The sequence below is a fragment of the Bubalus bubalis genome, chromosome 12, assembly GCF_019923935.1.
Source record: "Bubalus bubalis isolate 160015118507 breed Murrah chromosome 12, NDDB_SH_1, whole genome shotgun sequence".
Lineage (NCBI taxonomy): Eukaryota > Metazoa > Chordata > Mammalia > Artiodactyla > Bovidae > Bubalus > Bubalus bubalis.
This window is the reverse complement of record NC_059168.1, coordinates 11035065-11103944: the sequence shown is the minus strand read 5'-3', so window position 1 is coordinate 11103944 and position 68880 is coordinate 11035065. Positions and strand designations below refer to the sequence as shown.

General features: G+C 46.6%; 5 protein-coding genes across 9 annotated transcripts; 4 read left to right on the top strand and 1 right to left on the bottom strand.

Annotated features, from left to right (window-relative positions):
- The first annotated feature begins 17476 nt into the window (after positions 1-17476).
- LOC102416370 (ER membrane protein complex subunit 5) lies at positions 17477-18092 on the top strand. Its single transcript, XM_044925776.1, has one exon. The coding sequence runs from the start codon at positions 17569-17571 to the stop codon at positions 17962-17964; it is 396 nt and encodes a 131-aa protein (XP_044781711.1). The 5' UTR covers positions 17477-17568; the 3' UTR covers positions 17965-18092.
- A 6005-nt stretch (positions 18093-24097) lies between these two features.
- NOTO (notochord homeobox) lies at positions 24098-30575 on the top strand. The gene is made up of 3 exons (XM_006045959.4): positions 24098-24586; positions 27837-28051; positions 30339-30575. Exons 1-3 carry the CDS (start codon positions 24169-24171, stop codon positions 30495-30497), a joined length of 792 nt encoding a protein of 263 aa, XP_006046021.4. The 5' UTR covers positions 24098-24168; the 3' UTR covers positions 30498-30575.
- Positions 30576-31480: 905 nt separating this feature from the next.
- Positions 31481-44418, top strand: SMYD5 (SMYD family member 5). Of its 3 annotated transcripts, XR_006543218.2 has the most exons (14): positions 31481-32659; positions 36607-36715; positions 37452-37591; positions 38038-38159; positions 38551-38620; positions 39226-39330; positions 40089-40151; positions 40368-40438; positions 40756-40862; positions 41243-41299; positions 42093-42187; positions 42845-42915; positions 43014-43426; positions 44054-44418. XR_006543218.2 is itself a non-coding variant. In XM_025260822.3 (13 exons), exons 1-13 carry the CDS (start codon positions 32564-32566, stop codon positions 43162-43164), a joined length of 1257 nt encoding a protein of 418 aa, XP_025116607.2. In that variant the 5' UTR covers positions 31481-32563; the 3' UTR covers positions 43165-44418. The 3 variants fall into 3 exon arrangements, 2 of the variants coding, with proteins under 2 accessions (XP_025116607.2, XP_044781710.2); XM_025260822.3 differs by having other exon boundaries at positions 43014-44418; XM_044925775.2 differs by lacking the exon at positions 41243-41299 and having other exon boundaries at positions 43014-44418.
- Positions 37589-49111, bottom strand: PRADC1 (protease associated domain containing 1). 3 transcript variants are annotated; one of them, XR_006543219.2, is made up of 6 exons: positions 48906-49111; positions 46759-46859; positions 46086-46195; positions 45645-45812; positions 42075-44786; positions 37589-41612 (listed from the first exon to the last, which is right to left on the bottom strand). XR_006543219.2 is itself a non-coding variant. In XM_006045923.4 (5 exons), exons 1-5 carry the CDS (start codon positions 48970-48972, stop codon positions 44393-44395), a joined length of 840 nt encoding a protein of 279 aa, XP_006045985.1. In that variant the 5' UTR covers positions 48973-49111; the 3' UTR covers positions 37589-44392. The 3 variants fall into 3 exon arrangements, 2 of the variants coding, with proteins under 2 accessions (XP_006045985.1, XP_006045986.1); XM_006045923.4 differs by having other exon boundaries at positions 37589-44786; XM_006045924.4 differs by lacking the exons at positions 37589-41612; positions 42075-44786 and adding an exon at positions 44870-45419 and having other exon boundaries at positions 48906-49095.
- A 915-nt stretch (positions 49112-50026) lies between these two features.
- On the top strand, positions 50027-67462 carry CCT7 (chaperonin containing TCP1 subunit 7). The gene is made up of 12 exons (XM_006045925.4): positions 50027-50184; positions 55741-55894; positions 56526-56632; positions 58085-58210; positions 58945-58997; positions 59351-59522; positions 62874-63038; positions 63767-63955; positions 64692-64789; positions 65348-65480; positions 65969-66175; positions 67104-67462. Exons 1-12 carry the CDS (start codon positions 50179-50181, stop codon positions 67323-67325), a joined length of 1632 nt encoding a protein of 543 aa, XP_006045987.1. The 5' UTR covers positions 50027-50178; the 3' UTR covers positions 67326-67462.
- The last annotated feature ends 1418 nt before the right edge of the window (positions 67463-68880 follow it).

Here is a 68880-nt window from a genome sequence, read left to right as displayed (position 1 = left end):
AGTTCTAGGCACCAAGGGAAAAATCGATAAGCAAAGCAAATTTGAAAAATCTCTGCTCTTTAGGGAGCTTACATTATTGTTGAGAGACATAACAAATAAATACAGAAAATATATATTTATTGGAGAGTAATAAGCACTAATGGTTTCCCAGATGGGGCAGTGGTAAAGTGCTAATGCAGGAGATGCAAGAGAAGGTTTGATCCCTGGATCAGGAAGATCCCCTGGAGTAGGAAATGGCAACCCACTCCACTGTTCTTGCCTGGAAAATTCCATGAACAGAGGAGCCTGGTGGGCTACAGTCCATGGGGTTGCAAAGAGTCAGACACAAATGAATGACTGAGCACACACACAGACATAAGCACTATGGAGAAAAAGGAAGAAGTACAGGGAAATAAGAACCACAGGACAAGGCCAAGAAAGTCAGGTCAGGGGAGGCCTCTTTAGGAGGTAACATTGCAGCAAGGACCAAAAGGTGAGGGATTGAGCCATGCACACAGCTGCAGGACAAACAGGAGGAGGGGATAGCAAGTGCAAAGGCCCTGCAAGGGAAGGCCAGAAGGCCAGTGTGTCTGGAGCAGAGTGAGACGGGGGACAGTAGTGCATGAGGCTAGAGAAATAAGAGGAGTGGAGGACCTTGTCAGCCCCCACCTGGGGTGACTTGGAGAGTCAATGGAGTTGATAGATTCTTTACCGCTAAGCTACCTGAGCTCTGAAAATTATGTAGCTTGTCTGGCTTACGATCAGATAGTGGCTGGAACTAGAACATTCAGGATAGTTTTATTCACACACCTAGCATCTTGACTGGGAGGCTGGGACTCTCTCATTCTCTCTGCATGATTAGCTTGGGCTTCCTCACATAGCAGCTGGATCCCAAGAGCTGGCACCCAAATGGCAAAGGGAAAACTTCAGAGTCTTGCCTCAGAAGTTACACAGTGTCACTTTCTTCATATTCTGCTGACAAAAGCAAGTCACAGGGCTAACCCAGATCCAGGAAGAGGGGGTGAGGAAATGGCAAGGCCTCTTTGCAACAGAGCATGTGGGGAAGAAGCCATCTTGGAACACATACCCTACCGTTCCATGTGTGTGGCCTCTGGGCCCGCAGGATCTGCCTGCTGCTTTTGCTGCTGCCCTCCCTACCTCTGCCATACCCCCCAGCTGAAGCCAGCTAAATTGGTTTGTCTCAAGTAGGGTAGGGGGTCTATTTTGTCCACTTAAACTTCGAGAATGACTAGAGGACTGGCCTTGACCAGAGAGGCTGTGAAATTGATTGCTTAACCAAGTAAGGTGGTGAGGAAAGGGCAGGCCGAGTAAACAGGTGCAGTAAGCTGGGGACATGGCTCTACCCCCTTCCCCTGACAATTGGAATGAGGAGTTCAAAGCATGTATAGAGCTTTGCCATTCAAGGAATGGTCCTCAGACTAGCCCCACCATGTAGGAGTGCGTTAGAAATGCAGAATCTAAGAACCCAGCCCAGACCCACTTTGAGTTGGATCTGCAGTTTAACTAGATTCCTGGGTGATGTGTATGCACACTAAGGTCTGAGAAGCTGGTAGATTCTAGAACAGAGTTTCTCACCTTGGCCCCACAGTGGAATCACTCGGGAAAGTTTTACAAGTCTCAGTGCCCTGGGCATACCCCAGGCAAACCAGATCAGCATCTCAAGGTGGGAGCCTGACCTTAGAATACTTCATTCCTCACTAGGTCTTCCCCTGCTGAGTGAGGAAGCCAGGCTCCACACCCTTCCTGGCTTAGGACTCCTCACTGGGTGAGCCCCACATGGCTCCCCTCAGGAAAGCCGGGAGCCAGGGCAGAGTTTCCAGGGGGTGTCCAACCCTCCCTCTCCTCATCGGGAGCTTGTAGACACTGGTTTTCCCAGAGCGCACTCTGGACCCTGGGGGAAGTACTCCCACATCCCATGCCTACCCCTACGTTTGAAGTCAGGACCCCAAGGGGCAGCTCTCCATGCAAGTGTGAACAGCAAACAAGTCAGTCTGAACACAAATAAGGTTACTTCCTAACAGGAACCTCAGTTCAGTGCTGAACAAACAGGCAGCCAGAGCCCCCCCACCCCAACCCCTAGACCACCAGCTGGTGGCAAGGCCCAGCCTCTGCTCCTGGCCTGGACATGAGGTTTCCCAGGACTCCAGTGCTCCTTTCCACCCAGTTCTCTACCTAATCCCAGACTCGGCCTCCCCGGCCTTAGTAGGTGATGGCAAAGGCTTGGTGACAACCCCAGAAGCCCACATGTAGAAGAGCCTTAAAATGGTTACAAGGGCACAAGGGAAGGTCTGGGTGGGTATGAGGGCCTGAGACAGGTCTGCCCTCTTTTCCCTGCCCAACACCCTTCACGTCTGCCTGTGACTCACACGCACACCACCACCACCAAAACAATGACCTTTATTTCCCTTTCTTCTGAGCACAGAAACTGCTTTCTAGGTCGTTCTTTCATCTTCTCCCCCTCCAACTCCATCTGCTTGGAGATGACTTGGAGAGGTTACACACGTGATAACCCAACTGCTCTTGGGTTTTTCCATTTCAACAACATCCCTGAGTTTCTGGACCCTCAGACCAGGTTTGAACATGGTGATGCAGAGAGGGGCTCAGCCTGACTGGCAGTGACTTTTTTAAAAGAACCAATCCCTTTGTTCACCTCTAGTGGTGTTGGAAGTTCGCCTCTAATGGTGTTGGAAGTTCAGTCAGTTATGAGCGGTTGAAACAAGCTGGTCTTTTAAAGGCTTTACTCTGTCTCACACACACACTCTTCTACTATAACTTCATCCCCCATTCACTCACAAAGGGAAAAAAATAATCCTTCCCCTTTGAAGGACTGTGAAGCAGAGAGGAGAAATTAATTCAATTAAATTCAATTTCAGGACTTCCCTGGTGGTCTAGATGTTAAGAATCTGCCTGCCAGTGCAGGGGACACAGGTTAGATCCCTGGTCTGGGAAGATTCCACATACTATGGAGCATCTAAGCCCATGCGCCACAACTACTGAGCCCGCGCTCTGCAGTTACTGAAGCTCAGAAGCCTAGAGCCTGCGCTCCGCAACAGGAGAAACCACCGCAATGAAGACTAGCCCCTGCTCATCGCGACTAGAGAAAGTCTGCACACAGCAACAAAGATCTAGCACAGCCATAAATAAAGTTTAACAAAATTAATTTCAGCCATTTAAGTTGACACTTCATTGTGGAATTTAGAGCCAGGTGGACCTGTGTTTGAATTCTTATAGTTCACTAACTGAAACAAATCTTAGCTCTTCAAGATCCAGTTTCCCCATCAGTAAAATGGAAATGACAGAAACCATGGAGATGAATAAGATACACACCTTACACAGGGCCTGTGGTATACATAGGGGTTTGGTAGAGGACCATCCCTCTTCCTTATTCCTTTCTTTAGAAGCTGGAGGGATAAAGGAGAAACAGAATTCAATTCAGCAAATATGTGCGTACCCACTGTGGTAGGCGTGGCTGGTGGGTAAAATGACAAAGAAGCTGCTGACCGAGTCTGGGTTGTCATGAGGGCATGGTGTACAGTGAGCTGGAAACAATCCTGGACCGAGTTTTGCCTTTTGCACAAATCTCTCCCCAGTTAGCGGGCTGGACTCAATGTCCTTCTTTTCAGTACAACAGAGGGCTTTGACTAGCTGGTTGTGAAGATCTCAACAGCTCACTTGAGGTACTTTAGACCTCGGTTCTAAGGTACTCTCAGTGGGTAGAAAATACACCAGTTCCCTGAATTAGGGCTGTTTGCCCTGGTACTTACACTTCTCTGCTCACTGCTTCTTCCTCTGCCTTTGCTCATCCCTAAACCTGGGGAGCCCACATGGGTCCATACTAGCTAGCCCTTCTCTCTTCTCTCAAAGCACTTTCTTTCTGCATAATCTCCCCCTCTTCTTGCCTTGGCTGGCTTTCCTCTTTTTGGAAGTATCCGCAGAAGAAAGCCTCCTCCAAGGAGACTTCCCAAATCTTTGAAGCTGTATCTAATCTCTGTCCTTCATACTCACATAGAATCTGCTCTTTTAGTTTGACAGGTGCATTACTTGGTTTTACAGTTGCATCACTTAGCTGTGACTCTCCCCTACGGTGAGACTGTGAGTTCCCAGTGGGAACAAATGGTAGTCCTCATTTCTTTGTAGCCCTCATAAACCCAGCGCATAAAATAGGTCTCAAGCAAATAGATGTTTGTTGACTCCAGTCTAATTAAAGAGCATAGTATTTCAGAGAAAGTCTTAAAAGCAGCATGCATAAGAAAAGCTGGGAAACAGTAGGTAAGTGCAAAGTGCAACGCGTGTTAGCCATGTGTGCCTCCTGTGTCGCTGTGCATTCCTGGGAGAGGAACAAACAGCTTGTTTGCTCTGGGCCTGTCAGGTGCGAGGGGTGCGGGAGGGGCAGAGGAGGGGAAGCAGGTGTGGGAGGGAGCTGAGGTAGCTGGGCAGGAGGCGTGGGGCTTCCCTCGAGGTAGCCCTCAGGCTCTCTCTTCCTGTAGGCTGGGCTGGACTTGAGCCCTGATATGTGAGGGCCCTGCATCTCAGCTGCAATGACCTTCATATTCCCCAGTTAGCTCCTTTCTTCTGAGTGAAAGTCTCCCTTTGAAAAGATGAAAGAGAAAAAGAGATGGAGAAAGAATCTACAATAGAGAAGGTGGAAAAAGAGAAAAGGGACAAAGATTTTCAAGGGTGCTGGAGGAAAGGGCAGCTAAGGGGCCTCCCAACATACCTGTTCCAACTTCCTCAGTCCCCAGTGGCCCTGTCCTGACTAAGGCTCAGAATGTTGGTATGTACTGTGAGGTTTCTTCCCTCAATCCCAAGAAAGAAACTAGTTCTCTACTGCGGCAGTGTGTTCTGCTGCTGTTGCTGTTAGTCACTTCAGTCGTGTTCAACTCTGCAACCCTGTGGGCTGTAGCCCGCCAGGCTCCTCTGTCCATTGGATTCTCCAGGCAAGAATACTGGACTGGGTTACCATGCCCTCCTACAGGGAGATCTTCCCAATCCAGGTATTGAACCTGCATCTCTTACATCTCCTACATCAGCAGACAAGTTCTTTGCCAAATAATGGACACTAGCATAACATTTTGTTAAATTTGAACAAACTCTGTACTTTAGTTAATAATATTGTATCACATGTTCATTTGCTGTTTCTTTTACAGCACAGTATTTCTTTATATTCTCAGAATTGGATTAGAAGTTTCAAGCTTCATTCCAAAACAATTTTTAAATCATTAAGATAAAATTTCTAGATTTTAGCAATAATAGTAGATGCCAAAATGCATGTAATTATATTAAAGTTTTGAGTGAATATAAATTAGAAATCTAGCATTTTATTCATACTAATCAAACAAGTGGAATCAAAATGTTATACATTTTTTAGCTGGTAAAAATTAATGTTTTCTAAAATATATATTATGTTATAATATAAAATTATATATTATACATGTTTTCTAAAATATATATATTATATTATACAGGAGGCAGTGATCAAGACCATCCCCAAGAAAAAGAAATGTAAAAAGGCAAAATGGTTATCTAAGGAGGATTTATAAATAGCTGAGAAAATAAGAGAAGCTAAAGGCAAAGGAGAAAAGGAAAGATATACCCATTTGAATGCAGAGTTCCAAAAAATAGGAGACATAAGAAAGCCTTCCTCAGTGATCAGTGCAAAAAAATAGAGGAAAACAATAGAATGGGAAAGACTAGAGATCTCTTCAAGAAAATTAGAGATACCAAGGGAACATTTCATGCAAAGATGGACACAATAAAAGACAGAAATGGTGTGGACCTAACAGAAGCAGAAGATATTAAGAAAAGGTGGCAAGAATACACAGAACTGTACAAAAAAAGATCTTCATGACCCAGATAACCACACTGGTGTGATCACTCACCTAGAGCCAGACATCCTGGAGTGCAAAGTCAAGTGGGCCTTAGAACAGCATCACTATGAACAAAGTTAGTGGAGGTGATAGAATTCCAGCTGAGCTATTTCAAGTCCTCAAAGATGATGTTGCTAAAGTGCTGCACTCAGTATGCCAGCAAATTTGAAAAGCTCAGCAATGGCCACAGGACTGGAAACAGTCAGTTTTCATTCCAATCCCAAAGAAAGGCAATGCCAAAGAATGCTCACACTACCGCACAATTGCACTCATCTCACATGCTAGCAAAGTAATGCCCCAAATTCTCCAGGCGAGTTTTCAACAATACATGAACCAAGGACTTCCAGATGTTCAAGCTGGATTTAGAAAAGGCAGAGGAACCAGAGATCAAATTGCCAACATCTGTCAGATCATCAAAAAAGCAAGAGAGTTCCAGAAAAACATCTACTTCTTCTTTATTGACTACGCCAAAGCCTTTGACTGTGTGGATCACAACAAATTGTGGAAAATTCTTCAAAAGATGGGAATACCAGACCACCTTACCTGCCTACTGAGAAATCTGGATGCAGTCCAAGAAGCAACAGTTAGAACCAGACATGGAACAATGGACTGGCTCCAAATTAGGAAAGGAGTACATCAAGGTTGTATATTGTCACCCTGTTTATTTAACTTATATGCAGAGTACATTATGAGAAATGCTGGTCTGGATGAAGCACAAGCTGGAATCAAGATTGCCAGGAGAAATATCAATAACCTCAGATATGCAGATGACACCACCCTTATGGCAGAAAGTGAAGAAGAGCTAAAGAGCCTCTTGATGAAAGTGAAAGAGGAGAGTGAAAAAATTGGCTTAAAGCTCAACATTCAGAAAACTAAGATCATGGCATCTGGTCCCATCACTTCATGGCAAATAGATGGGGAAACAGTGGCTCACTTTATTTTGGGGGGCTCCAAAATCACTGCAGATGGTGCCTGCAGCCATGAAATTAAAAGATGCTTGCTCCTTGGAAGAAAAGCTATGACAAACCTAGACAGCTTATTAAAAAGCAGAAACATTACTTTACTGACAAAGGTCTGTCTAGTCAAAACCATGGTTTTTCCAATAGTCATGTATGGATACAAGAGTTGGGCCTTAAAGAAAGCTGAGCACCAAAGAATTGATACTTTGAACTGTGGTGTTGGAGAAGACTCTTGAGAGTCCCTTGGACTGCAAGGAGATCCAACCAGTCAATCCTAAAGGAAATCAGTCCTGAATATTCATTGGAAGGACTGATGCTGAAGCTGAAACTCCAATACTTTGGCCACCTGATGCGAAAAACTGACTCCTTGGTAAAGACCTTGATGCTGGGAAAGATTGAAAGCAAGAGGAGAAGGGGATGACAGAGGATGAGATGGTTGGATGGCATTATGGACTCGATGGACATGAGTTTGAATAAGCTCCAGGAGCTGGTGATGGTCAGGGAAGCCTGGCGTGCTGCAGTCCATGGAGTTGCAAAGAGTTGGACATGACTGAGTGACTGAACTGAACTGATATTATACACACTATTTATATATATATATATGTATACAAAAGTTTTTCTACTATGCTTGATAAAGGCTTGAGAAAGAACAACAAAAAAAGGAGATGGAGAAATTGGAAAACAAAAACTAAGTGAAATAGGAGCATTGAATATGAAATAGGAAAAGTGAAACAAACTAGATAAAAGTAGAAGATCGTCTTATAGTCCAGTTATTTTTAAACATGGCTACTCATTAAAAACACATCTGCAGCTTTGGAGAAAGAAAGCAATATCTGAACTTTTGTATGTTTCCAAAAATTCTGAGATAATTCTGATATGTATCTGAATTTTAAGAAGTGATTATTAGTTCTTCTATTAAATGGTAGTTTTAGTGATATAGAATTCTATTATTTTCTATTGACCAATCAAGACAGAATGGTATTAAGTGAATAATAGTTACATAATCACAATAGTAGAAGACATTTATCAGTTTTCACAGTCAATAGCCAGACAAAAGATAAAAGATAATTACAATTGCAAGCTATAATGGAAACATGATTAGCCTAACAATATCAAATAATAACATACAATCTGGGGGGTTAAGTGATGCGGTAAGTGGAAGTGTGTACATGTACATGTTTTCATCCAACTAGCCAGTTTATGTCTTTTGGTTGGTGGATTTAATCCATTTACATTTAAGGTAATTATCAATATGTATGTCCTATTACCATTTTCTTAATTGTTTTGGGTTTATTTTGTGTACTTTTCCTTCTCTTGTGTTTCCAGCCTACAAAAGTTCCTTTAGCATTTGTTGTAAAGCTGGCTTGCTGGTGCTGAATTCTCTTAACTTTTGCTTGTCGGGAAAGCTTTTGATTTCTCTGTCAAATCTGAATGAGAGTCTTGCTGGGTAGAGTATTCTCAATTAAGTTCTTCCCTTTCATCACTTTAAACATATCATGCCATTCCCTTCTGGCTTGTAGAGTTTCTGTTGAGAAATGAACTGATAACCTTATAGGAGTTCCCTTGTATACTGTCATTTTTCCCTTGTTGTTTTTAATATTTTATCTTTGTCTTTAATTTTCATCAGTTTGATTACTATGTGTCTTGGTGTGTTCCTCCTTGGGTTTATCCTGCCTGGGACTCTGCACTGTCTGGACATGGTTGACTATATCTTTCCCATGTTAGGTAAGTTTTCAGCTATTACCTCTTCAAATATTTTCTCAGGTCCTTTCTCTCTCTCTTCTCCTGCTGGGACCCCTACAATGTAAATGTTGGTGCGTTTAATGTTGTCCTAGAGGTTTCTTAGGCTGTCTTCTTTTCTTTTCATTCTTTTTTCTATTCTGCTCTGCCACAGTGATTTCCACCATTCTGTCCTCCAGGTCACTTATCTGTTCTTCTGCCTTAGTTATTCTGCTATTGATTCCTTCTAGTGTATTATTCATCTCTGCTTGTTTGTTCTTTAGCTCTTGTAGGTCTTTGGTAAACATTTCTTGCATCTTCTCAATCTTTGCCTCCATTCTTTTTCTGAGACCCTGAATTATCTTCACTATCATTATTCTGAATCATTTTTCTGGACGGTTGCCTATCTCCACCTCATTTAGTTGTTTTTCTGGGGTTTTATCTTGTCCCTTCATCTGGGACATAACTTTGTGCTTTTTCATGCTGATTAACTTTCTGTAACGTGGTTTTTGTTTTAGTCACTACAGGACTTTGGATTTTTTTGCTTCTCTGTCTACCCTCTGATGGAGGAGGCTAAGAGGCTTGTATAAGCCTCATAAGCCTCTTCTGTTAAATTTAGGAAGTTGATTGTGAAGGACTAGGACCATGAAAGTTAGGATGGAGACATGTATGGACAGATTCCAGTGAACCTGGGGACCTTGAGTGCCTAAGTTCTGTTGAACCTCTTTTTTCAGTGGCAATGACCCTTCCACCCCAGTAAGGAATCTTCCTTCCCTGTGGGGCCTCTAATGGCCTTCCCTGAAGTAGTGGTCTTGATTTTTCTCAGGATCTACCTCCACTGCTTATAGGCTTAAGTCCAAACAGACTTTAAAGGGTGAAATACAAAGCATGATTCATGAGAAGGTGTGATAAACACCAAAATAATTGCATGACTTTGCCAATTTACATCAACAGAAACCTAGGGAAATGTATAGATATGGATCCCTAAGGTACAGAATCAGGATAGAAGGAATATAAAGTCAGATTAGGCTATATTTATTTGCTAATGTAGAGATTTCTGATTCAACTGAGAGCTTGAGTGTTTCCAACCATTTGCTCAGTTGGTTGATTGAAATCTGGAAGTTAGAAGGTCAAAACTTCTTTGGTATACAGTAGAAGAAAATATTCAAAGGTTAAGAAAGATTGGAATGCTACAGTGGATCTATCATATAAGACCTCTGAAACTTTGGGCTCTGCTATTTAGAGTATTAGTTCCCCAAAGAGAAATATTTTCTCAGGAGACACAGAAGTGGTTCCATTGAACTATAAATTGAGACTGGCCCTGGCTACTTCAGGCTTCTCTTGCCAGTGAATCAGCAGGCAAAGAAGGTTATTGTATTGCCTGGGGTGGTTGGTCCTGATCAAGGGTGGGGGATGGGGAGCATCTTAAAATCCATAGCAAAACTTAAAACCCATAGCAAAACTACTGCAGATTAATACAAGAAGGAGTGCTATTGGCACATACCAGAAACAAAGGTCACCCTATCAGGCAGGGAATATGAAATGGGGAGTGGAGGAGTGTTTATAAATACCAGCTAAAACAACACAAACTGTTGCAGGAATAAGGACAAAATTTTTCTTCTTATTTCAGTGTAAATATTTTCATGTTTTAACCAAAATTTTCCTTCCCTTCCAATTCATCTACTGTATAAATAAAATTTTAACACTAATTATTACAGGATGTAATGGGTAGTGTGACTTAGCTAGAAGAGAAGTGAACATCACCTAACTATGAAAACTACGAACCTGTAGACTTTATATCCTCTTTTGGCAAGGCAGAGTTAGAAATGAAACTTTTCCACATGGATATCCAATTGATATGACATATTTTCATTGTACAGAAATAGGTATATCATGTTAAGCAGAAACACAGTTTTGCTGTCATTTGCTTTCAACCTTTATTTGAAAGTTGCTGCTGCTGCTGCTGCTGCTAAGTCACTTCAGTCGTGTCCGACTCTGTGCGACCCCATAGACGGCAGCCCACCAGGCTCCCCCATCCCTGGGATTCTCCAGGCAAGAACACTGGAGTGGGTTGCCATTTCCTTCTCCAATGCATGAAAGTGAAAAGTGAAAGTGAAGTCACTCAGTTGTGTCCGACTCCTAGCGTCCCCATGGACTACAGCCCACCAGGCTCCTCTGTCCATGGGATTTTCCAGGCAAGAGTACTGGAGTGGGGTGCCATTGCCTTCTCCATTTGAAAGTTAAGTCTGGTGAAAACAAGTATTTAAGGATGCCAAGTTGACAAAGGGTGGACAATGATGGCTTTGTACTTTGTCACCTTAGCTAAGCTGGAGTCATACTTCCTAGAATTTCCTTTCCTCTATGGTTCTGAGGTAGGATTGGCCACAGGAGAAATTTCCATGAAAGGTAGAAGTGAAGTAGCTGAGTTTATACCTGGAAGGTCGCTGTACGGTCAGGTGTCATTGCAGCTCAAGCACAGAGCTGTGGGCCTGTTGGTTCACTTTACTGGTGTAAGGCAGGAGCTGAGTCTGCAGCTTTTAGGTCTCATTGGATCGCCTTCTTCATCTTCTTCAACTCCTGGACTAGGTACAATTTTAGCTCTGAGATGAATTCAGCTATCGCTCTCTTACATCACGGAAGGTGGAGGCTTCGAGGTAGTGAAAGAAGTGAGTTTCAGTTTCTTCTTATGAGTTTCAGCTCTTCCTCGAAGGTTCCAGTGATTCCATTCCTCTCCACTTCATGTCCACTTTCATTCCTCACTGCCTACCCTACCTACTTGAAGTCTCAGTACTAGATGGAGAAGCAATATCCATGAACTGTTCAACTAGTTCCTATAGTTATATAAGATCAGATTTTCATAATAAATGCTTTATTCCACATCACCCCTAGTGGATTAGATTTTCTAATCAAATCCTGTTAGCTCTGTGGGTTGTAAATATCTTCTCTCATTTTGTGATTTGTCTTTTTATCTTTGTTTATGGTGTCTTTTATTGTATAGAGTTCTACGTTTGAATGTTTTAAAAATTTGTTGTGTTTCTTGTATTTAAGGAATTACTTCTTATCCTGAGGTCATAAAACTATGCCTTTTTGAAAAAAGAAATCTCCTTTTATCTTTTTCCATATTTATAACAAAGGTCCATATCATCAAAGCTGTAGTTTTTCTAGTAGTCATGTATGGATACGAGAGTTGGACTATAAAGAAGGCTGAGCGCCGAAGAACAGATGTTTTTGAACTGCGGTGTTGGAGAAGACTCTTGAAGTCCCTTGGACTGCAAGGAGATCAAACCAGTAATCCTAAAATAAATCAATCCTGAATATTCATTGGAAGGCCTGATGTTGAAGCTGAAGCTCCAATACTTTGGCCACCTGATGCGAAAAACTGACTCATTAGAAAAGACCTTGATGCTGGGAAAGATTGAAGGCATGAGGAGAAGGGGACAACAGAGGATGAGATGGTTGGATGGCATCACCGACTCAACAGACATGAGTCTGAGCAAGCTCTGGGAGATGCTGAAGGACAGGGAAACCTAGCATGCTGCCAGCCATGGGGTTGCAAGGAGTAAGACATGACTGAGCAACTGAACAACAACAAAAGTGATAAATAGACACTACAACATTGGGTATGCATGTCTTATTCTTGACTTTAATTAGGGCTGCTTCTGAAGTCTCATTTTTAAATATAATTCTTGCTATAGGTTTTTAATGACCATCCTTTACCTTTAGTTCAGTAAAGTGTATATTTTTAAATGAATGAGTGTTGAATTTTATAAAATTTTTTTCTGTGTCTATTAGATCATTATATTTTTCTTCAATCTAGTTTTGTAGAATACTACTTTGATATCTACCTTTTCACCCTGAAGTTTACTAAAAATGTCATTTTTTAAATGATTATAGAATGTTATTAAATATTCTTCTGCATCTATTTAAAGTATCACATTTTTTTATTTATTTTGTAAATATGGTGTACACCTCAATAGATTTTATGATGTTTTCTTACACTCCCAGGATAAACCCTACTTGATCATGATTATTATTATATAAACTGCCAAATTTGATTTGCTAACATTTTATTTAACAATTCACCACCTTAGGATCATAAGAATAATTGGTTTAAAATTTTTTGTCTCACAGTATATTATTTTCTGGTTTGGACATCAAGGTTATGGTAGCCTCAAAAATGATTTGGGTAGCTTGCCCTTTTTTCAACTGTGAAACAGTATAAAACCAGGATTTCTTAAATTGTTGGGGCTGGATTTGGGAGGTTGAAAGGAAAAATGATTTGTAAAATTTTGATTACCAATTGAACAGTTAGTGGCATATTGTTTTCTGTTTTTTCTAAAGTCAATTTTAACAATTTATATATTTCTGGAAAATGATCTGTTTTATATAAGGTTTCAAATGTATTGACAATTCATGATAATCCCTAACAATAAGATGATCTCTATTTCTAGCTTTGTTCTGCCATCATTTCCACTAATTCTTATTTTGTCTTTTCTCCTTTTACTCTTGATCAATTTTGATAGTGTTTTGTTTATTCTATTCTCTTTTCCAAAGAACCATTTTGGATTTTATTGGTTTTTTCAACTGTATCATTGTTTTGTATGCTGCTGCTGCTAAGTCCGACTCTGTGCGACCCCACAGACGGCAGCCCACCAAGCTCCTCCGTCCCTGGAATTCTCCAGGCAAGAATTCTCCAGGCAAGAACCCACTGGAGTGGGTTGCCATTTTCTTCTCCAATGTATGAAAGTGAAAAGTGAAAGTGAAGTCACTCAGTCGTGTCCAACTCTTAGAGACCCCATGGACTGCAGCCTACCAGACTCCTCTGTCCATGGGATTTTCCAGGCAAGAGTACTGGAGTGGGGTGCCATTGCCTTCTCTATCTGGCCACTATATGTTCTGTGAATTGGGATTTAGATCTAAAACTTGATCAGATTCATGTTTGACGTTTTTTTTGACAAGAAAACTTCATACATAAAGTTGCATACCTTCACCAGTAGGCACATAATTTCTAGTTGTTTTTCTGATTGTGATGTTAGAGGCCACTGATGATTCTTGCCATTATGATTAATGCTAATTTCTGTTCCACCACTCTAGTTGTCTAAAAAAATTTTTTTTCTAGTAAATTCTTCAGACAGATTCTGGGAACAATATTCTCTATTTCTCTTTTTAGCTCTTCACAAAAACATCTTAAGAAGTTAGGAAAGCTATCCTGGCCTTTTCTCCTGATCTGGAATAAACACTCATCTCACTTAAACATAGGCTAAGAGTTCTGTCTTTTATGTCGCAATGTGACTGCTTCTCTATTTGGACTATTTTCTGCTATCTTTTTTTGTATTTTCTGTTTAGCATTTTTCTTTTAATTTCTGTTTGACACCTTTCCTACCTTCCAGAGAACTGACAAAATTTTCCATATACATCCTGCCCCTTTTTAAAAAGCCTTTACTGGTTTGGAAGATATGCATTGCATTTCTATTCTTTTAGTCTTTGCCCTTAAGTAGTTAATATACATTCTTAACTATTATTTTTGTCCACTAATATGTAAAATTAGCCAATATCTTACATTTTTCTCCTGAACATGACAATGACATTAAGAAGCCCATTGCATAATGCATTCAATCTTATTTTGCTGTGTGAAGCATTAGCTTTTTTAATTAAAAAAGATTCTTTTTAACAATAAACAGTTGAGAATTAATCAACTTCTATATTTTTCTTATACCTGTACCTCTTGGGTTTTTTTCCTTGCTAAACTACTCTTTAAATAGGTTTTGTAAGGAATGGCCTTTGGGTTGCAAACTTTCTTGGCCTCTGTGTGTCTGAAAATGTTTTCATTTTTACCTCTCTCTTGAATGATAGTTTCCATGGATATACATTTTATGTAGACAGTTAACATCTCTCAGTACTTTAAAGAGACTACCTCATTGGTTTTTTTCCCATTTCTTAAAAAATTGTGATAAAATGTGCAAAGAAGTACCATCTTAACCAATTGTAAGTGTGCATTTGGTAGTATTAAGCACATTTACATTGTTCTATAACCATTGCAACCATCCATCCCCATAATTCTTTTCATCTTGGATACTGAAACTCTATACCCTCTAAATAATAATTTCCTGTAGTCCCCTCCACCTAGTCCCTAGTGACTACCATTATATTTTCTGTCTTTATGATTTTGACTACTCTACCTTATGTAAGTGGAATCATACTGTTTTATTGTGAAAGGCTTACTTCACTTAGCACGATGTCCTCAAGTTTCATCCATATTTCCTTTCACTGAAGAGATATGGCCAAAATGGTGGAGTAGGAAGACCCTGAGCTCACCTCCTGTCACCAGCACACAAAATTTACAACTACTTACAGAGCAACTAGCTATGAGGACAACCGGAAGACCAGCAGAAAAGATTTTTCTACAACTACAGATATAAAACCTGGAGAAGGAAATGGCAGCCCACTCCAGTATTCTTGCCTGGAGAATCCCACGGACAGAGGAGCCTGGCAGGCTACAGTCCATGGGGTCAAAAGAGTCGGACACAACTTAGCGACTAAACCACCACCACCAAAGATATAAAGAAGGACCCACAAGACAGGTAGGAGGGGCAGAGACCTGGTATGGTCAAGACCCCCATCCCTGGATAGGAAATGCCAAAACAGGAGGCTAATCACAACTGTAGAGCTTCTTCCCAAGAAGTGAGGGGTCTGAGCCCAACATTGAGGCCCCCAGGCTGGGGCTTCTGTACCAGAAGATGAGCCCCAGAACATCTGGCTTTGAAGGCTTGCAAATGGGAGAGCCAACAACAGTAGAAAACAGAGACTCTGTTCTTAGAGGGCACACCAAAATACTATATAGTCTGAGATCCAACACAATGGCAATAATTTGTATGAGCTTGGGTCAGACCTACTTTCTGATCCTGGGAAAACCTCCCAGAGAAGCAGGAAGTGACTGGTAGTCCCTTAGGGGCAGCCATTTGGGGGAGCTCATTCTACCAGGACACTGGTGCTGCAAAGCACGATTTTGGAATCCCCCTCTAGTTTATAATGCTAGGAGCTTATTCATCCACCAGCAGGTCAGAACCAGTCCCAAGACCCCCAGGGCTGAGCAGCCAGACATGCAAGGCCCCAGCCCTGCCTGAAAAATGGCTCAGCACCAGCCTTCCCAGCCCCCACAGCCAGGCACCCCAGGACCTGGTTCCACCTACCAGTGGCCAGCAACCACTGCCCAAGGTAGGACCTGGCAGCCAGCTGGTCTGGGGGCCAACCCCGCTTACAACCATGCCCATGGTAGTCAGCCTCACCACAACAGAAAGACCCATGAAGCCTGCTTAGGAGGCACCCTTACAAAGGGAAGTGTATTACTGGGCCCCACAGGATGTCACCTGCATAAGATCACTTCTCCAAGATCAGGAAATGTAACCAACCTACCTAACACATAGAAATAAACATGGAAGTAGTAAAATGAGGAGATAGAAGAATATGTTGCAAACAAAGAAGCCACACAAAACTCCAGAAGGAGAACTAAGTGAAGTCTACTTATCTCCAGATAAGCAATCTAGCCAATAAAGAGTTCAAGGTACTGATCATAAAAGATGCTCAACAAACTGAGGAAGAGTAGATGAACCATGGGAAGTTTAATAAGGCATCAGAAATTTATAAAGAAGGATGAAAGAGATTTGAAGATAATTACTGAAGTGAAATTGTCATCAAGCTAAGAATTTTGAGTTGGGGGGGAATAATTCTGGATTATCTGGATGGACCCAGTGTAATCACAAGGGTCCTTATGAGAAGAAAGCAAGGGCTTCCCTAGTAAAGAATCCACCTGCCAATGCAGGAGCCACAGGTTCCATCCCTGGTCCAGGAAGATCCTACATGCTGCAGGGCAACAAAGTCCACATGCCACAACTAATGAGCCTGTGCTCTAGAGCCCACAGGTCGCAACCACTGATGGCTGCGTGCCCTAGAGCCCATAATCTGCAGTGAGAGACGCGACCGCAAATAGAGGGTAGCCCCCACTCTCCACAACTAGAGAAAAGCCCGCGCAGCAACGAAGATCCAGCACAGCCACAAAAAAAAGCAAGCAGGAATGTCAGAAAAAGGGAGGAAGATTTAAAGATGTTATGCTCCTGCACTTGAAGGAGAAAGAGGCTAGCTAAGAACAAAGACATATTAGCAGCCTCTAGAAGCTCGAGAAAAGCAAGAGAACAGATTAAATAAGAAATGACCAGCAAGGAAACAGATTCTTCCCTTGGAGATTCCAGAGGGGAGACAACCCTGTCAACATCTTGAATTAGTCCTAAGAGACCCAGTTTTTACTTCTGACCACTAGAACTATAATATAATAAATCTGTGCTGCTTTATACCAAAAAAAGAAAGAAGAAGGAATTGAAAGTAGATTAGATGATACAGAGAAACACTGAATTAGAAGACAGAGTATTGGAAATCACCCAAGTTGAACAGAAAAAAAATTTTTAATGAGGACAGTTTAAGAGACTTCTGGAACAATATCAAACATGCTAATATTTACATTCCAGAGGCCCAGAAGGAAAAGAGAGAGAAAGGGAGGGGCAAAGAACTTACTCAAAGAATTAATAAGTGAAAACTTCCCTAACCTGGGAAAGGAAGCACATGCAGGTTCAAAAATCACGGAGTCCCAAATAAGATGAACCCAAAGAAGTCCACACCAAGACATGCTGCAATTAAAATGGCAAAAATGAAGGCTATTTAGTTATATTTAGACATAAATATAATTAGCTATAAATATAAAGATATTTAAAAGCAGCAAGAGAAAAGCATTAGTTACATACAAGGGAACTCGCTTATGACTCACACAAAAGGAAAGAAATTCAAATATAACACTAAAGATAGTCATCAAATCAAAAGTGATGAGAGTAAAAGAAAAAGGAACAAAAAAGAACCAGGAAACAATTAAAATGGCAATAAGGGCGATCTTTCCGCGCTGCGCGGACACCCGCCGGTGGAGGAAGGAACGGTTCTGCCGCCCTTCGCTTCTTTTGTTGGGCTGCTGTTTCGGAGTCATGGCGCCGTCGCTATGGAAGGGGCTGGTGGGCATCGGCCTCTTTGCCCTAGCCCACGCGGCCGTTTCCGCTGCGCAGCATCGTTCTTATATGCGATTAACAGAAAAGGAAGATGAATCACTGCCAATAGATATAGTTCTTCAGACACTTCTGGCCTTTGCAGTTACCTGTTACGGTATAGTTCATATTGCAGGGGAGTTTAAAGACATGGATGCCACTTCAGAACTAAAAAATAAGACATTTGACACACTAAGGAATCACCCATCATTTTATGTATTTAATCATCGTGGTCGAGTACTGTTCCGGCCTTCGGATACAACAAATTCTTCAAACCAAGATGCATTGTCCTCTAACACATCATTGAAGTTACGAAAACTTGAGTCACTGCGTCGTTAAGATTTTTACAAATTATAATAACAGGACAGGACACAAAGCTGGAATATTGGAGTTTGGGATACAAAACACTCCCCCATCAGTATTTATATTGATCGCTCAGACCTAATTAAAAAAGTCTACAACCCTTATTTGTACACTGTTAATCAAGTCATTAATGCAGTATAAGTTATCTGTGAAATGAGTCTTTGATCTTTCATAGAATTATTTTTCATTTAAAACAAATTCACATTTTTTGTAAAAGTCACTGTTTTGAGCACATTTCTTTGAAAAATGTTGATGGTTTTGTAATTATTTATTTTCTTAGATTTCTTTTGCACTAGAGTTTTTAGGATCCTTTTGGAAATAGTATGACTACTGCATTTTGCAGCTTGAATGGTAGTAAATGGTCTTAAGTTCTTAACAACAAATGGATTTCTCTCAAGAGACCAAAATGGTGACTTATTAGTTTTTCTTATGCCCCCTAAAAAGTGGCTCTGCTTCAGCAGATACTTGCCAGTTTTTAATTTATCCATGACTTCTCACCCTACCCCACTCCCATATACCTCCTAACATCAGCTGTCTTGTTTCATCACTTCTCTGGGGTTCAGTGTGCAGTGAGCAATTTTTGTGTCAGAAATCCCGTCATAACAAATAGATTTAACAAACTCAACTTATGTAAAGCTACCTGTGTTCTCTTCATATATCTATAAAACAATGTCCCTAATTGATTATCTAGTGTAAGAATAGTTGAAGATAGACCAGAAAGACCATCCGTGAATTAATTATCCTGCCTATGTAGGAGAACAGTAATCACTGAAGAAAACTGATTAGTTGTTACTAACCAGTTTAACTTATTTGAAGCCTCTGTTACTTTATTGCATAATAAACTTGTGAATTAGTTGGAGAAGGCAATGGCACCCCACTCCAGTACTCTTGCCTGGAAAATCCCATGGACGGAGGAGCCTGGTGGGCTGCAGTCCATGGGGTCACTAGGAGTCGGACACGACTGAGCGACTTCACTTTGACTTTTCACTTTCATGCATTGGAGGAGGAAATGGCAACCCACTCCAGTGTTCTTGCCTGGAGAATCCCATGGACAGAGGAGCCTGGTGGGCTGCAGTCCATGGGGTTGCTAGGAGTCAGACACGACTGAGCGACTTCACTTTGACTTTTCACTTTCATGCATTGGAGGAGGAAATGGCAACCCACTCCAGTGTTCTTGCCTGGAGAATCCCATGGACAGAGGAGCCTGGTGGGCTGCTGTCTATGGGGTCGCACAGAGTCGGACACGACTGAAGCGACTTAGCAGCAGTGAATTAGTAAGAATAAGGGAAACCTTATTAAAGGTAGATTTCAACAGAATTGGGCCAAATATGTTCTAAATATTTGGAACTAATATCTTTTAATTTAAAAATTAAGGTCGTAGCTTCCAATTTGTAGCAGACTTGGAGTTTTCTGTCTTCATTGTATGTTGCTGAAGGTGAGGATGAGGGTACAGACTAGAATTTTTTTAGAAATAGCAATTTTAGGGAAATTTGGCTAGCTCTGATCTGCTGGAAGCTTAACATTTCTTGGTAGAGAACGTTGCTTTTGTTGAATTGTATAGGTGTAAAGGGAATTTAAATTTAAAAAGGAAATGTGCTTTAGGCAAGAATCATAAGATGCCCTTATCGTTGATGGCTTTTTTTCTGCTAGTAGTGAACCTCAGCTCTTCTGCCTGGTAACACACAGCCCGAAGTACAAGATTATTTTGTCATTGGGTTTTTAATCATTGTTTAGTTTTGTTTTGCTAACCCAATATATCTGTGGAACACTGACTCTGCTCTCTAAGGAGAACAAAGTTAGAAATCTAAAATAATTTAGAAATGAGTTTAAAATGTGAAGTCAGGAGTTAAAGTGGTCATATTAATCAAAGTAGTGTACGAGAAACAAGCTCCTTCCATCATGCCTGTCTACCATTTCCTCAGGTATGGCTTGATTTGCAAGATCCTCTTGTTTTCTTCTCTTTTGAGGCCTGTCTTCCTTTCCTAGTATGTTTTTATAATAAATTTATTAAGATATAAATCACATACCTTACTATTCACCCATCTAAAGTGTACAATTCAGTGGTTTTATAATATATTCACAAAGTCGTGCAAACATGGTCACAGTCAATTTGAGAATTGTTGCTGTCACCCTGGAAAGAAACCCTGTACCCTTTAGTAGTCACCTGTCCTTCCCTCCCAGTGCCTCCCAACCCTGAGCAACTAATCTTTCTGTCTGTACAGGTTTGTTTCTTCTGGTCATTTAATATGATTGGATTCCCATAGTATCTGATCTTTCATGGCTGGCTTCCCAAATATTGTTTAGTTCTATGTGGAGTGAGAACTTCTCATGTTAAGAACTGTGAATTCTCTGAAAGGAGGTGGTTGGTAAGAATCAGTAGATGTAAGGAGGCAAGGTCAGATTCCTAACAGGTTTCTCAGTCAGTCGGATGCTGAATAGGTTTTTTCTCAGAACCAAGCATTCATGATGTGTTAATATAATTGTTTGTCTAGTCTCTAGAATGGATATTGAAATCTTTGCCTGCTCAGGACAGTCTTGCTAAAAATGATGCCAAATAATATGGCAAGTAATTGACATAGCAGACTTCAGTCATGTCTAATTTTGCTAGGAGTTTGTATACCTCTGGTCAGGTGAGTTTCCCAAATTTTTAATTTCCTCCAGTGAATCTATGCTCTCTTTTTAAAGTATGTACCATAGGATTGGGGTGATTTGGATGCATCATAACAGTGCTAAATGGATTAAGTTCGGAAGTTTTTTGTAATGCTATGAGGCAGTACTAAGATAGCCAAAAATGTAGTGATGTGAGCAAATTAAGCCTGCAGCTGACTATGATTTCAGTGACATTCAGAAGTGTGTATTGTTGAAGGCTCTCTAGAATATAGGAAGGCTCACTTAATCAGGGAAGCAGCCGAATGCTATGGCCTAGTGGCCCAGCTGCAGAAAATGCAGGTCGGCGAATTGGAGGCTGTGAAGCTCTGTAACTCCCTAATGATTGTTTCCTGAGCATTGTGGCTTATTTTTGAGTGGCATGACAGTACCCCCCGGTTGTATATGGCCTGTTTCCATGATGTATTGAGTAGTGTTGTTTGTTGTGAGCATCAATGCCTGTAACACCAAGCTAAACACATTCTTTTGGATATGTTTCCTCTCTTTAAATGATCTTGCCCTGTCCAATAAATAAATGATTGTCCCACCCTGAAAAAAAAATGGCAATAAGGGCATATCTATCAATAATCACAAAAGAATATCTTCATGGCTTCAGCTAGGCAAAAAGGTTTCTCTGGAAGGACATAAAAGCAGATTGTTAAGCTTTATTACAATTAGTTATCTTGTTCATTAAAAGAAAATATTAAAAGAATGAGAAGGCAGGCCACAGAGTGGAAGAAGATATTAATATTTGCATCTATATATACTGTAATAAAAGGCTTGATCCCAAAATATCTATCTCTATCCATAACTACTCTTACAAATTAATAAGAAAAAGATAGTAGCCCAATGGAAAAATATGGAAACCACTGGAAAAGGGGCTTCACACAAAAGGGGATATCCAAATGGCTGATATCCAAAAGCTCAACCTAAAGAGTTTTCAGGGAAATAAATGTAAATTAAAATACATTTTTCTAAAGGTCACATAGCTAGGGGGATTTGAACCTAGGCAGTCTGTTAACCTCTCTTGCTCTATTTACTCATATGTAAACTAGGGATATTAATATCTATATACTCATGAACTTAAAGTTTGAAGAGAAATAATTCAAATAATAGAAAACAGATAACAATGTACTGAAATTCAGTGTATGTATGGAAAACCCAGACCTAGAGACACAGTGACCATACTTTTTACCTAAAAATCAGCACAGACTTAAGAAAGTTTTCATACATCTTCTATTTTACAAGTTTTTTCTTGTTCTTTGTCAACTCCCCCTGATTCCAGGGTGCATGCTGTTATTGTAAATAGCTTCTCTCCTTGCCACAATAGCTATCATGAGAAGGCAATGGCACCCCACTCCAGTACTCTTGCCTGGAAAATCCCATGGACAGAGGAGCCTGGTGGGCTGCAGTCCATGGGGTCACTAAGAGTTGGATACGACTGAGCGGCTTCACTTTCACTTTTCACTTTCATGCATTGGAGGAGGAAATGGCAACCCACTCCAGTGTTCTTGCCTGGAGAATCCCAGGGACGGGGGAGCCTGGTGGGCTGCCGTCTCTGGGGTTGCACAGAGTCGGACACGACTGAAGTGACTTAGCAGCAGCAGCAGTAGCTAAAAACTCAATCTCATTCAACTCTTGTAAGAATCTCATTAGGTAAGTATTATTTTCTCACTTAAGAGATCATTCCCATTTTATAAGAAATTGAGGCTTAGAGTGAATAGACCACTTATCTGAAGTTACAGTTCAGTGACAAAGTTGGGATTTGAGGCCAGGTTTGTCCAACTCCAAAACCCACATTTTCCATCATCTTGCTCCACGGTTTCCCAACCACCTAAGTCGCTATCATTGTAGGCCCAAAAAAAGCAGTGTCTGTATCCCTCCTCATAAGGCCCACTTTTGGTACTTTAGCACTGCAGTCTGGGTAGTCCTAGGGGTAGTGGTTGTCAACACAGACTCTACCTCTTGGAAGAAAAGCTCCTCAAAAAGAAACACATTGAGGGGGACTTCCCTGATGGTCCAGTGGCTAAGACTGGAGCTCGAATGCTGGAAACAGGAGTTCCATCCCTTGTTGGGGAACTAGACCCAGTGCAGCCAATTTTTTTTTTTTTTAAAGAAAGAAACATGTTGAGAAATGAAATAGTATATGTAAGATTTGAAAGTTATGGGATCCAGAACTTTCCAACTCCCAGTGGATCTGACCTCACGAGAAGAAAGAGTCCTTCCCACCCAGGCCCCTTCCCTGGGGCTCTCATTGCTGACCCTGCATTCTCTGGCCACAACACAGGAGACCTAGACCTGGGGTTAGATGGGACACCTGTTCTTCGTTTTTCCCACAATCTCATGTTGCAGACTGCCTGGGGTGGGGGTGGGCTGGGGGTGTTGTTCAGAAGGCAGGGCCAGTATTTGCTGAAGTGGGAAGTGGGGAGGGACAGGAACCCAGCAAGATTTCCTCCAGCCCTTACTTAGCAGAGCAGACAGGGCATATTGGTGTTCCAAGAGCTAACACCTATGGACAATGCCGCTGAACTGTGCCTCGACCTGCTAGAGTGGTTTTGATATTAGGCGTTGATTTGAGGAGGCAGAATACCATGGGAGCCTGGAAGGCAGGAATTCCTCCCAGTGCCACAACCACTGCTTAGTGCTCACTGGCCAATGCTAAATGGTTTAGGTACATTAACTCTTGTGTGACTACACAGCAACTCCATGAGGTACCTACTATTACTATCCATTTTACAGACGAAGACATTGAAACAGTAACTTGCAACTTACCCAAGGACATCGGTAAACATGGATTATCCAACTGTAAAAGGGAGATGCATATGCTTGCCTTACACCTTACATAAGACAGGTTTTGTAGGACACCAACTCCCATGCATTTGCAATAAATTCGTATTTCTTACCCTTCCTTTTTTTTTTTTTTTTTTGTATACCGGACAGATTTTTCCATTGGGGCTTAAGTAACGCGAGAGTGCAGAAAAGTCCCTGGAAAGACACAACAGAAATTGATAACTACAGCGGTGTCTCCAGGCAAGAAAAGGTGGGAATTTTACTTTTCAGTGTTTAAACAAGGTGTTTCAATTATTTTTTTTTTTAATTTTTTTTATTTAAGGGCTTGCACAGTCATAGGTGAATGTGGCCAGGGCTTTCAAAGACAGTGAGCCGATGAGCCAAAACCTAAAGTCGCAGCACTACAGGGTGGCTCTCCTGGGGTCACCAGCAAGCTACAGTGAGTTTAGGGTCCTTTTCCCTACTGCACAGGATAGGGATATATTTTACGAGGAAGGAGGAAGGGCGCTAAGGCGCCCAGGGCTTTGGAACTTCGCGGGGGTCCTGCCCGCGGGAGGTGGCGCCCACCTGGGCAATGGAAGGAAAAGCCCGGCCCCGCCCTGTCCAATTTAAGAGCCGCGGGAGACAGCTGTGACCGTTCCTGGCCGACAAGGCTCGCTCCCTTATTTAAAGCAGGTGTCCTCCCGCGCCTCCCGCGCTGCCCACAGCTCTCCTTCTTGGGCCCTTCCGAGCAAGGGCCGCGCCATGCCCAACCCCGGACAGCGGGGCTGCAGGCCGCTCCCTCTTTCGGGCGCCGGGGTCCAGCCCCAGCTCTCCAGCCGCTCTCCCCGGCCCGCGTTCCCCGCTCTGCCTCGCGGCTCGGCAAATCCAGGCCCAGCCCGCGCGCCCGGACGCCTCGCGTCCTCCTTTTCCGTTGAGGCCATCCTAGCCAGACCTGACCCCCGCGCGCCTACCACCTCCCCGCTGTCGGTCTCCGCTGGCGCCCACGGGGACCTCTGGAACGTGCCCTCCAGGCCTCCCGCCCAGGCTCTGCCCGGGGCGTGCCCGCCGACGTGGCTGCCCGCCTGCCTGAGCGCGGGGCTGCACCAGCCGCGCCCCCAGCCCCCTGCGCTGCGGCCCCTCGCCTCCCACTTCTGCGGCTTCCAGGGTCTCACCGTCACAGGTACGAGGGAGCGGACGGCCGCCATGGCGGGCACAGGATAGAGGAGAAGTCCCCGAGTTTGAGAGCCACGCGTGGTTGAAGTAGATGTCAAGTTTATGACCCTTGACCCTGCAGGTGATACCGGGCGGAGAGAGGGACCCAGACCGGGTGGGAGACTATCCGGCCCGCCGCTGAGGTGGGAAAGGGTATGTGTCGGGGAGTGGGTGAGTACGTGTGCAGAGAGGAAGGTGAGGGCAGGCCCGAGAGCGGCTCGGACAACCAGGATCAGGGCAGGGCTGCAGGCAGCCCGGCCCCTCCCTGGTCTAGGGAGTGGGAGAGGCCCTTGCTCCCTGCCACACCTGCTTTGCACAACGCTTGGTGGAGCAGGCTTTTCCCTAACGCGGCCAACTCGGCTGGAGAGGCAGCTGCTACTGGTACCCTTCAGCGAGAGCGAGGAGCTGTCGGGGGTTAGCCGACCGGGTTACAGCCTCCACTGCTCACCTCTGTGTGAGCTTAGCTTCTGCACTTTACTGCTCTGAGCCAGGTTCCTTCAGCTCTTAGAATGGTTCCCTGGGGCTCTGGGCCCTGGAGCGCAGTCACTTAAATCCCCATGAGACTTTAACCGTTGTGGTAATTTTCTCCTCTAGTATTAACATCCACCTATAGGAGTTTTTACCATTTTTGGCTATCTGGTTCATGCATCCCCATGGCTCCCATGAGGGGAAACAAGAGCAAATTTAGTGCAAGCCTTATCAACCCAAACCAAGATCCTGGTAAGACAATCTTTCTTGGGTTCCCCCCACCCTGTGTCTCCTCACCTCCCTTCAGTTGGGCATTCCTCCCACCCACGTGGGAGAGAAACCCTGGTCTCCCAAGCACTATCCAAATTCTTGCTACATAATGAGAGCCACCTCTGGTGGCTCAGATGGCAAAGAATCTGCCTGCTATGTGGGAGATGCCGGTTGGATCCCTGAATCGGGAAAATCCCCTGGAGAAGAGCATGGCAACACACTCCAGTATTCTTGCCTGGAGAACTCCATGGACAGAGGAGCCTGGTGGGTTACAGACCATAGGGTTGCAAACAGTTGGACATGACTGAGTGACTAACACTTTCACTTTCATGAGAGCCACAGCCCTCACTCCAAGCCACCTCTTTCTAATGTCCCCACACACCTGAGGTCTGAATTGTAACTTTCTACTCCGTATTACCGTTGTCTCATTTTCAAGTTAGTTTTTTGAATATATATATTGATTGACTGATTGATTTGGCTGTGCTAGGTCTTAGTTGAGGCATGTGGGATATTTTAGTTTCACCATGGAATCTAGTTCCCTGACCAGAGATTGAACCCAGACCCTCTGCACTGGGAGCACCAAGTCTTAGCTACTGGACCACCAGGGAAATACCTCACTGGTTTTTGCATGGGTATTACAGCCACACAAATCAAACTTCAAAATGTTAACCATAAAGTTATACTATGGAGAAGAGTTTACCATTCCTTTCCCCTAGCCACCTGGTTCTCCCCACCCCACAGGCAGCCAGACACCAGTTTCTTTATTCTTCCAATGTATTTTATACTATTTAATACTTGGACACACATGTGTGTGTGTGTGTGTGTGAGACGCTTAGTCGTGTATGACTCTTTGTGACCCCATGGACTGTAGCCTGCCAGGCTCCTCTGTCCATGGAATTCTCCAGGCAAGAATACTGGAGTGGGTTGCCATGCCCTTCTCCAACGGATCTTCCCTACCCAGGGGTTGAACCTGGGTATCTGCATTGCAGGCAGATTCTTTACCATCTGAGCTCACACACATGTGTATTTGTGAAAATACACGCATATATATACACACACACACATGCATTCTTCTAACTCCCCCCAAACTAGACACACTGCTCTGCACCTTACTCTTTACTTGACCATGTATCGGAGATTTTTCCTTATAAGTCCACACAGAGCTTCTGTATGCCACAGAATGGTCCATTGCAAGAATATATCATATTTTAAATCTGGCTCAATTGATGATGTCTTATATTTTGGTATTAATGCTTATATAAGCCAGCTGGGCCCAGTGGCTGGGGTCTTAGGCAGCCAGACCTCACTCCCTTCAGTGGGGCAGTTTTGTCTGCTAGCCCTGGAGCTCCTCCCCAAGGTTAGTGGGAGCTGAGGAGTCTTAGCACTGCATTGCCAGAACTCTGTCTGAAATACTTCCCTCCAAGCTAGCCCAATGGCCTACTTCCTCACTCCTCTGGAGTTATGAGTCAGGCACTGCCCCTGGTAGACCAGTCTGCATCTCCGCTGGCCCACAGCTCTATGAGCTGAATAGCACCCTTATGTGCGTTAGAAAAGGGCACCTCCTAACTCCATGCAAACACAACACCTTGTCAGGGAGGAAGAACAGGCTTGCAAAGAGCAGGCGGAATTTCAGACTCCACTTATCCTCTCAGCTGGGTACCTGTGTGCAGGATACAAGCCATACACAGTGGCCCTATTCAAGAGTCACCTGAGTGAGGTGGCTACCCTTTCCAAAGATGTTAGTACAAACTCTTCCACCTGCCCACAAACATGCACACTTACCCTGTCCTTCCCTGCTTTATTCTTCTTCTTAGTGCTAATCACTTTCTGACATACTCAATATGTTACTTATTTGCCTTTTTTGTTGTTGTTGTTGTTTGCTGTTAGGGATTCTCTGTTTTGTCCTGGAACCATGCCTGAATCAGAGTACACATTCAAAACTTTGAATGCACAAAAAAGATGAACCTTCACTCTTTGTTCAAAAGGGGGTCCCTTCTCTGCTCATCTCATAGGGTTTTCCTGAAGTAGCCAAGGAAAGGAGAGATGGAGGTTTGGCAGCTCCTCTCAGGGCCAGAGATTGTGCCACTAACCTGACTAATGGAGGCCAAAGCGGCCTCACAACACTGTCCCTTCTTTTAAAAAAAAAATTTTTTTTTAAATTTGTATTGGGGTATAGCCATTTAACAATGTTGTGATGGTTTCAGGTGAACAGCGAAAGGATTCAGCCACACATAAACATATATATCCCTTCTCCCCCAAACTGCCCTCCCATCCAGGCCGCCACATAACATTCAGCAGAGTTCCATGTCCTTCTTTTTCATTTTTTTTATATCTGCGCAGTCTCTTCCCACCCTGCCTGCTGTGTTGTTACCTGGCCAAGGGTAAGACAGGACAGTGGAGCTGTGAGTTTGTTCTCTCTCCTCCAAGATGACAGGGTAGGGGGTTACGGCTAACCTTTCCTCCTGCTAATTGCTCTTCAGGCTTGGAGCTGGTTCACTGCCTAGGCCTCTGGGATCCCCGAGACTGGGCCCAAGCTCAGGACCTTCAGGACACTGAGAGATCCCCAAAGAGGATTCGAACCATGTTTAACTTGGAGCAACTGGAAGAACTGGAGAAAGTGTTTGCAAAACAGCACAATATAGTGGGGAAGAAGAGAGCCCAGCTGGCAGCCCAGCTCAACCTTACAGAGAACCAGGTGAGAGCAGGGACTCCTGTGGGGCTCGGCTGCACCTAGGGACAGTTACTACTCTCTCAAAAAACCCTGAGTTGGGGCTGGGAGGAATTTATGGGCCTCTTTCTCTGTGCCAGGCTGATAGGGGATACGGGCCTTAACCACTGGCACACTCCCTTCTCTATATGATGAGAAAAATAGTCCTATTTGAAATCACATTATGGAAACAACACGGGTTAATCTAGAACTTTCTAATATAATGTTTCCATGCTAAATAAGGAGCTGACAGTGAAATTAAGTTGGTATTCAAGAGACTAAATATTAAAAATAATAAACATGCTCTTGACCCCATATTCCCCTCTGGCTACTGAATTATAGCTGCTCTTTTCACAGGCAAATTTCTCAAGAACTGGCTATGTTCTCTCCATGTCCTCACCTCCCGTCTACTCCTTAATTCACTGCAGTGTGAATTCTTTCATTCTACCATTTCACTGAACCTTCTCATCAAGGTCTCTAATGACCTCCATGTTGCAAAGCCACCATATGCTTTCTTCCCTCATCTTACCCACCACTCAGTACAATCAACCAGTGCTTCTGTTTTGAAACCCACAGTTCTCTTGGCTTCCAGACACCACACTCTCTTGGTTTTTCTCCCAGCTCTCTAGTCCCTTCTTCTCGGTTCCCTTTGTAGGCAACTCTTCTCTTTGGGGCCTCAAATTTTCCTCCCTAGATGATTTAATCTATCCCCATGGGTTTTAACGGAGAAGGCAATGGTACCCCACTCCAGTACTTTTGCCTAGAAAATCCCATGGACGGAGGAGCCTGGTAGGCTGCAGTCCATGGGGTCGCTAGAGTCGGACATGACTGAGCGACTTCACTTTCACCTTCCACTTTCATGCATTGGAGAAGGAAATGGCAACCCACTCCAGTGTTCTTGCCTGGAGAATCCCAGGGATGGGGAAGCCTGGTGGGCTGCCGTCTATGGGGTCGCACAGAGTCGGACACGACTGAAGTGACTTAGCAGCAGCAGCATGGGTTTTAAATACATATGTAAGCCAGTGACTCCCTACTTTGTATCTTCCACCCACTCCTCTTTTCTGACTTGTGCATCTAACTACCTTCCTGGGGCCTCCAATTGGGTGTCTTGTGGGAAGCCATTTCAAACTTAACAAGTCAAAACCTCAATTCTTGATTCCCACCCCCCCAAATCTCTCCCTTTCCCCACACATGGCATCATTGTCCATCCAGCTGCTCAAGTATCTAGTTCAGATACTTAGATCTGAGTAACTAAGATACTCAGTCATCTTAGATTCCTTTTTCTCTCCCAATTCCAATTCATCAGCCAGCCTTTTCACCTCTACCTCCGAAATACATCTGGAATCAGTTCATTTTTCTCCATTGCCACCAGTTTCAAATGGGACCGTTCTTCTCGTGATACAGGAAGGGAGTGTGCAGCCCCAACTATTGCTGGATCACTGCAACAGTCTCCCCAGCTGTCTCCTCAAATCTGCTTATATCCACTCTTCACCCACTGCCAGAATTGCAGTTCACCTGGTGTAAACAGGACTATGTCACATCCCACTAAAAACTCAAAAGTGACACTTGTAATCCATGGCCTTCACAGTTTTGGGTGATCTGGTCTCCACTGACCTCCTCCACTTTCTCTTCCTTTGCTTTCCCCTTTCTCAGATGTGTCTGCCATGCTTTCCTCCTTTCTGATCCTCAGACATTCCAAGCTTGACTCCCCTGCCCTGGCTTGCTTTTCTCTGTCCCCATCAGGCAGGCCTCTCATCCTCTGAGCCTCAGCTTAAGTGCTGGTTCTTCAGGGAGGCTCAAACTCCTATTTGTACCCTCATTTGTGTTTATATATTTGTTTCCATGTTTGTTTTTGGTCTCCCTCCACTAGACTGTGAGCTCTGTGAGGGCGGAGCTCGTACTTCACTATTATCACCATCACCTGGGAAGGGCCAGCACTGCCTCCGATGTGGATGTCTAAAGTGAAGCCAATACACAAGTGCTCAGTCGTGTCCGACTCTTTGCAATCCCATGGACTGTAGCCCACCAGGCTCCTCTGTCCATGGGATTTTTCCAGGCAAGAATACTGGAGTGGGTTGCCATTTCCTTCTCCAGAGTTCAGATCAGGAGCTCAGTAAATACTTGGGTGAATGAGTGGTACTGGAATTAGAGGGAAGGGTGTGCTTCCCTTAGAATGAAGAGTACATTTTCAGAGAGGACTGGGCACTGTGGGAATGGGGGATGCAGTGGGAACTGTTAGTCACATTCTGATCTCTTCTCACTGCCTCAATTATAGGTGAGGGTCTGGTTCCAAAACCGAAGGGTCAAATATCAGAAGCAGCAAAGGCTGAAACTGCCAGCTGCATCTGCCATGGCTGCCTCTCCAGACGAGCCCTCCAGCAGCTCTGACACCAGCATCCAGAGAGAAGACGCCGAGTCAGGAATGGACAGCTGAGGACTTCAACAAAGGCTCAGTCCAGGCTGGGCTAGTTCTTCCTGGAAGCACCCATCAGACCTCCTTGTTCCAATTCTTAATGAAGAGCTTGTCAGGTCAAAGGGCACCAGGAGAATCTGAACTGTAAAGCAGGAGCCCTCTTTTTCTGTATTGACCCCTGGGAGTTGTAATAATGCAAATAGTCACAGGTACAGACTTTGGCCTTCAGCTATGTACTTGGCCAAGTTACTGAATTTCTGAGGGTTTTCCCCCCCACCTGTAGAATGGGTATGTTGATAACTTTGACCTCCCAGGGCTGAGATGATGTCTGTAAAACACTTAAGAGTGTGCCAGGCTCAGCAGCAAGTGTGCAGTAACTATTAAGGCTTATAGATCTCCTTCACCTGTGGGAGTAATACCTCAGCCCCGGCCTCTCCAGAGAGTAATCTTTGCCTGACCTGGCTGTAGAGGAGATACGGCCTCCTTGAACCAGCATCTGGGCATTGCAGACTCTTCCCCATTAGAAATGGTGGAATTGAGAGCAAAGAAGGACAGATAGACCATTTAGCCCACTTCCTCTCACAGAATTTCCTGAAGTTTTTTAGTTTTATCTGAACTGTTACCACTCATAGAAGAAACTCAGGCCCAGCTGCCCCCTTGGAGCAGACATGCTATCCTGAACACCGTCTTTTTCCCTCTAGCTACTCAACTTGACCCCCTAGCCATCTATATATCGAGTAAAGAGATTTAACTGTGCCTTTGCCAAAACTGGCATTTTGCCATGAACTCTGCTGTATTATTACCCCAACCCCTTCACAACCAGTTCTCATGGCTTCCATTCCTTCCCGGGAACCACTCCGTTCTCTCCAATAAGTGTATGTTATAGCCTCCCCTCGTGGAGTCTGCCACCAACATTTCCAGAGCTAATTTCTCTAGCACTTCACATTTCCTGGTGGGCCTCTGTTGAGGGTACTCCCTTAGAATACAGGATGACTTCTGGGTGTTGAGATGAGCTGGTGGAAGGAGCTGTGCCCTGCCACCTGGTGGCGAGAGAGGGCACGGTCCACGCTGCTCTTCAGAGCTCTTGGAGGGAGAAAAGGCGGGGAGCAGCGGTCCTTGGAAAACCATCTGTCCCTGAGGCAGTGGACCACCGTCTCGAGAATACCAGGCTGCAGCTGGAGGGAGCGGGGAGGCCACGATCCAGCTTCAAGAACCTTCTGTTCCTGTCTTCCACGAAATCCTTCCTAAAGCTGGATCCAGTCAACTCTATCAAAGGAACACAGCGGCAGGTGCCTCTTCCAGGAAACGTTAGCTCCCGTTTTTAAAAAATCACCTGTCAGTTACCTATTCAGCAGTTACCCGGCTCTATCCAGTCCCTAAATGTCACCATGAGACCACAGCAGATGTAGACACAGGTCTTATGTCAAGTAGCACAGGATCAATGGGAGGAGGGAACAAAATGAGAGACGGGGGTCAGGCCTGGCTGTGGGGACAGATGCTACAGGTCAGTACTGAGCAAGAGACCAGATCCCTCTCCCATAGTCAGGACAGTCTGCATATGCAGACTCACTTCTGCATACAACTTCATGGTCCTTAGACCCTCCAGCACCCCCCAGGCTACAAGGTCCCTATGCCCCTGCAGCGTCTGAGTAAGACACACTTCCAGCTCGATCTTTCACAGGACTGTCTGCCTCCTGCCAGAGTGCCTGGGGAAATAGGAAATCTTACGCTGGACTTTGTAGGCTGGCTAAGAGTGGTAAGCTAGCTCTTCCCCTTAGGCTGAGTCCAAACAGCGACTGACAAGACAGGCCACTGAGAGGCAGAGACAACAGAAACAAACAGGAATTCAGACACAGATACACACATCAAAACGACACACACAAACTCTGGTATGGCCACGGAAATACAGGCAAAACTGCACAGATGTAAAAGCACAAAGACCACTAGACCTACACGCACATCGCTCAAAAACTCGTGCAAAAACCCGCGCGGCCTCACGGACACGCACGCTGAGGGCGGGGCCTTCGGGGGCGGGGCCTCCCGGGTCGAGGCTGGGTCAAAGGTCAGAAGGCGGAGGTACGCCCAAGATGGCGGCCTCCATGTGCGACGTGTTCTCCTTCTGCGTGGGCGTGGCGGGCCCGGCCCGGATCGCGGTGGAAGTCCGCTTCGTGAGCAGCGCCAAGGTGAGGCCGCGGCGAATCGTGCCGGGGTTCCCCACCTAGCCCGTCCTTGGAAACAGCCCCGTGGGACCCTATGCCTGCAGCTTAGAGGGTCCTCTGCCGCTTGGACACTGCTGTCCGGCCCCGGCTCGCGGCCCGGGGGCTCCTTGTCGGTCCCCGCGTGCAGGCTTCCAGGGCGATCACGCGGTGGCCTGGGGCCCGCGGAGTCTTCATGCGCTCCCTATCCTCCCCTGGAACCTGGCCTTTCTGCTAGCTGGGCTGGGGAGCCCCAGGCCGGGGGATATTGCTGCTGGATCCTGGGAGCTGTTGGGCGGGACGTGCCGGGCAGAGGGAGCTGCGGTACTAAAAAGCGTGGGCCATCAAGGAACTTTCTGAGTGAGATTTGGGTGGGGGGATTGAGGAGAGAGGCCAGGACACTTCACAGAGGGTCTTGGAGTGCTAAGGAATTTGGACCGAAGCCCGTGGTAACATTGAAAGGTTTAAATCAAGAGGATGACATTTTGTTTTACTATCGTGTTTTAAAGTTCAGTGTAGAAAAAATTCGAAAGTGCATGTAAGGAAAGGAAAGGTAAAACACTCATAATCTTGTATTTGTACAAATATGTGCACATTAAAGTTATATTTTTAGGCTGCTTTCTGATGCAGCAGTATGTATTTCAGTATCAATAATCCTTTTAGGTATTAATTTTTAAGAGTTGAGTAATAGTCTTTCATGGGAGGACCGCTGTTCACTCAACAACTGTTCGTTTATGGATCTTTATACTGTATCTTGTTTTCAATCCCTGAGGTCAAAGATGGTGAAGCTCAGTGTCTGTGCACACATCATTTTCTTCTCACCAGCACGAAGTATTTTCTTTCTTGGTTATCTTTATTAGTTGATATGTGCAAAATGATACTGCTTTGTTCTCATTTGTATTTCTTTACTAATGAGGTTGAATAATTTATCATTTGTAATGGCAGTGTGTATCCTTGCTCCTTGCCCTGGATGTCAGCCTTCTAGTCATCTGGCTCCTGCTCTCAGCATCATGGTATTCACACAGATCCCCAACCTAACCTTCCATTGTCCTCTTTCCACTCCAGAGGCGTCTGGAGCATTCCTCTCTTAACGCGGTAAATCAACTCCCCTGTGTCCTTGGGCTCCTCACTGCCCACAACTCCATCTCCACCCCAAGGCCTGCAGTGCTCTCATTGGCTCACAGTTTGATGGTGTTTCAGTTCCATCACTCCTAGCAAGCAGAGATATTCACCTTTACTTTCACTTTGCTCACGTCTCTGAACCTCCTCCTTTTTTTTTTAACTTCTTCTCTCTTACATCACTTCAGCCACTCTCCTTGCCCATTTGTCCTGTTCTAGCCTTCCATCAAAACCCCAGGTCTGGAAGAAGGAGCTGGCTTCCCTCTCTATGCCCGCAGCGTATGTGCTGCTGCAGAAGAATCATGTACCCAGACTTGGTGACAAGATGGCTTATCCTTTTTGCATCTGTATTCATCAAGTGGGATTGGTTTGTGATTTTTCTTTTTCCTTTATGGTATCTTCCTCAGGTTACCACATCAGAGTTATACTTGGTTTTTTGTTTGTTTTGTAAAATAGAGAAACTTTCCATTTTTCCCCCTCTGTTATTGAATGGTTTAAATAGCATAAGAATTACTTCTTTGGTTCAAGAGAGCTGATTTATGAAACCATATAGACTGGGGGCCTCATGTGGGGGAGGTTTTTGACCACTTTCTGTGTTGCCTCTATGGATATTGGCAAGAATGATTTTCAAAATTTTGCCAATTGCTATGCCAGGGATATGACTGGTCACAACAGAAACCTAATCAAATATGATAAATGTCAACCAAGATGCTGTACTAGTACACATCAGGCAGGTGTTGGTGTTGCTTGTTAGTCTGTCTTGGCTTCCTTCCTGTTCAATTCACTTTTGGCAATTGATATTTTTCTAGAAAATAATTTAATAAAGAATTTATTTACTAGAGTCTTAAATTTTTATTGTACAATCTTTAAAAAAAAAAAAAAAACACAAGCTTACTTTTCAAATTGCAAATAACTGCATAGTTTGTACCCTTTACATTCAGGTTCAGATTCATTCCTCTCCAGGCTTCTTGATAATATGAATTAGAGCTGTTTTTTTCTTGAAACACTTCATATATTTTGGGGATGTGTAGTTTCATAGAGGAACAGCTCTGATTCTTCCCTTTGCATTGATTACTAAATATTTCCTCCATTTGGTCCTCCAGAAAGAGGGAGAAAGAGATTAGTGCTTATCCAATATCAAGATTGATGACTGTCAGAAGTAGCGTGCGTCCCTGTTCATAATATCTTTGCGTCCCACGGAGGAAGGCCAGGTTTTCATTTTGCTAGGTTGGGGTCCCAGGGGTTACTCAGCATGGAGGTGGGCTTCTAGAAAGACAACCAAGCTGCATCCATGGCTTTGTCAATGATTTTGTTCCAGTTGCCCTAGCATGCTATTGGAGCTCCCAGAGTTATTCACAGGGTTGAGATTTGTGGCTCATGGGCCTGTTCAGGTCTACACATCCTGCCGCTCTGATTTGGGGAGGTGCCCCTGCCTAGCCAAAGCGCTAGTGTTCAAAGGAAACGGGGAGCTACCCAGGAGGCCACATGACAGGACATTTCACTGGTGGCTCAGTTATTTTCTTTCTCTTCCTTTTTGTGACAGTTCACTGGCACTACTGGGGCAATTGGCAAGGGCACCAGTCCTCTAAGTGTAGAGTGCACAAAAGTGCCCAGCTGGGCCAGTCACTGCCTGGCTTCTAAAACTGTCTCCTGAGTCCCTTTGTACATTTGAAGTGAAGTGAAGTCACTCAGTCGTGTCCAACTCTTTGTGACCCCAAGGACTGTGGCCTACCAGGCTCCTCTGTCCATGGGATTTTCCAGGCAAGAGTACTGGAGTGGGGTGCCATTTCCTTCTCCAGAGGATCTTCCTGACCCAGGGATCGAACCCAGGTCTCCAACATTGTAAACAGACACTTTACCGTCTGAGCCACCAGGGAAGCACATTTGAGAGATGGCAATTCAACAGTAGTTTTCTCATCTTTCATCCCATACACGGTGTCTGCAGTGCTTTAGACCAGGACTTCTCACTAACATGCATGTGAATCACCTGGACATCTTGTTAAAATGCAGGTTCTGATGTGGCAGGTCTGGCGTGGGGCCTGAGACTGTGTGTTTCTAACATCTCCCAGGCGATCCCCATGCTGCCAGTCCATCACCTCATTTTGAGGAGTGTGGCGCGCGTGGGGTTTCCTCACCTGTGCTGCACCATAACATCCTGGAAACTACCTGGTAGTTGTTATTATAGTACTTGCTTTTCACATGGTAGACAGATGGAAAAAGGCAGTCGGCTCAACGCTTCACAGCAAGCTAGGCTTAGGACTGGTGCTAGGGTTACTCATTCCTTCCAGTGTAGCACCTGAGAACTTGTTGGGCACCAGGTACTGTGCTAGGTACTGTGAGTACCGAGCTGACCAGGGAAGTAGGACACATTCTCCCGCAAACTAGGCCTCCCCCTCCCGCAGTGTAGGATTCTCTGCAACCCTGAGGAGTAGCATCATGACCAGGATCCTGGAGGGGCACGTGGGTGACTCAGAAGGCAGCCCTGTATCACTCGCTAGTACTGGAGGCTCCAGCCTGCTGTGAACCTCTGGCCATGCTAAAAACGCTCCTCTGGGTAGTCCAACATGGTTGCCATGGTGGCTCTCTTCCCATCCCAGGCCCTCTGCCCTGGACAGGCTGGAAGATGTGCTACTGAATGTAGGGTAGAACTGCATTTCCAGAGGAGGTGATTAGGAAGCGGGCTGACGATGCTCCAGGAGTGACCCTCCTGAGACAGAGGCCTCTGCCAAGAGGGAAGCACGTGGAGGTGAGGAGCCCTTGAAGCTCTGTCCTCTGCCTCTTCTTATGGCCATCCTATTCCTTCTCTGCCCTTTTAGGGAAAGGGGCTGTTTGCCACACAGCTGATCCGGAAGGGGGAGACCATATTCGTAGAACGGCCCCTGGTGGCTGCGCAGTTTCTCTGGAATGCACTTTATCGCTACCGAGGTGAGCTCATCTCGCCCACTCTGAGGGCCGCTGTGCCCAGCAGCCTTGGCACCTGGAGGAGAGCACAGATATCCCTGACAGTCTCTGGGACTCCCGGTGTCGGGAGGGAAAGCACATCTTCTCTTGGAGAACTGTGCCTGAGAATCATGCCCCTGTCTAATCTCAGGCCGTCTGGGGCTGTGAGCCTGTAGCAAAGAAGCTCTTGCAAAGGGTACCCTGGAGGAGGCCTGTCACTCAGGTGGATGCAGCGCCATCCTGAAGGGCTCTGTGCCAAAGTGGAGCCCCTACCAAGAAGAGACCACATGCCCCCTGTTGAAAAAAGGCTGCATTAGGGATCACAAACAGCCTGCTCTTAGCTTTCCAGCCACTCGCTTTTTTCACCCTTCCCTTGGGCTAGAGAAAAATCTGTGAAAGGAGGGTCAGTCAGCTCCAGAATGTGGGGAAAGCCCAGTTTGGGGGAGGGGTGGAGAGCCCCATAGACTAAGTCCCATGGAGAAGCAGGGAGAGTCTGCTAGGCGGGGTGGGGACTGCAGAGAGGGAAGAAGGTATCATCTATCTTTGAATGCATGTGAAATTGATTCATTCGTTCCATTCTTTAACATAGTCATTCATTTACTCACCCCTTAAAACATGTGCTGTGAGCCAGGTGCTGTCCTAGCCCCGCGGATACTGCTGTGAAGGGACAGATGCAGCCCCTGCTCTGAGACACACTGTCACGTCTGGCTTTCTCCCCCAGCCTGTGACCATTGTCTTCGGGCACTGGAGAAGGCAGAGGAAAACGCCCAGAGACTGACCGGGAAACCAGGCCAGGTTCTGCCTCACCCCGAGCTGTGCACTGTGCGCCAAGACCTGCACCAGAGCTGTCCCCACTGCCGGGTGAGCAGCCCTGGGCTGAGCTGAAGTCCTGGCTGGGGAGACGGGAGTGAGGGCGGACCTGGTCATGGCCCTCAGAGCCCCCAGTGGAGGGAAGACATTGAAAAGCCTTGAGTACTACTCCAGTTTCGTCCACCTGGTTCCAGTCCCACTGCCCAGAAAACAGGCTTGTTAGGAGCTTGCCCTTTGCCTCGGAGCCTGGCAGGGCCCCTCCCTGTCCCTGAGAAGCAATCTCTCCTTCCCATGGTTTTAAAGCCTGGGGCAGGTGCCCCTCTCACATGCCCCAAGAGCACTGAGTGCTTCCTCGTCTCATAATACCATAATGCCACTGACTGCTGCTCAGGGGCTGTTTGTGGGAGGAGTAAAGTTAGAGGAGGTGAGGCCACACAGGTGTCTGTGCCTCACCCCAGGCCAGATCCTCGGGTGCTGACCTCCACCTCCCCCGACAGGTGACGTACTGCAGTGCAGAATGTCGACTGGCCGCAGCTGAGCAATACCATCAGATCCTGTGCCCAGGCCCCTCCCAGGATGACCCCGCGCATCCTCTCAATAAGCTGCAGGAGGCCTGGAGGTAGGTAGCATTTCCTCTCTTCTCTCCTTTATCCTTCCCTCCTTGCCTGTCTTCGTGGTGCTCAGCAGATGCAGCCATCTTTCTTAAGTTACCACTGCCTGGATTTTTCCTCCATTCTTAGGGCCAAACAGAGGTCATTTCACCTACATTCCCCCTGCCTTAAATCTGAGCTGCCAGCCCCACCATCCTCAGCATTTTACACACTCCCAGAAGAGCCTCATTAAGCCCATAGAGATATAAAATCCTGCCCATTGTCCTTGCCAGTAGCTTTCCCTCTTTGGTTATGAATGGGATTGGTAGGAAGGATTCTCTATAGCAGTCAGACCAGGCTTTCCTGAATTCGGCTACTGGGAAGGGAATTTCTAGGCCAAACCTTTATCTTTCTCCCCAGGAGTGTTCACTACCCGCCTGAGACTGCAAGCATCATGTTGATGGCCCGGATGGTGGCCACAGTAAAACAGGTGAGCCCACCTGATCTTCCGGAGAAAGCTGACTCTAGCCTCAATCAACCCTTGACTTCAGTTTCCTTCTTACTTTAAGACTCTGGCTTGGATACAGAGTTCTTTCTGGGCCTCTCAAAGAAGAGTTGCTTGCGTGTAAACCTTAGGAGTGGCTAACCATAAATCTGGCAGGGGGAGGGGGGCTTATCTTGCCTGTGATCTTTGATCTATGAGATGACTGCCTGTGCAGCAGCAGTTCATGTGTGCCATTTATAAGCATCACCTTTTCAGGATTGTATCTCTTTAGGTACAGCAAGAGAAGCTGCTCTGACCCCTTCTTTAATATTGTTGCTCCTCAGCCTCATTCTATTTTCCCAAGTGTTGTGAATTGGCTAGCTTGGCAGCAGCTGGGGAGATGGTTGGGTGTGGGCAGGGCTGGGAGGAAGAGTCTACCTAGAAGCTAATGTGTGATGGTGTTTCTCTGAGGGCTGGGGGCTTTGGAATGACAGCTGACTCTTCCCACAAGGGCGGGAATGACAGTAAAGAGGGTGTCTGTGAGTCCATCTGTGCACATGCATGCATGGGCATGTATCAACCTGACCTTGAAGTATATTTGTTCACTACAGGCTAAGGATAAGGATCGCTGGATCAGGCTCTTCTCCCAGTTCTGTAATAAAACTGCTAATGAGGAGGAAGAGATTGTCCATAAACTCCTAGGGGACAAATTCAAGGTTGGTCTCCCCCCATGACCCTCCCACCCCTGCTAGTAGCCTGGGCTGTCTATGGCTACCTGGAGGAAGCTTCACACTTGCTCCCTTCCCAGTCACAGGAAGAAGTTCGCGCCTGGATCCAAAAATCTATTCAGAGACTTGTATTTCTGTTGCTGTTTAACTTCATAACCTAATGTGGACTTAAAATTGCAAAGTGGGGTGATGACCAAGGATGGAGGGGCTGGGTGCCCTGATATGGGAGGCAGGACCCCATGATCAGATAGCAGTGGGCAAATCAAGTGTAATGAAAAATGGAGGATTGAGGGGATCTGCAAGTTAGGAAGTGGGGTGAAACAGACTTCTAGTTGCCCATGTACTGAGCACTTGCTTCAGACCAAAGAGTTATGCATTCTCCCTGAGGAGAGCAGACTTCTGTGCAGGAGCTGCCTGAAGGGGGAGGCAGGTGTAAAAGGGCTTTTGGGGCAGGCCTTCCTGCACTGAATCTGGGGAAAGGAGAGGAGCGTCAAGCTGCTCTGGAAGGTGGTGCTGGTATAAGTGCTAGAAAATAGGAATTGGGGGTTTGCTACCCTGGGTTGGAAAAGACCAGCAGACTGCCAAGGCTCTTAGGAGATCAGGACTCCATGGCTTTCCTTTGCCCCCTGGGAAAGCTGTCTTTAGAGCTCACCCTTTTCCTTCCCTTACATGGTCTTCTGGGCCCTGCCTGGGTGCTAAGGGGAAACCCCAGAGCTGCAGGTCTCTCCCTGCTTTCCCTAACCCAGGGTCAGCTGGAGCTACTGCGGAGACTCTTCACAGAGGCGCTTTATGAAGAAGCACTCAGCCAGGTGAGTGCGGGAAGGTGGAACCAGTGGCCTCCCAGTCACTCCAGCCCTCTGGGAGCAACCAGGGTAGCGTGTCTGCCTGGGACAGCTAAGCGAGAGCAGACCTGGTCTTACAGAGTTGGGGTGGGACTGACTCACAACAAGCTTCCTCAACAGAGTTGTATCAGGAAGAAGAGCAAGTGGCTGCCCACTGAGTGCCCTTCTCCTTTCTCCCCACAGTGGTTCACTCCGGATGGATTCCGGTCTCTCTTTGCTCTTGTTGGGACCAATGGCCAAGGAATTGGGACCAGGTTAGGAGAGAATGTTCCAGAGCTCTTGGACTTGTCCCTCGGGGCTGGGGTGGGAGATTGAGAAAAGTAGCCAAGCTCCTTTCAAGACTAGGGTGGGGCAGGGTGTGACTCTGGCCAGAATGCTGGACTAAACTCAGGGGCGAGGGTCAGACAGACCAAGTCTTTCTTGGGAACGCTTAGTTGGGAAAGGACACACCTACCAACCCCCACCCCCACCCCCTCTCGGGAGAAAGAAATGGACTTAACTTGCTTGGAGGTGGAGAGCCCTGTGAGCTGGGTCTTTCTCCTCTCCAACCATGGCTGCCTGGGACCCCCAGCTCCCTGAGCCAGTGGGTCCATGCCTGTGATGCTCTGGAGCTGAAGCCTCAGGACCGTGAGCAGCTGGACGCCTTCATTGACCAGCTGTACAAGGACATCGAGGCAGGTTGGTGAGATGGAGTCTTGGCTTCACCTGACTTTGGAAGCCCCCATCAGTCAGTTGGTGGACACAGTCTTCCCCCAGGAGCTCTGAGTTCATGGTTGGGGAAGGTAATCCCTGTGTGAAGCTTCATGCCTGTCTGCAGGGCATACACGAGAAATGGCCCTGTGGTCCATGCAGAGGCCTCATGCGGGGGGTGGGGGAGTGCCAGATCGTGCGTTGGTATCATGTATAGGAAAGCAAGCTTGTGCCTCAGAGAAGCATTGTCAAGTAAATGGTAGTGACTGGGTGGCAGACAGTGGAGCCATGCCTGTCCTTATAAGCCTACTTTCCTTTTCCTACCTATGACATGGACGTAATACCATCCGCATACGACTGTCTTACAGCAACCGGCGAGTTTCTTAACTGTGAAGGATCTGGCCTCTTTGTGCTGCAGAGCTGCTGTGAGTCCCGGCATTGAGAAGGCGCAGCCTCACGCTGCAGTTCACCTCTGTTGGTCCCTTCTGGGCTGGTAGTTGAGTCTGGGAGTGGGATTAGGGCTGAGCTTGAGGATTTCCGCTTGGTCTCCCATATCACTTTTCATTCATTTATTGGACTGCTCATGCTTTCCAGTGGGCTGGCCTGGTGCTAAGGCAGGGCACAGAGCTCTGATTCTTGCACAGGGAACCCTGGGTTTTGCCCCACCACTGCCCTGTGAGTCCTGAGTGTCCTAAGAACCCAGGAGGAGCTCAGGCTGGAAGGCAGTCTCATCAGCACCTGATGGAGGGACAGAGCCAGTTCAGACTGTTTTTCGAGATCCCGGCCTCCCACCCTCTGCTCTCCTCACCGCAGACCTTTCCTCCCAGGCTCTGGGGACACTACCTTTCCCAAACTAGGCTCCCAGCTGTTACCAGTAACAGACAGGCCTGAGTTAAGTTTCAGGCACGGGCATCCCTTTCACAGCCCTGTCCCTCCCTTTGTGAGACACTGGGAACAGCTGAGGATCAAGGGGACCAGTGAGGAGAAGAGCAGGGCCAGGCATGGCAGGTGGGGCAGGGCAGTGATGTGGGAGCACATCTGGGCCTGTGCTCTTCAGGAAAGAGCGCTGGACAGGGAGACAGGACACCGGGGCCCCGGGACCTGCACAGCCCTAGCAGGGATCAGAGAACAAGGAAAGACGGGGCCCAGGGCTCTGCACAGTTAAGGCTGTTATTTTTCTTAGTCAACAATCCTCATTACCTGCCTCTCATGACCCAGGCAACCACAGCTGTGTCCCCAATGCAGAGACCTCCTTCCCAGAAAACAACTTCCTTTTGCATGTCACCGCCCTGGAGGATATTAAGGCAGGAGAGGTGAGGGGGCAAGTAGCTGTGGGGGTGGGTGGGCAGGAGGCCTGGCAAGTTCTTTCCAGGAATCAGGAGCAGCAGTGGCTCCAGCCCCAGATTCAGGCTGTTGGGGTGAATCCCTTCATGCTGCAGGACCTTAGTCGTGCCTCTGAGTGTGCTCTGACCCCACCTCACTTCAAAAAATAACTCCAGAAAGCCTCAGCAGTGTTTGAGAGAGCACTGTGTGCCTGAGTTCTTGTCTCCAGCTGCTTTTTGATCAAGGAATCTGCAGCTTCTAAGCAAACAGGAAATGGCCCTTTGTGGCTTGGACTATGGGTTGCTAATGTGGTTTGGGGTCCTGGCTGTTAGAGCAGTACACAGAGCCTGCTTGCAAATTCTTTCAGGGCAAGTAGCTTCATAGCAAGATAACCTCTGCCCCAGCCACAGACAGACCTTGGCCATGGCCTGAGGCCCAACCATAGCCCCCAGTTCAGACTGTCAAAGCCTCACAGTCCCCTCCCTGCTCTGAGCACAAGGGGATGGATTGGGGTGGCCTGCCCTTTTGCTGAAGGGCAGCTCAGGCTCCTGGGGACGAGGCAATGGTTGGACACGGGGCAGAGGTTGGGGAGGCCCTAATCCCACCTGTTAGAAAGACCATCGGCCCGCCTCTCTTGTGCCCCTTAGGAAATCTGCATCAGCTACTTAGACTGCTGTCAGCGGGAGCGAAGCCGCCACAGCCGCCACAAGATCCTCAGGTGCCAGCGGGGGCTGCGGTGGGCAGCGGGGCTCTGGGGTCCTCCATTCCAGTGGCTGCCTGACTGCCCTCACCATCATGCCCCCTCACCCCCTGCAGGGAGAACTATCTGTTCGTCTGTTCCTGCCCTAAATGTCTGGCAGAGGCCGATGAGCCCAACATGACCTCTGAGGAGGAGGAGGAGGAGGAAGAGGAGGAGGAGGGAGAGCCGGAAGATGCGGAGCTGGGGGATGAGATGACTGATGTGTGATGTCACCCTGCTCGGAAGCACTCCTACCCCAGACCCTACAGAAGAGGGGGCCTTTCCCCAGAGCAGAGGCTTGGAAGGAACACCCCACTCCTGTCGCCCACTTCCCCCCCATTTCAGCACTCTTTCTGCCGGAGGGTAAGACAGGCTGGACCCTAGGCCCTCTCCCCTCGCCGGACCTCACGCCCGGACACTGCTGCTGCGTGGCTCAGGCTCTGCGCTGTCACTGAGCCGCTCAGAACTGGCTTCCCCCTGAGGTTCGGATGTAAGTGGCTGGAACCAAGGTCAGGGCCTAACAGTGTTCTTCCCCATGGCCCCACTTACTCATCCGCTTGAGGCTTCAGCCCTCTCAACTCAGTATGGGGGGAGGGGGGCAGTAACAGAGTGGCAACCCGAGAACACCCTGACTCCATTGAAGAAGACAGGGGCCATGATGCCCTTACCAACTTCCCTACCTCCCACTCTTGTAGCCTGACCACTGGCACAGCCTGGAGAGGCAGGAGTGGGGAACTGGGCCCCACTGCACCTTCTCTTAGGCGCTCTGTGGGGAGGACTGAACCACGGGGATTACCCCCCTCTCCCCACCTCACCTACCGTTTAGACATCGGGGAATAGAGATGAGCCCCTCCCCCAGAATCTCTGTACTTGTGCCTTGCCTCTAGGCCCTGGTACAGTGGCTAGCCTCACAGGGTCTGGAAGAGGTGTCTGCCTCCCTTGGGAGGGGTATGGGGGGACCAGCAACCCCTCCTCTTACCCTCATCCATTTAGGACTCTAGCAGCATGGCTGAGACTTGGGGGGTGAAAGGCCTCTGTTCCCTAACTGAGGATGTTCTAGAGTCTTCTAGAACTTTCATCAGTGAGGGGCTCTCCTGGTCTCAATCTCCATCTTTAGGATCTCCACAGAGGAACACAAGTCTTCCAGAAACCTAGAAGAGCTGGGCTGGATACTCAAGATTAGCCCTGACTGTCCTCCTCCTCCCCAGATTAGCACCACCCCTTGCTCTTGGGTTGGAAGCTGTGGAAATTGTAACCTGTCACCCGCAATTCTTTCCTGCCCCCTTTCCCTGAGGGGCCTGCCGCATGCCCCTGCTGAGGGATCCTAGGGAAGCCAGGTGCCGCCCCACGGGCCCTTTCCTGGATCGTGAGCAGGTGGAATCTGCCTGACTAGCCTATTGGGTTCTTAATTCTTCAGAGTAGCCAGCACCCCCTCCTCCCCCTCTGCCCACTGTTCTCAATAAAACATGAATGGTGACAGGCCTTTACAGGAATGCTTTGTGGAGGATGGCTTGACAAGCAGGCAACACGTGGATGGTCCCAAAATGCATAGGACAGAGCAGGTGACGGCAGGAGATGGGAGCTCCAGCTCCCCAGTTTGGATGCATCCCTCGTCTCGTCTATATCTGCTGTGCAAACGTTTCTCAGGTCTAAGAGCAGGGCTCCTCTGAGGTCCAGTGTGGATCCCCAGGACCAGGCTACAGAACGAGGAGGCTTTTCCTCGGGGGCTGAACCACCGCTTCCTGAGTTCTTGAGCAGGAGGCTGTCGGGATCCAGGATTAGCAGTCTGAGCACTGGTCCTGAAGGACCCTGGGCAAGCCTTGTACCCTCTCTGGGCCTCAGTTTCCTCCCTTCAAAACAAGAGCGTGGGACCAAGTGAGTGTTTGAAGCCCCCCACCCCACCCCTGTGTGCTTTACTCTAGGACACAGTTGCAACCCTGATGAGAGGCTTTATTGCTAAAAAGTCACTGAGGGTTTATTAAGTCCTCAAACACCAGCTCCTTACACCATTCCAGCAATTGCTGTGAAAGACTCTGGGTGGGGAGGCTGGAGCCAGGTGGGATGTGACAGGTCTCAGATGGCTCTCAAACCACCTGCTGTTGGCCCCTTTAGTTTCAGACCTGAGCCCACCAGCCCCTGGGCCTGGCTCTTGCCTCTTCCCATAGCATGAGACACCTTAGGAGCCCAGGGGAGGAAAGGACAGTGGTGTGGCTTCCTTTAGCTGAGCCAAGGCCCAAGCCCTTTTCCTCTACCTGGCTCCACCAGTTCCCAAATGCTATCCCCAAATCCTGAACAGCAGAATTCCTGGATTTTCCCTTCTCAGCCCAGAGTTGCTTATGGCTGGAATGTGGGACCAACTCTTCTACCAGAAGGTCCAGGGCGGTTGCAGCAGCTCAAAGGTGGGGATGCTGGTGACATTGACTGGGATGGAAATGATGGCCCAAGGCAGCCCATGCTGTTCCAGGGAGCGGCGGATCATGTAGCTGGGAGGGCATGGAGAGAGGTGGTGATGGTCACTTTCTCGGCACCCCATCATGCCCCACTGTCCCCATTACTCTGGGAGTTCCAGAGCCTGAGGACTTTTTTGGCCCTCCAACCAGGGCACCCCAAGGTGAGGCTTCTGGGTAGGGACTAGTAATTGCCCTTGACCTCCCCGAGTTGTGGCACCTAGTTTGGTGCTAATACAGCCAGAGACAAGGACCCCTCACCCATCTCGGCCGAGCAGGAAGAGGGCGGGGATGTCAGCTGTGCGCTGGGTACTGTCCTGGATCATCTCCACGTAGAAGCTGTCATTGTCAACCGCGTTGTCAGAGATGATCACTGCCCGCCCGCCGTGCTCCTGCACCACCCGGGTCTTGGAGAGGAAGGAGCAGCCCCTGGAAGAGGTGATGATGAGACCAAAGAAAAGGCAGGGTCCTAGCTATCCCCTCCCCAGACCACCACCCTGGGAGGGTGCAAGAAGGACCAACCATGGAGGATTATTTTTTTATAGAGGCTCACAAGTAAATGGCCAAAGGCCTGGATAATTTTAAGACATTTCTTAAAAGACTCTTAAAAAGATGAATTATTTAAAAACAGTTATTTCAAAGTATCACCACAAACACTGATCTCAGACTCTCCCCTGGTGCCTGTGCCTGTCCGCGCCTTACCCCCTCTCCACCAGCGCGATCTGGTCCTGGATGAAAAAACCGTTGCTGAGTTCCCCGCAGGCCTCTGAAGGTTCCGCAGGGACAAGGTGAATCTGCTCATACCTTGTGTGCTGAAAGATATTTAAACAGGTGAAAGTGTGGGGAGGGGTTAGGACTGAGCTGATCATTCCATCATATCAGCTCCTCACAAAATGTGAAGGAAATGTGTGATTTCTGTGTGCTGGATAGTTGAGCACTTTTACTCAATTCTCACAATTGTCTGGTTGTCTTATCCCACCCTCCCTTTTTTTTTTTTTTTGTCAAATCTTTATTTTATTTATTTTTTTTCCACCCTCCCTTTCACAGACACAGGGAAGTTGCTATGGACCCAGAGTCACGTATTAATAGTTCAGCAGTGGAGCTAGCAGAGCCTTTGGCTTTTTTTTTTTTAACTACTTCATGTCCCTAAGAAGAAGACAGTTTCCCTCTGTGATGCCCAGGTCTGTATTATACCCAGAGGAACAGCCGGAAGCCCTCCCTTCCTGGCTCTATAGCCCCTGGAAGACAGAGCAGAATTCTGCCCCCTTCTCTGTCCCAGCACTCAGGTATTGACTGAATTGATGAAGGTCACCTCAACTTAGTAGGGGGAAATGTGGAGACAGCATCAGATGTGAGGGGGCCTCCCTGAACTTACAAAGATACCACCAAAGTCCTTGGCAGGCGTGGCTGTGAAGATGTAGCGTATGTCCCCAGGACTCAGCACTTGAAAATACAAATAATCATGGATGCGTAAGCCTGAAAGGTAAAATGTACAGGTGAGAAACCTCCGGGGGAAAAGCTGGTTTCAGGTTCAGATCATGGACCCCATGCCTTCAACAGGCTGGCTATGGTCTGGGCCCAGAGACCCAGCTTCAGCCAACTGTGTCCTCGCAGTAGGTAGGATAGATGGTCTCTGCCCTGGGGAGGATAGAGCTGATGCAGACAGTTAGTGACCCCAGAGGTTTACAGCTGCTGCTGCTTACACAGGTGAGCCAGGGAGACTGAGAGTTCCAGTGTTACCTCTCTGAGGGTTAATTCATCTTTGCTCTGAAGCAGACTTTAGAGTTTCAAGGTGGTAGATGTGGTAGCTGTTGTAAAAAAAAAAAAAAAAAAAAAAAAAATCTGGTTCCACGGCCATTCCCCCCTCATCCAATCACTACCATTTCTTGTCCTAGCTGATGCAGCTTTTTAACTGGTCTATCTTAGCCTCCATTCTTGCTCCCTAAGGTCCATTCCCCTAACAACTGCCAGGAATTTCCTTAAAACACCTTAAAGCAGATGTGATCATGTCACCACTGCCAGAGCATCAATACCCTTCAAGGACTGCCTTTTGCACTTAAAGCCCTAAACTCTAGTCTGCAAGGCCCTGCTTGATCTGGCCGTTGACAGCTACCCCAACCTCATCTCTTCCCTTCCTGTGTTCTAACTACACTGGCCTCCAGTTTCTTCACATCTCCAAGTCTTCTTGTAAGTTCCCTCACCTCTACCTCTACCTCTTTATAGGGCTCACTCCTATTCATCCATCAGATCGCTTTCTCAGAGAAACCTGCCCTGTGACTGCCCTCCCTTTATGCCCATTCAAAAATGTACTTTGTCTCCAATGACACTTTTAACATAATTTGGAATTATTTTTGTTTGTTGTCTCTCTCCTGCACTAGAACAAGGACTTAAGTTTGTAATTTCATTCCATATTGTATCCACCTTAACCAACATAGTGGCTAGACTATAACTGGTGCTCTAAAAGGTTGTTGAGTGAATGAACAACTATTTCCAGCAGGGAACTGCCAGAACAACTAGATTTTTCTGGGATGTGGATCTCTTTAGTACCTAAGTGTAATGTTTTACCTGAACTTAAGTGGCTGGTTTCCTTAGCCCAGAGAGATTGAGTAACATGAAAGGGTGGAAACTTCTGCCACAAGTCGCTACTGTGTGTCAGGGCTGGGATCAACTGTGGCTTTAGCTGTCCTTTTCTACATCCTAATCAGCCACCAGGTAGAGGTCCACTGGTTGGTACTGGGCTACACATACAGCCTTTTGTCCTGGGAGTGAAGGCTTCCAGTCAAATAGAGATACACTCCCAGGAGGCCTTCCTGGATCAGCACTAAAATTCCCCTCCTCCCTACACATCTTTGCCTAGCCTTTGTATCCGCTGATCCGTGTAAATTAAGTATAGATACACACATGTGCTCACGTATGTATATGGGTGTATGTTTATGTTCTCGTGTAGGTGCAAACAGGTTTAGTTTGTGCGTATGTGCTAAGTGCGTGTAAGCCCACGTATGGCAACGTGTGGTCCCATTTATGTATGTGAGTGCTCACGTATTTCCAGCTTGTAGTATTCCTGTGAGTGTGAGTGTGAAAGTCGCTCAGTCCTGTCCGACTCTTTGCGACCCCATGGATTATACAGTCCATGGAATTCTCCAGGCCAGAATACTGGAGTGGGTAGCCTTTCCATTCTCCAGGGTCCCATTTATGTATGTGAGTGCTCACATATTTCCAGCCTGTAGTACCCCTAGGTGTTCCTTGTTCTTCGCCCCCCTCAGCCACCTAAGTCGGCACTAGTGGGGGTTGGGGGAGCCTTCCTTCGACGTGGGTAGCTGGGGACTCACAGCCCAGTCTCAGGCCGCGCCCAGTTAATGTCCCTGGGGACCACTACCCACCCACTCCAGGTGCCGGTGTCTGGACCTGCCTTGCTCCGAATTCGCGGGGTCCCCAAGGTGACCCGTGGCCCCCGGCCCAGGACGCGCTCAAACTGGTCCGCCAGCCCCGCCCTGAAGCGTAGCCCCGCCCGTTGCTGCTCACCGTGGGCCGCGACGCACGCGGGGAGCCAGAGCACGAGACAACACCAGCCCGCGGCGCCGGGGACCATCTCCAGGGCCCGGCCGGGCGCCGCGCTTCTTCCAGCCACCCCGCCGCGCGTAGCTAGCCGGACTTCGGCCTGACAGCTGCTCTGGCCTCCCGCCCCCGGACCCGCTCAGGCCGTCGGTTGGCGGACCGGAACGAGGCCTAGGACTGATTGGCTCTGAGGCCTGCTTATGTAGCCACATTTTCCGCCCCTACGCCCTAGCCCACTTCCTATTGGTCGAGAGAAGTGAGGCCGAGGGCTGATTGGTCTAAATTGTTAACTGCAACTGCCGGCCCCCGCCCCAGCATTTCTCTTTTTGGGTTAGACTCTGCAGGACCTCTCAGGCAGAGGGCGGGCCCGGGAGGCTGCGGGAACAGAGAATGGAGAACCGCAGGACTCGCCTCAGCCCCGAAAGACTTGGCTAGTCAGCTCGTGCGTTCTCGGCCGACTCCTCACCGCGGCAGCTTCGCAAGACAACGATTTATCTTCTAGCTGTGCTTTCCTTTTTCCCATCCTCTTCTTGGGAAGGCATTCGTCTAGCGCCCAGGTGGTCTCGGGCGACCCCTGCTCTGCTCATCCTCTGCCTAGTTCCACTGGCGTTTGTGCGGTCGTAGTCAGTAGGCTCTGGGGATGTACCAGTAGGCCTGATGTACCCGACACTCGAGGAAGCTCTGACAATGCCAAACCAGAAAACGAGCATTCAGGCCAGGTGCCCACGTGTGATGTTGGACACCTAACCTCTCAGCCTCAGTTCCCTCGTCTGTAAAGTGGGCGTGATCATGGTACTACCAAAACGATAGTGTGTAACAACGAGCTCACTCACGTCAAATGCTTAGTAAAAGCCTGTCTCTCGGTCACCAGTCAATAAATATATGCGTTTATTGCATCCCTTGGTCTTGGGAGATAGGAGGAATGGAATTAGAGTTAGTGGCTAACGCGGCCAAGCAAGGATTCTACATGCTCAAAAATAATGGCACCATGGAAAACCGGCGAACCTTCCCTCACCAACGATTCTCATAGCTCTCACCGAGGCCCGGCCTCTGACCCTTCTAGCCACGCCGACTCTATGGTAGCGAACCATAGAGTGGCGGAAGTGGCCCACCCCTTCCTCTCCCGGTCCAACGGCTTTGTGAAGCTTCTGGGGATTTCTCTGGCGCGGAGCATTGTGGGATTGCTGGGCGTCCCGGGCGCGGAGAAGAGGAGTAGCTGGCCACTGGATAAGCTTACAAGATGATGGTGAGTCGCATCTCAGTCATCCGGCTCCATCCGCTGCCATCTGGTCGGTAGCTGGCGCCGCCTGGCCTAGGCTAGTCTCGTAGAACCTTCTCCTGCTTATTGACTCGGTTATCGCTCCGACCCTCTGTCTGTGAAGGACCCCGGTCCGCTACCGCCTGGTGGGCCCGGGCCCGGAGCAGCTGCCCTCAGCAAGGGTTTTGTGGGGGTCAAGAGGAGGCTCCGGTCGGGCCGGCTGGGGACTACAAGTCCCAGGGTGCTTCGGGGCCTTGAACCTGCGTCGGTCACCCGGTTTTCGGAGCCCCCCGTAATCTTGACCTGGGTCAAATGACTGCGGGTTGAGCGTGCATACGCGGTCCAGGGCCAGACTTGGAAGCTCTGGCTGTCTTGAAAAATGCGGATGTGAAGGAGGGTGCTTCCTATAACCGGCAGAGGCAGCATGGGGACGGAGCCCAAGGAGAGCTGTGGTCTCTCATTGCCCCGCTCCCTGCCACCTTGCTGCTGCATAATTGAAGACAGATCCCTCCGCTCGTCGTCCGCTCATCATCCCTTCATTCATTAAGTAAACGCATTTTGTTGTTCAGTCGCTCAGTCCTGTCTAACTCTCTGCGACCCCATGGACTGCAGCACGCCAGGCTTCCCTGTCCATCACCAACTCCCGGACTTGGGCAAACTCATGTCCACCGTGTCGGTGATGCCATCCAACCATCTCATCCTTTGTCGTCCCCTTCTCCTGCCCTCAATCTTTCCCAGCATCACGGTTTTATCCACTGAGTCAGTTCATCGCATCAGATGGCCAAAATATTGGAGCTTCAGCTCCAGCATCAGTCCTTCCAATGAATATTTAGGACTGATTTCCCTTAGGATTGACTAGTTTGATCTTGAAGTCCAAGGGACTCTCAAGAGTCTTCTCCAGCACTCAGCCGCCTTTGTGGTCCAGCTCTCAGATTTGTACATGATTACTGGAAAAACCATAGCTTTGACTATACAGACCTTTGTCGACAAAGTGATGCCTCTGCTTTTTAATATGCTGTCTAGATTTGTCATAGCTTTTCTTCCAAGGAACAAGGGTCTTTTAATTTCATGGCTGCAGCTACTATCCGCAGTGATTTTGGAGCCCAAGTGAATAAAGTCTGTCACTGTTTCCATTTTTTCCCAATCTCTTTGCCATAAAGTGATGGGACTGGATGCCATGATCTTTGTATTTTGAATGCTAAGTTTTAAGCCAGCTTTTTCACTCTCCTCTTTCACCTTCATCAAGAGGCTTTTTAGTTGCTTTCTGCCATTAGGGTGGTGTCATCGCATATCTGAGGTTATTGCTATTTCTCCCAGCAGTCTTGATTCCAGCTTGAGCTTCAGCCAGGCATTTTGCACGATGTACTCTGCGTATAAGTTAAATAAGCACGGTGACAGTATATAGCCGTGACATACTCCTTTCCCAGTCTGAATTAGTCCATTGTTCCGTGTCTGATTCTAACTGTTGCTTCTTGACCTCATACAGGTTTCTCAGGAGGCAGTTAAGGTGGTCTAGTGTACTTAACTCTTTTAACGTTTTTCCACAGTTTGTTGTGCTCCACACAGTCAAAGTCTTTAGCGTAGTCAATGAATCAGAAATAGATGTTTTTCTGGAATTCCCTTGCTTGTTCTGTGATCGACCAGATGTTGGCAATTTGATCTCTAGTTCCTCTGCCTTTTCAAAATCCAACTTGTACATTTGGAAGTTCTTGGTTCACATACTGTTGAAGCCTAGCTTGAAGGATTTTGAGCATTATTACCTTGCTAGGATGTGAAATAAGCACTGCTGGGTGGTAGTTTGAACTTTTAGTACCTACTGAATGTACTAGGCCCCTAGTACAGCTTCTGAGGTGCAACTTCTCAACCAGGAGAATGGGCAGGGCAGTGGGGATGATGCATTAGAGGTGAGAAGACCCAGCCTCTGACCCTGTCTGCCCTTCCAGATGTGACATTAGATGGCTTTTCTAGTTGGCCACGTAATTCTGGGTCTCATTTTCTTTAGGGAAGCAGGTGAATCCTGGAGGCTGTCTGTAGCCCTCCCCACCCCCCTTCTGTGGCATCCCTTTCTCCAACTCTACAGGTACCTTCCATGGGTCCCAAACAACCTCGGTGGTGTCCCCCGAGTTGCTGTTGAACAGGGCCAGCTCTTAAGTGTTTGAGGTAAAACCCTGACCTGTGGTTCCTGTGCACTTGGTAGGTCGCTTGTCCATTTTTATCAGTCCAGCTCAGTTCTCTGTTCTTTTCCTGCTTCCTCAACTTCTGCCTGACCTAGTCATATGGCAGACTGACAGCTGTCAGGTGTGCAGTCTACCAAATGCCCTGAGAATGCTGCTTGTGCCCGAGAGAGTAGGAACCTGGCGTTACTCGGTGTACCCTCTCCCTTTCATACACCCAGTACTGCCTTTTTCACTTGGTCTTCAGTGGTACCTATTCCCTGAAGTCATCTTCATCTCATGCAGTGGCAGCATAGTAGAACACTTGAGAGTAAGGGCTCTGGAGCCACACCGAATGCCTATGTTTGTAATTAACTGTGCCATTTAATGGACGTGTAACTTTGAGTGTGGCATTATATTTCCTGCCCCCAAAGTTCTTCTGACTTGCGATAAAACCCTTCACCAAGGGGCCCCAGACCACCACCTCAGCTTTTTCCTGAACTGACCCCTGGTCTGTTTCCTTGCTTATTGACTTTTTATAGCTCTCCTTTTTGAGTATGAAACTTGAGTCACCAAGAACTCTTGCTGTTATTGTTTGGTACCTGGTGTTGAGTTGGTACCTGACACTCTGGAAGCCTATTGTGATTGAAAAAGAGGTAAGAGGGTTCCTCAAAAAGCTCAGTCCTGTGACTTCGGTACAGCCACACAGAAGGTATTGGTATGTCCTTGCCTTTGTGTTCAGCACTGCATGCCTTAACGTATGAACATCTGTGGTTTTATAGAGCATCAAGTTAAATAATGCTTATTAAAAGTTTTTAAGGAGAAGGAAGACCATTAAGCTGAAATTAGCAAGCCTTTCATGGTAGATACCCTTGGCAGATTATTGGATCCTGCTGTTGTTTCTTCACTTGAGTAAAAACGAGGTTGGAAAGTAACTTAAAGACACGAGCTGGGCTTGCCCTTGGAGGACTGACAGAGGCACCATCCTGGTTGACCTAGCTTGGCTCAGTCCAGTCCCGCTGCCTTTTCCTCCCCAGAGGATCTCTGTACCCAGCCTGCCATTTCTGTAGGGCCTATACAGCATAGGAACTTGGGACAGCGTGGTCAGCTGCTTCCAAGCCCTTCCTGCTTGTACTTAGGGAGTCTCAGTGAATTTATTGTCACCATACTGCTGATGCTTTTCCAAAAATAAGAACCGATTGCCACCGTACTTCATGATGTGTATAAAGCACTTTCAAGTGTATTTGGCCCTTGAATAACTCCGGAAGTTAGGGGACCAGATTCTGCTAAGTCAAAAGTTTGCATATGATTTAGTCAGCCCCCATATCTTGATTTCTTGGTATCTGAGGATTCAACCAACCTCAGATGGTGGTGTACTGTAGTATTTACTGCTGAAAAAAAATTCAGGCATAAGTGGACCTACACAGTTCAAACCATGCTGTTCAAGGTTCAACTGATAATGAAATTGGAATTTTCAGCACCAAAAGCTTCTGTATATTGCTTTGTATGTGGCCAAATCTAGGCACTCTACTCTGAAATTAGTGTAGTCCTTACCTTTATGAAGCTTGTGTTTTAAGATGGATGGCAATATAAACATTATGCTTGAGAAGGAGCAGAGTTCTGGGATCCCCTGTTCCCAGTGCCCGTGTTAACTACTGTTGAGAGGAATGGCAGCTCTGAGGAATTGCTGGCCTAGTGGGAAGAAAGCGGTTTCGGTAGAATATGGCAGTGTGGCTCTTGTAGGTGGGGTATAATTTGTAGTTAGAGATGAGAAAAAGTTTATAAAAACATTGGATAAGTTAGACTTGGTGGGGGGAATGACTCTGTTGAAGGGACGAGGAAGGGATTAAGACTCAAGTTGGTTTTTGATTGATAATGTAAATCTCTGTTGGGGCAGGGTTGGACCAGAGATGACTTGAAGCTGCCCTGAGGAATGATTTAGCAGGACTGGGAGAAGGCGCCTTTGGGGAACCCATTTTTCCTTGCAAGGGACCCGAAGGAATTCTGAGAGTACAGAGAAGCCATTAAATAATATATGATATGTTTGTTAGGAAAAGTTGAAACAAAATAAAATACCCAAGTTTCAAATTTTTCTTTACTACCACTCTTACTTATTTGAGTTTGTTGTGCATCTTTCTAGCCTGTTTTTATGCAGTTGCTCATTATATCTTGCCTCTTATAGTTTTTTTTGTTGTTGTTGTTGTTTTACCCCAGTGTAAATTAGACTATGCCATTACTCTGCTAAAAGCTTTTCCAGGGCATCCCTTCTTTGTAGGAATAAAATCTATAAACTCCTTACCGTAGTCTGCAAATGAGTAGTGATTGATTCCTGTCTGCTTCTTCAATCTCATTCCAGTCTTTTGCTTTTTCACTACCTTCCAGCTACACGGGCCAAAGAAGTCAAATTTTTAAAGAAATTGTTCAGTTAATGTGGAGTCAGCCTCATGGGTTGTTTGAGTTTCTAGTTGTGAATTCTTGGCTCTTTTTGTTGGACTGAGACAGCCTGATGCTTTTCTATGTCTTCTCCACTCAAATACTTGAAATATCCCCAGGGGTGGACATGGGCAGTGACTGTCAAACTTTACATTTGCAATTCACAGTAAGAAATAAATTTCAAAGCATAGGGTTGCAGAGGGTCAGATACAACTTTGGGACTAAATAACAACGTAGCCTAATTGCACACACATAACTAACATAAGAAAAGTTTTGAAACAGTGTTTACACTTATCTGTTTAATATACATAAAATCAGTCATAAGAGAATAGTGACTGTTCTGAGACCAATGCAAAATAGAGAAAAACTTGTTTAGGGTATCTGATTGGAGATTAGTCACAAGAAAGCTTTATGGAACCAGCATGAGAGATGGAAACACTGCTGTACAAATTAGAGTTGTCATTTTGTGAGGCAGGACAAACGTGCCGTTTGTTTATCTGCCTAGCCATTTCCCTACACTCCAGCTACCATCTTTGGTAAAACCTCCTGTCTGGGCATCTCTGGGACAACATCTGAAGCTCTTGGCATCTCATTCTGCATCAGTGCCCATCTCCTTCTCTGCGATTAAGCTCTCAGACGGTTGAACGGGTGTTTGCTGGAGTGAGCACTAAGTACGGCCCGCTTGCAGTGGCCTAACTCCTCAACCCGGGAAACAGGGTCAGAAGCTGAAAGTGGTATGCTTTTTCAACTGGGCACTGAAGAATACATTATTTGATTTGTTCTTTTTGACTAAATCAGTGCTTCTCAAACCATTTTCTGGTATACCTACAGAGCATGCTATCTCTGGGGGTAGAGGCTGTTTAAGGAATAGATGTAGTGGATGGACATTGGGGGAATGTGGTTTAAAGGGGCCTCCAGATTTTTTTTTTTTTTAAGTGAATTGCTCTTTCTTCTCTAGCCCACACCAGTTATCCTGTTGAAAGAGGGGACTGATAGCTCCCAAGGCATCCCCCAGCTTGTAAGTAACATCAGTGCCTGCCAGGTGATTGCTGAGGCTGTCAGAACTACCCTGGGCCCCCGTGGTATGGACAAGCTCATTGTGGATGGCCGAGGTAAGTGCAGAGTTTCTGAGACCAGTGTGCAGAAGAGGAGGCTCCTCTAAAGTGTTTGGGGCCAGCAGAGCTTGGCAACGGAAATCCCTCTGCTTTTAAGATCGCTGAAGGATTGCTCTCTGTGAAGCTACTTCTTTTCATACACTGTCCTGAATGCTGAGCCTCTTGGGAATATATGGGAGAAGCCAGGTTTAGGAATCTTGCCTTGTAGAGAGATTTGGCCTAAAAACATGAAATAGAACCTTCCGAAGTTGCCTGTAGTCACTCCTATTGTATCATGTTGCTGAGACAAATTCCACATTATGCTTTAGTGTATTAATTTACAAGTGAAATAAGAGGGTATCAACTGTTAAGAATATCTAAATGATTATCCATTCTTATTTTTTAAAATGTTTTCTGCATCCAGTAGAGGTTTGCTATTAGGGAAAATGAAGAGCTCATGGTTTTTGAAAATGTGTGATTTTAGGTGGCCCTTTGTGCCCAGAGCTAAATCCATAAACAGATCAGTTCATTTCCACCACAAGACCCTCTGTCCTGTCCCAGTAAAGTGTATATGGGCTCCAAGTCCAGCTAGAAGTCAGAATTTAAGAAAAGATCTTTAAATTTTTACTTTGTGTTTGTCCCTTTAAAGGCAAAGCAACAATTTCTAATGATGGGGCCACAATTCTGAAACTCCTTGATGTTGTCCATCCTGCAGCGAAGACTTTAGTGGACATTGCAAAATCCCAAGATGCTGAGGTAGGAATATCTAGTCTGAGTGTTTCAGTGGAGATTGAAACACATGCCTGTTTGTTCCTTTGCTCTTCTTTCTTTAAGCATTTTGATTTTATATCTAAAACCATAATTTCACAAATACAGGTTTGTAAAACTATGTAGATGGAATTAATAGCCCTTTAAAATCCTTCTGTTTCACTGTGTTGTGCTCAGGTCTCAGGACCAGGCCTGTGTGCTGTCATTTATATGAGTTGCTCAGTAAATAATTTACCCTCTCATCTGTTGGTTGCCTTATAAGATGGAGTTGGAGATTGTTTCCAGTTCACTTTTTTCTTTCTTAAAAAAACATTTATAGTGGTAAAACACACATAACATAAAATTTGCCGTTTCATGTTCCTGTCAGTGACATTAACTTGTCTTTGCCTTTTTAAAACTCATTTCTAACACTGGAGTCTTATTGAGAGAGACAAGTTTGCATTTCAGAATGTTACAGATAACCTCCCAAAGTTATATTAAAAGGTCTATTAGGACCCTGTAGCCTGGAAAACAGTATGGCAATTTTCAACAAAGGAATACCTTTCTGTCTAGGAATTTGGCAGCTTAAACCCTTTGCCACAGTAACTTTTTTTCTCCCTAAAATCTCTTACATTCCACAGAAACATAAGTGAGTTAAAAGTAAATTTCTTCTATATCAGAGGTTAACCAGTTTTCTAAAAAACTCTTTTTTCTCAAAGAAAAGGGGAAGCAGAGGGAATAAAAGCTCTTATTCTTTTTCTCCTTTATTAAAATAAAGTTTAGATCCCATTGTAGAAAATTGCCATTAAGAAAAACAAGCTCATAATCTGCTTATTCCAAATAGTGTTTAAAATACAGAAGACTTTGATCCTTAGAGGTTTGTTTTGTGAACTCCTGTAGAATTTGTTCCCATTTATCTCGTACCTTTTGCTACCATTATTTGTTATTTGTGACATACTCAGTTCAGTTCAGTTCAGTCACTCAGTCGTGTCCGACTCTTTGCGACCCCATGAATCATAGCACGCCAGGCCTCCCTGTCCATCACCAACTCCCGGAGTTCACCCAAACTCACGTCCATCGAGTCGGTGATGCCATCCAGCCATCTCATCCTCTGTCGTCCCCTTCTCCTCCTGACCCCAATCCCTCCCAGCACCAGACATATTAGCATTATATTATAAGCACGTATATTGTGTTACTGATCATAGTACCTTGTCCATAGTAGATAAGTTCCTGGTTAATTTGTGTATATGATTTCATATTCTGGGAAAATTTGTCCAGATCAGCCCTCTTTGGAGAATGGGCCTGGCTGCAGAATTAATTTTGTGGCCCAGGACCATTTGATGGGATGAATATCTACCCAGCAACACCCCAGTTTAAATGGATAGATGGCCTAGAAAACAGAGTTTGGGAGTTTTATTCCTGAATGTGAGTGGATGTGAGTTTCCTGTCATCCTGTTCCAGGTCGGTGACGGCACCACCTCAGTGACCCTGCTGGCTGCAGAATTTCTGAAACAGGTGAAACCCTACGTAGAGGAAGGTTTGCACCCGCAGATCATCATCCGCGCCTTCCGCACTGCCACACAGTTGGTATGGGAGTGCTAGTGAAGCTGGACCGTTTGGGCACCTTTTTGTTTCTCTTGGGATATGGTCTGTATTGGGTTGTGGAGGGTCTGGGGACAACATTCCTTGAATATTTTCTGAATTCTACTCCATAGAAATCTCAGTTCTACCATTCAATAGCTATTGACTAGGTATATTACTTAGTCTGTTTAAGCTTCCAGTTTCCTCACAGACTATGATGTAGACATACCACAGGCTGTCAGTGAGAGCTGTTTTGTTTTTATCGAGTACTTCATAGCACATCTTGAGACCTTGCTTTTATTGACCTTTGACTTTCATTCTTTAACTTGGGGTAAGTCAGTTCCTCTGCACCTTACTTTCTTTACTGTCTCTGTTTTGGGGTGGTGACATTAAAATGAAATCATATGTGAGAAGTATGTACGAAAGGATATCTTTTGAAAAAGATGGCTTTGAAGAGATACAATGTTTAACATACAAATATGTGTATCATGTATTACATGACATAGTTAATATATAAAGTACTACAAGTTGTCACCAGTGCTGTTCTGTGCCTGCTCTACGTTTCTAAACTAGAGATTTATATTTTTCTGGGCAGCTTTAAGACTTAGAAATGTTATTTCAGCTGTCGAAGTACTTAAGATTTGGGAGTAAACAGATTAGGGACTAGCAGGAGAGATTGGGACCCACTTCTCCAGTTTGTTTTTAACGTGAGAGACTCACCCCGTTTCTGTTCTTGGCAGGCAGTTAACAAGATCAAAGAGATCGCAGTGACTGTGAAGAAGGAAGATAAAGTGTAAGTTTGCAGTGAATTTTGTCAGAACCTTGACTCCCAGGCCAGATTGGATGCAGAAGCGTGCTGGAATACCCTGCGTGGACTGGGGCTGTTTGGCTCTTGCTAAACCCCTTGCTGTGCCCAGTCAGTCCATGTAGCACAAGAGAGGCTGTAGGCTGTAGTTGAAGAGCTGTCAGTCATGAGGTCTTTGAGTGCAGTCACCATCTGTCACTGGTGATCTTCCCTAAAGATTCAGAAGACAAAGTGTTGAGGGCTGAATTTAAAGGCTAGGATAGAAACCATCTCCACGTTGCAAGAGAGTATGATAAGAGTGGCTTTCGAGGCCTGATGCAGATCCCACCCTTGTGTCCCAGGGAGCAGAGGAAGCTGCTTGAGAAATGTGCCATGACTGCTCTGAGCTCCAAGCTGATCTCCCAGCAGAAAGCCTTCTTCGCTAAGATGGTGGTGGACGCGGTGATGATGCTTGATGATTTGCTGCAGCTTAAAATGATTGGAATCAAGAAGGTGCAAGGTGGAGCCCTAGAGGTGAGCCTGCCGAGGCCTCCCTGGGAGGCTCTTGCTTTCACATCGACCCTGTAGGCAGCTTGGTGTAGGCGGACAGCACACATTAGAGGAATAGAGAGAGAGCACTTGGGCGGGAAGCCAGCTGTGTTCCTCATACTGGGGCTGCAAGTGTCTCCTGTAGGTGCATTTTGTAACCTCCACAGACTAGTATTACTTGTCAGCAGAATCGAAGGATGAACTGGCTGATTTTCAGAATCTCAGTGTTAATGTCGGAGGGGACAGGGCTAGCTCTGATAAATTATCTAAAATCCTCTCAATAAATATAAGTACTTTGCAGTCTATTCTTCTCCAAGTGGTACAGGCAGGCTGTCCCTTCTTTTATTCATTTATCTTGAACAGATAATACAGAAGTCAAACTGTATAGAAAGTCCTAAAGGAAAACAGAAATGTGTCCTACACCACTCCTGCCCCAGAAACCACTATTAACTGTGTTCTTCCACTGTGCGTCTATAAGTATAAATGTAAATATTGTTTTTTGAAACGAATGCTCACTTGTAGTACATAGTGTCCTGCAACTTTTGTTTATTTAACAACATATTTTTTCACTTATTTAAATTAAAATAGTGACTAGTGTCTACTGTATTTGCACAACACAATTGTGTTTTCATTCTGTTCATCTCCTCCTCTTTCTGTCATGGCACATGAGAGGGGGATGAGATTCCCTTTATATAACAAAGCTGTAAAGAACCTGAAAGTCATCTGAGCCGTTCCCATGCCTTTGGCCCCCAGATGGTTGTGTTTCAGCCCATTCTCTACGTCATGGCTTGCTGACATTGTCTTTACACACTGCTTTGATCTCAGTGTTCCATCTTCTGTTCCAGAAACCCTTGAGATTAAATTGGCATTCGCTAAACTAGGGATCAGAACTGTAATTTTAACTGGTGAGAAAGCCAGGGGCCGCAAGCCACACGTACGTTCAGTCTGTCTCTTTTACTAGACCTCTGTCCTGGTAACGCACCCTTCCTCCAATCTTGCATCCCCTAAGTTTGTTCTATTTTTTGCTGCAGAGTGAGGTTCCTCAATTTACACTCTGTGTGTGAAGCCACTTGGGGTTCTATAGGCCCACAGGATAAGAGTCAGGCCTTAGCAGAGCCTTTAAGATTCTCCTAAACGTGTCCCTGCCCTCTTTTTTTCCCCCCTACCCTCTTATTTTGTATTCCAGCAACTGCTAATGGCTTTTCATCTCCTGACTGCACCATACTGCCTCTGCCTGTTGGAGACATCTCTTTTGTTTTCTGTTTGACTAATTTCAGCGCATCCATCTTGATTCAGCTCAGGCATCACCCCCTTTAGGAGGCTATGGATTTGAATGATGTAGGAATCTGTTCCCTGATAGGCTACGGTATTATGTATGGTAGACTAAAACTGTAGATTAGTACTACCAGAAAACACATAGGTCATTGAACGGAATACAGTTTTTAAAATTGTTATTTTGTCAACATATAGTTGATTTACAATGTTGTGTTAATTTCTCCTGTTCAGTAGAGTGATTGTTAACACATACCTAATTCTTTTTCATTAGATCAGATCAGATCAGTCGCTCAGTCATGTCCGACTCTTTGCAACCCCATGAATCGCAGCACGCCAGGCCTCCCTGTCCATCACCAACTCCAGGAGTTCACTCAGACTCACTTCCATCGAGTCAGTGATGCCATCCAACCATCTCATCCTCTATCGTCCCCTTCTCCTCCTGGCCCCAGTCCCTCCCAGCATCAGAGTCTTTTCCAATGAGTCAACTCTTCGCATGAGGTGGCCAAAGTACTGGAGTTTCAGCTTTAGCATCATTCCTTCCAAAGAAATCCCAAGGCTGATCTCCTTCAGAATGGACTGGTTGGATCTCCTTGCAGTCCAAGGGACTCGCAAGAGTCTTCTCCAACACCACAGTTCAAAAGCATGAATTCTTCGGCACTCAGCCTTCCTCACAGTCCAACTCTCACATCCATACATGACCACTGGAAAAACCATAGCCTTGACTAGACAGACCTTTGTTGGCAAAGTAATGTCTCTGCTTTTGAATATGCCATCTAGGTTGGTCATAACTTTCCTTCCAAGGAGTAAGCGTCTTTTAATTTCATGGCTGCAGTCACCATCTGCAGTGATTTTGGAGCCCAGAAAAATAAAGTCTGACGCTGTTTCCACTGTTTCCCATTCTATTTCCCATGAAGTGATGGGACCGGATGCCATGATCTTCGTTTTCTGAATGTTGAGCTTTAAGCCAACTTTTTCACTCTCCACTTTCACCTTCATCAAGAGGCTTTTTAGTTCCTCTTCACTTTCTGCCATAAGGGTGGTGTCATCTGCATATCTGAGGTTATTGATATTTCTCCCGGTAATCTTGATTCCAGCTTGTGCTGCTTTTTCATACTCCTTTCAATTATGATTTATGACTGAATATTGAATAGTAGGACTTTGTTTACCCATTCTGTGTAATAGTTTGCATGGTAACCCCAAACTCCTAACCCACTTCTCCTCCAACCCCCGACCCCCATGGCAACCACAAGTCTGTTCACTTTGTGAGTGTTTCTATTTCACAGATAGGTTCATTTGTGTTGTATTTTAGATTCTACATGTAAATGATCATATGCTATTTGTCTTTTTCTTTCTGACCTCACTTCCTGAATATATCCTTCTTTATGGAGTGGGAAATACCCAGGTCATTTAATAAGAGGTCTGAGGTTGAGCCTGCCTTCTCATAGTGTTAAAGTCACTCCCAAGTGCCGTGTGCTTTCATCATGCCCTTCTGTTAAATCGACCACGTAGCAGGCTCTGTTTTGGAATGAGTGGTGTAGTAGTTCATATTTTGAGGGATTGAGATGAGAGAAGCCACAATGATAACTTGAGAACTGCGGGAAATTTCTGACTGTTACAACCTTTTGTTTTCATCTCCTAAAGAGAGGAAGCGTCTAGGCTACAGCACACAGTTGTTTGTGCGCTCACGTGCAGTATAGGTAGGGAGGGATGTGTGTACGTATGTGCAGTGAAGACTGGGAGGTGTCGAGTTGGAATGACAGTGCATCCCTTGGCACGTGTGCTTTGGAGGGTCAGTCTTAAAGGACAGCCCAGACAGGCCTTTCCCATGCTTAGTCTCTGCAAGCTAAGTGGTTTTCCTTATCCTGAAGGGACAACCAAAATGTTTTCATATTTTTCTTAGCATTTAGGATGATGGAAAAACTTTGTTACAGTAGTGGAATAAAAACATAATTAACCCTTTCAGGTTCACAGAAATGGACATGCATTAGTCCAGCACACCACTAACTTGATTTTATTTCATGCCAGTACTGAACTGTTGAACCATCTGGTTTTTTTAAACAGGAGTCCCAGCTTGTCGCTGGCGTAGCATTCAAGAAGACTTTCTCTTATGCTGGGTTTGAAATGCAACCCAAAAAGTACCATAATCCAATGATTGCCCTTTTAAATGTTGAGCTCGAGCTGAAAGCTGAGAAAGATAATGCGGAAATCAGAGTCCATACAGTTGAGGTAGGTCCTCCCAGCTGGCAGCGGCATGAAACTGGGCAGCATTCTGGGCCAAAGCCTTGGGCTTTCGTGGTCATCTTGGGCTTAGCTTTGTTTCTCAGGTACCTTATGGGCTCCTTTCCCCTCCTATGCCCCTAAGTATTGATGTCTAAATACTAGGCCCACTCTTCTCACTCTACTCTGACCTGGACCTGAGGAGGTTTGGATAGGGCAAACCTGCTGAAACATTATCTTTGGCCCTGGAGAAGGGGCTTGCGGGAGCCTTTCAGCTATAAAATGAGCCCTATATTTTGATTCCTCTTATTTGGGCAGATGTGCGCTCTGCCCTTCTGGCCTGTCCCGTGCTGCGGGGGCCGGTGTGCTCCCAGCATCGGTATCAGCACGGCTTCTCCCTGGAGGCAGCATTGTCACCAGCTGTAAGCAGCTGTTCTTGGAAAATGCATCCCGAACACGGAATGGCCTTTGAAGGAAAGGGCTTGTCATTGGGAACTCCATGGCTGCAGTGTCTCAGAGGAGCTAGAACTTAGCTGGCCAAACTGCCTCACACCTTAGCAAATACCAGCTCTGGAGTAGCTCCCAGTGCTCGGATTACTTTCTGCTTTTGTGTTTGAAAATTTTAGGTGGTTTCTAAGTTACCTTATAGGGTCCTTGTTTATTTGAACTGAGGGGAGTCTCTTCTGTTTACCCTCTGTTAATTCCCTAATAAATTAATATTTTCTGGGTCTCTTCAGGATTATCAGGCAATTGTTGATGCTGAGTGGAACATTCTTTATGACAAGTTAGAGAAGATCCATCATTCCGGAGCCAAAGTCGTCTTGTCTAAACTCCCCATCGGGGATGTGGCCACCCAGTACTTTGCTGACAGGGACATGTTCTGCGCTGGCCGAGTGCCGGAGGAGGATCTGAAGAGGACAATGATGGTAACCAGGTTCTCACGGGCCGCTTTTAGGTCTTTCTGGCCCCAGAGGGGTTTTCATGTATCTAGTGTACTGGAGTGGTGTGTGAATCTGGGCTTGTCTTCTCAACTCTTTTTGCCGTGAAACATTTCAGTTCCAGTGTGTGCATACTACTATATAAGAGTTAATCTAACCAAACAAGTCAGGAAAGCTGATTTGTGAGGGAACCTAGCAGTAGTGCTATGATTAGCTGGCTAAGCTCCAGTCTTGATGCTGCAGGCCAGGTTTCCTCTCTCTCTCTTTTTTTTTTTTTTTTCTTTGCTACATCTTGCACCTGTGGAATCTTAGTTCCCCGACCGGGGATGGAACCTGCACCCTTGCACTGGAAGCATGGCTTCTTAACCACTGGACTGCTAGGGAAGTCCCTCCTCCCTTCTTAAGCATCTTGCCAAAGTGCTTTAAGTTTTAAAGCACTGATCATGACTTCAGTCACTGGGTTCAGAGCACCCTAGTTTAGGGAAGAGGGTACTGGGTAAAGCTTTTTAACGGGGCTTGTTTGCCTTCATGTGTCTTCATTCTGTTTTGTTTTCTCCTCTTCCAGAGGGAGCCTTGAGGTCAAGGGTGAGCGTGGGTCATTAGTGTATCTGGGGCACCGTGGCAGTCTAACATGTGAATTGGCTTTAAAACTAGGTGGCAGGATGCTTGCTTCCCCCCTCATGTGATCTGTCACTGCTAGATGATTTTGTCTCGTGTTCCTCAGGCTTGTGGAGGCTCCATCCAGACCAGTGTGAATGCGCTGTCGTCAGATGTTCTGGGCCGCTGCCAGGTCTTTGAAGAGACTCAGATTGGAGGCGAGAGGTGAGTGGTAGGCCTGGGCTCCCTGTTTGCTTAGCTCATGAGACTTGCCTGATGGCCTTCTGCCATCTTTGGTTTGTGGTGTATATATAACAGGCCTCCCAGGTGGCGCTAGAGGTAAAGAGCCTGCCTGCCAATGCAGGAAATGAAGAAAAGCGAGTTCGGTCCTTGGGTGGGGAGGATGCCCTGGAGGAAGAAATGGCAACCCACTCCAGTATTCTTGCATGGAGAATCCCATGGACAGAGGAGCCTGGTGGGCTACAGTAATGTGCTACTGTCTTCTGAGGTCTTAATCTCTTGGGGTGAATAGTGTTAAGTTATGTAAAGTGTTTCAGGAAGAAAGAAGGTCAAATCGGGTCTACAGTCTGACTCCACAGTCTTTTATGCCCCTGTGGTACAGCCCTAGACCTTCCCAAGAACACGCTTTTAAGGGTGGGCTTGGAGAACTTTAGTGAGGGACAGAAGAGCAGCTGTTGAGTGTTGGGAGGACTTGGTGAGGTCAGAACACTGTGGGTTGGCAGCAGAAACGAGTTCACAGATACAATTTGATCCTGGGTGTAGGTACAATTTCTTCACTGGCTGCCCTAAGGCCAAGACATGCACTATCATCCTCCGTGGTGGTGCAGAGCAATTCATGGAGGAGACAGAGCGGTCCCTGCACGACGCCATCATGATTGTCAGGAGGGCCATCAAGGTACTGGACTGGGGGCTTCCAGCCTGCACAGCCTACTCTGCCTCTTGAGCTGATGCGACCCTGGATTTGTGTGGTGATCCCTTTCCTGTATAACCTGTCCTTCCAAGTGGGCATGTGGGCCCTGATTGTCTCATAGATCAAACATCCTCAGTCTCTCAAAATAAGTCATGCTGCCTTAAAAGCTAACACTTGTTCTTGTGAGCACCTGTGGAGCTGATGGACTCAGTCATCCCAGGGAGTGTGCCAGTGCCCTCAAGGTGTAGGTGACCTTGAAGAGGGTCAGAAACCATATGGTTCACCAGATTGCAGTTGGGATGTGCTAGGCGTGGTCTGTGTCCGGGCTTCCTGTGGCTTGGGCTGGGGGAGGGAGTGAGGAGCCAGCCCTCCTTCTAGGCTAGGGGGCCTGTTGACTGAGTGGCCCAATTTGGCCATGGCTGGAGTTTAGACAGGGGACTCCTTGAATTTAGAGGTGAGTCTGGTCTTTGCAGAATGATTCAGTGGTGGCTGGTGGTGGCGCCATCGAGATGGAGCTCTCCAAGTACCTGCGAGATTACTCAAGAACCATTCCAGGAAAACAGCAGCTACTGATTGGGGCCTATGCCAAGGCCTTGGAAATTATCCCACGCCAGCTCTGTGACAATGCTGGCTTTGATGCCACAAACATCCTCAACAAGCTCCGGGCTCGGCACGCCCAGGTGGGTTATTCCTTTCCTTTGAGTCCAGGGACTGGGTGGATGGGGCTAGATTCTTTGAGTGTGCTGTGCTTACTCGGGTTCTGTGTGCTCAGCCCAGGTGATGGTGCTGGAACCAAATCCGGTACCAACTGACTGCCTCTTCTGAGGTCGAAAGGAAAGCCATGGTGTCAGGACTAGTTGTTCCAGGGTTTCTTCAGTGCTTCTTGCAAGAGTCTGGTCGCTCCTTTTGGTGCACTGAGGGAATGAAGAAGCACGGTAGCCGCCTCCCTGAAGCGTGTATGACCACTGTGTGTACGGGGTTCCTCGTGGGTTCCTCCAGCACTTGAGGGCCCTGCCGACAGCAGTCCAGCCGTGGCTGTACTACCTCCATGTAGAGCACGCATCTCTTGAGAATTTAATTTGTTCGTCTGCTGTCGAGCCAGTACTCATTTAGAGATGTTTGCTAAATGCCGTTTGTTAAATGCTCAATGTGACGACGACAGCACTCAGTGGGTGGCCTTGCTTCCGACTTGTGTCAGAGCTTGGAGCAAGCCACTTTCTCTTGTGTGTCCGTTTCCTTATCTGTACACTGGGGGCTCCTGGAAGCGGTGTGATGATAAAATGAGATCAAGGGTTGGAAAGTCATCCTCTTGAAAAGCGTGGTTTGACATACAGTCCTCAGATGACCTGAGGGTGAGAATGGGGCCTTCCTAAAACCCAGCAGCTTGCCTGGGAGAGGCCCTGGGCAGCACTTCTCAGGTTTGGAGGGGTGGTGGAGGGCAGGGACGGGAAGAGGCTTCCAGGCTTCTGTTGGAATGCCATCTTCCTTAGGGAGATGCCAGCGGGTTCAGAGAGCCTGAGGATGCCTCAATCTCAGTCATTCAGAGGATGTGCAGGAAGAAATTTGAGAGCAGTTCCGTATCATTTTCCCTCTTGTTCTGCTTTTCAGGGGGGCATGTGGTACGGGGTGGACATCAACACTGAGGACATTGCTGACAACTTTGCGGCCTTTGTGTGGGAGCCAGCGATGGTGCGGATCAACGCCCTGACTGCCGCCTCCGAGGCCGCCTGCCTCATCGTGTCTGTCGATGAGACCATCAAGAACCCTCGCTCAACAGTGGATGCTTCCCCAGCCGCTGGCCGGGGCCGAGGTCGCGGCCGCCTTCACTGAGAGGTTCCCAGCCCTCACACGAGTGCCCGGCAGGCTGTGCTTACTCTGTCTTGGTCAGATATTACAAGGAAGGGGTAGTATTTGGCCCACTGTGTTCTCACTGGAGGTTATTTAAATAAAACTTAAAAAACCTAGAATCCATTTTGCACATTATTTGGGTGCAGGAATTTTACTCATAAATGACTGTGGCTCAGAATTGTAGCATTACGTGTACTCACCCAGCAGGTGGAAAAGAGAACTCGGCCAGGGGAGGCGCTCCACTTGAGTGGCTCCTGTCTGGAAGTTTTGCTTTAGCTGCTTTCTCAGTCTTAGAAGCAGCTGGAAGATACGGAGTTGCTTCCTTTTTTTTTTCCTTTTTTTCTGACGTCTTCTTACTTGGCCCTGACCTTGCCCGGCACTGCTCCTAGGGTTTCTTGGGGTTTCTGTTAAATGCATTACATTATATCTTGTCTACCCCTTTTACTTCCATATTCTTTTGACTTGGTCCCTTAATCTCTCTTATTTAAGATCTTGAGGTTGAGGAGTCTTGAAACAATGTTTCTAAAGCCTTGTGACTTCTTAGAAGGGCGTCCATTGAGGAGGTGTCTGAAGGAGCCACCTGGTCTTAATTCAGCCACTAATGGTCCTGAGGGGTCCCTTCTGCTTTCTTCTAACCAGTGAAAGTTGAAGATGGCCAGCACAGATCAAATAAGCATTCTAACTGCCGCCTCCTCTATGCTAGTCCTGAGAGTTGGCCTGCAGTTAACTAATTAATAGAAAGCTTCTGCTCCCTGAATCTGGGAAGTGTTTGGTTTTTTTTTTTTAATCTGAATTTCAACCACTCGGAGTTCGATGAACTCAAAAGTAGATTAAGGCGGTGGCAGGTCCACACATTGGAGTTTGGCCTCCCTCCTAACTTGATGGTCTTTAAGTAAATTTTTTCCAGTTGTTCTACCTGTATGATGATAATAGCTGGCTCAGAGTTGTGGGGATGTGTTCAGCTATTTGTTTGATGTTAGAGCCACACAGTTTTAAGCCTAAACACCTATTCTTTTTTCTGATTTTCACTTTAAGACCTGAGGAATCAAATCAGTAGGGGCAACCCCATTTTGTCAAATGGAATGTTGAGCCAGACCATGATGGGAAACTTGGTCTCCGTCAGGCGAAAGTCGGATTGGCTGGCCAGAGCCCTCTCTGGTGCCCAAGCCAGTGAGGGGATGGGCAGGTGCGTGCTGTTCCTGCTGGGCTTGCCCTTAAAGATGGCTTCTCCTGGCTGAGAGTCAGAAATGACCCTCAAGGCTCTACGCAGACACTGAAAGCTCTGGCGGGGGCAGTAACCCGCATGGTCTTCCTCCAGCGATGTCTACCGTCCTGAGACAGGTCTTCGTAATACTTCAGTTCGCCTCATTGATGCCATTCAGATCATCCACCTCCTTGCTAATCAGTGCATTTCAGCTACCGGAAGGTTTGGTGACAGACTGGCACATGTGGCCACCTACCATTTACTTTCCTGAGGCAGATATTATTCCAGTTTCACCATCTTTTATTGGATACAAAGCCACAAATTCAGATGCCC

Bases quoted from the DNA above. Each gene is read 5' to 3' on its own strand.
- LOC102416370 (XM_044925776.1), top strand. From the start codon at position 17,569: ATGGCGCCGTCGCTATGGAAGGGGCTGGTGGGCATCGGCCTCTTTGCC.
- NOTO (XM_006045959.4), top strand. From the start codon at position 24,169: ATGCCCAACCCCGGACAGCGGGGCTGCAGGCCGCTCCCTCTTTCGGGC. The intron at 24,587-27,836 runs GTACGAGGGAGC...ATTGCTCTTCAG, and splicing joins CCAGGGTCTCACCGTCACAG to GCTTGGAGCTGGTTCACTGC. The intron at 28,052-30,338 runs GTGAGAGCAGGG...CCTCAATTATAG, and splicing joins TCAACCTTACAGAGAACCAG to GTGAGGGTCTGGTTCCAAAA.
- SMYD5 (XM_025260822.3), top strand. From the start codon at position 32,564: ATGGCGGCCTCCATGTGCGACGTGTTCTCCTTCTGCGTGGGCGTGGCG. The intron at 39,331-40,088 runs GTTGGTCTCCCC...TCCCTAACCCAG, and splicing joins TCCTAGGGGACAAATTCAAG to GGTCAGCTGGAGCTACTGCG. The intron at 40,439-40,755 runs GTTAGGAGAGAA...TGGGACCCCCAG, and splicing joins GGCCAAGGAATTGGGACCAG to CTCCCTGAGCCAGTGGGTCC.
- PRADC1 (XM_006045923.4), bottom strand. From the start codon at position 48,972: ATGGTCCCCGGCGCCGCGGGCTGGTGTTGTCTCGTGCTCTGGCTCCCC. The intron at 46,860-48,905 runs GTGAGCAGCAAC...TTTACCTTTCAG, and splicing joins CGCGTGCGTCGCGGCCCACG to GCTTACGCATCCATGATTAT. The intron at 46,196-46,758 runs GTAAGTTCAGGG...AATATCTTTCAG, and splicing joins AGGACTTTGGTGGTATCTTT to CACACAAGGTATGAGCAGAT.
- CCT7 (XM_006045925.4), top strand. The intron at 63,956-64,691 runs GTAACCAGGTTC...CGTGTTCCTCAG, and splicing joins ATCTGAAGAGGACAATGATG to GCTTGTGGAGGCTCCATCCA. The intron at 64,790-65,347 runs GTGAGTGGTAGG...TCCTGGGTGTAG, and splicing joins ACTCAGATTGGAGGCGAGAG to GTACAATTTCTTCACTGGCT.